Here is a 64,030-nt window from a genome sequence, read left to right as displayed (position 1 = left end):
GGGCTCAAACGCAGGTCCTTGACTCCCGTGGCTGCAAGCACAGCCTCAAGAGGCGGACAGGGCCACCATCTGCTCCCTTAATTGGCACCCACTTCCCCACTAGCGCCAAGGGGCCATGAAGGAGGCGTGGTCACAGCATGGACAGCTTCTCACACAGCTCCTCCTGCCCAGGGGTGGGGTGGGCATCCTCAAGGAGCCTGTACCCGGGAGGCAGCGCTCCTGGGCCTCGCTACCGGCCAGGCACGGATGAGGCAGAAGCCTCTGGCTGGGAGAGGCAGGGTGCAGAGACACCCCGTGCTTGCTGCAGCTAGCTACCAGGGCCCTGTGGGCACACATGCATTCATGTCTGGGAGGGTCATGGGAGGGTGTCTCTGCACGTGTGATGGCAACGTTGTGTGGTAGCTCAAACACAGGCTCTGCCGTCCCCCTGCCCGGGCTGGAATCCCTGTACCACCATTGCTGGTGTACCTCAGGCAGACAAAAGCCCCTCTGAGCCTCAGTTTCCTCATCTGCCAAAGCAGCATGACCCCAACAACTCTGACCCCATGGAGTCTTTGTGAGTGCCTGGGTCACGGTCAGCCCTTGGTCTACTCCAAGCCAACGCATCGGGTGTGGCCAGCTGAGTTCCTACCTGCCTCAGTGTCCTCAGTGTCCCCAGAGGAGGCTGAAGAGCCAGTTCCAATTGCTCCTCTGCCGCTGATATTCTAAGAAGGGGAGGCAAGGCGCTGAGCAGGCTCAGGAGGGGAAAGCCTAAAGGCTCAGCAAGGGCTTGTGGGGTGTAGGGCCCAGGTGGACTTCTGGTCAGTGCCCCAGCCTCTGCTGGACCTGACTAGCAGCCATTCAGCATTTGGCAACTGTGTCCAGGGCCTGCCTTGCCATTGTCTCCCACCACCCTGCTCACCAGCACTTTGGAGGAAACACATGGGAGGGTCCTGCCCTCTAGTGGCCGCCGGCGGTCAGGCCTCTCCTCTTGGATCCCAGGCCTCAGAGGAACCCACTGCCCGCTCTACCTTCTCCAGTGCCGGCTTCACAGGAACAAGTCTGTTTTACAGTGGCTGAAACTGAGGCTGGTCCTAGGAGCTGGCTCAGCTATCTTAATCTCTGAGCACCTTTGAGCCCTGAGGGCTCTGCTTCCGGGCTCTTGGTGGTCCTAGGGTCCTACGGTCACAGGGTCTGGGTCCACTAAGAGGGAGGCCTGACTGTGCCCAGGATGAGGGTACTCACGGACCATGGTCAATACAAGCAATACAGGAAGCAGGGAGAGCCTTAGCTCTGGAATGGGGCACAAGCTTCTGCCCAGGCTCCCCACATGCCCGCACCCCTGCTTCCCCCATTGCAGCCTGTCATCAGGCTGTGACCAGTGCCTATGGATGGGGGGAGCACCACAGGAGCTGAGAACTTAGCCTAGGGCTTGACACAAAAGCTGCTTTGCTTCTGGACACCCCCATCTGTGCCCCAAGTGAACGGAGGCAGGGACCTGGGGAAGGAGGGAAAACTAAGGGGAAGTCCCTCCTCTCTAGGGAGAGCGTCTGCATCCTCTGTCCCTCAAGGGAGGCACAAGTGTGAACCCATCAGATAAGCAAGTCTTTCCTTGCCTTTACCGAACCATGAGCTGAGCCTGGGACCGGGTCATTCCCCCAGGCCCTCCATGTCTCTCCTGCCAGCCCCGGAGGCCTCTTCCCTTCATTCCTGGAGTCTGAAATGCAAAGAGCTGTGGCTCTGTGCCAGGCGCTGAGGATTCACATGAACAAAGTGGGCCTGCCTGGCCCTGGGGCAGCTGGCGCCCAGGGTAGGAGGTGGCCAGTGACAGCACAGGCCTCTGCAGAGAAGCACTCAGCGCACACGATGCCCAGTCAGTCCCACCCAGGCCCCACAGAGACCCCGTGGCTCTGGGCAAGGGCCCGTCCCAAGAAGCCTCTAGGTTCTGACAAGGACATCCGAGCTCCAGGCACACATACCCCCACGAATCCCCACTCACGCACACACTTCCTGCTCCCAATTAGCACTAATTAGACAGTGGGAGAACCCACAGACCGTGTAGCAAAAGCAGTCAGGTCTGTGGGGTCCCAGGGAGGCAGTCCCCATCAGGCACCAGGTGAGAAGGGCCCTGGGGTCCCTGCTTCTCTGAGGGGGGATCAAGTGACAGGGTCACATCTGCCAGGGACCTCAGTGGTCCCTCTGGAAGATGGGAGCTGCCCCAGGTCTGGGCAGACTGGAGGATGGGGAGCCTGACAAACACCTCCCTTTGAGGCCTTCCCCCAAGCTCCTCATCCCAACCTGGCCTCTCCAGTTCCTCTGCTCCCAGTCCTCACTCCATACGTCATCCACTCACTCATTCATTTATTCACTCATTCACTCATGCGTTAAGTGTCCATGGACCTCCTAGGACCAGGCCCTGGGACCACAGAGATAGACATGAAGCTGATCAGCAGGGCCTTGGAGGTGGGTATGAGGGCAGGCGAAGCTCCTAGTGCTTAACTCCTCCACTTGAGCAGCCCCTTCCTCTACCACTCACCCCCACCCAGGCCTGGGCCCAGCTTGGCATAGATTACAGGGGGCAACCCATCAGATGGCTTCATCCCATTCCTGATGGAGAGAAGGAGGCCAGGCTGGCGGTGCGGTGTACTTGTGAGTGGAAGGATCAGCCCCACACCTTCCTTCGTGTGGCTCTGGTTGGCACTCTCTGGGTGAGGCTGTTGTTCCCTTGGTCATTCAGACTGGACTCAGAGGATAGGCCAGCAAGGCCAGCTGTGCACATGCCCATGACCAGGCCTGCGGGCACAGCACTGCTAGGAAGTCATAGGATTTGGGGGCTAAGAGGAAAAGGGGGGTCCAAGTCCCAGTTGCTCTGATGTGGGGCTGGAACACGCATGGCTGAGCAACCTGGGCCCCAGACCCCAGGGTGAGGGCCCTGAGCCAGCCAGCCCCCTTTACACCACACCACACGGCTCAGGCCCTCAGCCGCAAGCTGGGGTGGTGGGAAGAAAGCAGGTGTGTCCACCCTGGCCCCTGTTCCCCAGAACATCCCCATCAGGGACACAGAGGCTGGGCTCTGCTCCCCTCCCTTTCCTACCTGAGAGACCAACAGTCCTGGGCAATTTGGTGTTGCCATGACAACCACACACTTTCTTCTTCCCTACTTAGCAGATTGAATTTGAGCTGCCGATTAAATCGTGGTGAGCTGTCTGTTTAGAAGGCATGTGGCTGCTTGGAGAGATCTATGCATCTTCCGTTTCCCAAGTGCCTCTGATGCCCACTCCTTGCTTCCTGATGGCTGAGGCCAGCGAGACATGTCCTGCACCAGCTCCTGTGTCCCAGGGGCGGTCCTGGCCCAGTGGCAGCATCCCCTGCCGGTCTGGCCTCCGTCTGACAACACTCTGGTGTGCAGCTTCAGGGGCGGGTGGATGGTGGTCATCAGAGGCCCCAGACCATGCACAGGCCTCTTCCGTGTGAGGCACAGGGGTTTCCAGCAAGAGTTCTGGACTCAGAAGGCTCTCTGTCCCCTTCAGGGGTGTGCGCTGCCTTTAGGGACTCGGCGGCCTTGGCTGGGAATTGCCTGTGTGTGAACAACTGGATGACCAGGCCCCCTGGGGCCCTCGGAACCACGCTTTCCCAGGAGCTCACCTTAGCTGACTGTGACCAGCAAAGGAAAGGAGTCGCCTCCAGTGCAGAGCATGGGGGCTGGGGTCAGAGCTCAGTCCCCCAGTGAAGGAGACCTGGGGTGGTGGGAGAGTGGCCTCTCTGTGATAAGGGGGTTGCCAGTGGCCCTGGGAGGCACATGTCAGCCTGGCAGTTGGGTGAGGGCTGGTTCAGCCTGTTCAACGGGAGGTAGCCATGGGCAGTCAGAGAAACGCGTGGACCTGGCTGTCGGGCAGACTTGTGGCTCAGGCTGTTCTCAAATCTGCCTGGGACAGGGACGGATGTGGATGCGGGGGAACTTACCAGGAAGGGTCACTCAGGATGAACAGGGAGACCCGCCTCTGCCCTCTGCAGTCAGGGCTGAGGCCTCTGCCCCACGTTCAATCCTTTTTTTTTTTTTTTTTTTGGCTGCACTGCTCAGCTTGTGCGATCTTAGTTCCCCGATCAGGGATTGAACCAGGGCCCATGGAAGTGAAAGTGCCATGAGCGTCCTAACCACTGGACTGCCAGGGAATTCCCACCACATGCAATCCTGCTGCAGGTTAAACCCACCACGTGGTCCTGTTTACATGGTCGCAGCCCCACAGGGCTGCAGCATCCTCTGGTGAGGGGGTGGCGGCTCTTGACTGTAACTGCATCTCCTGGGCTAGGCCCGCATCTCTGCCCCCATCTTACTACTGCTATGATGTTGGGCAAAGTTCCTTAACTTCTCTGAGCCTTTTTCCTCTGGGGAAGGGAGGGGCCCACAGATGGGACCGTGAGAGTGGAGGAGGGGGGGTGAGGGGCTCCCCGAGCAAAGTCTCCAGGGAAAACACAGACTCCGTGATACTTGCTGAGGTTAGTCATGTTGCCAAGAGCTTTATAGTGTTTGCTCAGCATTTTATAATTTTGTAGGGGACAGCATAAAGTATTTTTAAAAAAGCAAATGAAATAACGAGACCATTAATAGCCTGAGGATTGTAGTAGAAAGGAAATAGGATACTACTTGGTTTAGCAGAGAACAATGTTTCTATAGTTTTAACCATGTGAACATGAATATCAATTTACCCCAAATCATAACACTGGGAGGATGGGAAGGTAAGTGTGCAGGGAGGTGGCCATCAGAGCTCATTTTTCCATACGAGGAGGTCAATATTCTAAAGTGGAAACAATCAAGAAATAGCATTACATGCAGATTACTTAGAAATATGAAGGGAAACAGAAGAAGGAATGATGAAAAGAACTAAAACAATGGGCCAAGGAGAAGGAAGCTTGGAGGGGAGCAGAACCTGCCCTTTGGGGGTTATCTTTTAAAACTATGTACATGTGTTTTTTTGATCAAAAGAGAAACTGAAAATAAAAATAGGTAGAGTTTAGATAGAAAGCAGGCTGAGGCGTCCAGGGTGGCAGAGTTGGGAGACAGCCTAGCAGGGATCCACACTCAGCTCTGAGAGCTTGGAGTGACCTTGTCAAGACCATGGGCTCCACCTATGGGCCGGTGGCTCACCAAGCGCCCAGGAAGGCTGCACAAATAAGGCCTCGAGCCTAACCGGCTGCACCCTATGCCTCTGGGCAGGGAAACAAGGCCCAAAGCCACTTCCCTGAGGAGATCACGTCACCCCGAGGGAGGAGCAGGAGCAGAGGGTGGTTTCACTTCCTTTCTGTTTACTGGTAGCTTTAGTTCCCAAGTTCCCCATCCAGCCAGGCTGATTAGTTAGACTCTCCAGGGGGAGGCCGGGGGTATCAGTGACTTTCCTGACACCTTGGGAAGCAGTTCCCTGTGCCAGACACACTCCACCTGCAGCCAAGGAGACAGTGGAGCCTGGAGGGTCGGGTCCTCGTTGCTGGCTTGTGCTCATCAGAGGCACCAAGGTCCACTGCTCCTCCAGGAGTGTCCCGGCTTCTGCAGTGGGAAAGACAGTCGGCTGAATGACCCAGTGACAGGCTGCCATGATCTCACAGTTACCGCTGAGCATGGCCTGGGTGCCTGGCATTGTGCAAAGCCTCTTTCATGTGAAAGGAGGGGTATGGCCCACTGGCTAGCAGGTCCTGGGTCTGGGCTCCAGGCTGGCTGGTCATTAACACAGTGTGACCTGGAGAGGCTTCCTTCCATCCCGGGGCTTCCTCTGGGGTGAGGCTGGGGCCGAGAGGCAGGGCCCTGCTCTGATGCAGCAAGAGCGCTCTCAGGCTCCATCAGTGGGCAAAATGCAGAAGAGGTCTCTGTGTCAAGATATTCTCTACCACGTGGTTTACAATCGTAGGGAAAACTGGGGACAACTTACCTGGTACACCGTGTAGTAAAAAAGAACAATGTAGAGGGCAGTGTATACATGGCAAGATGTGTGCACCACATGCAAAGTAAAAAGAGGCCATGGACGGGATGGGGCGTTTCTAACTGTCTACAGGGCACTTGGCTGCCCAGGATACTTCATAATTTACAACTTATAAGTTAAAATAAGAAATACCTAAAATACATAATGCTGTTAGAGATAAGATCATTTGCTACCAGGAAGAACAATACCCGGAGATATTTTAGACTCTGTGATGATTTCTGCTCTGGTCTAGCTCCCCTGTCTGAACGCAGGCCCAGGCTCCAGCCTCGGAGCACACAGGCCCACCTGCTTTCCCACTCTCCACTCAGCCCCAAATAGTGCTGCATGGTGACTTTTTCTTGGCCCCCACCATGGCCCTAGAGCAACAGTGAGTAGGGATCAGAACCTTTTGTAGCTGGAGAAGATGATCTTACGAACAGACAGCGGCAGGCCTGGAATTAGAGCGTGATTTTCAGGCTCCCTGGCTCTGTTGATTATCTGTATCAACAGCCGGTCCCTGGAGCTAAAACATCATCTCCCAAGCTGCAAAGACAACCAGAAACCTTGCAGAGTCGGGGGAGTGGCCCACAGAAGCTGATGGGAGTGGGGAGGCCTGGAGCACCGGGCTCTGTGGCACACCCAGGTCACAGCTCCTTTTGAAGAGGAGCAAGAGGAAGGCCTGATGGACCCCCACTGCTCAGATATGACCCAGACACCAAAGGTCAACAGCCTTACTCCTTCCCCAAGGAGCGGTGCCAGACCCAGACATGTCTGGTGTCTCCCTGCTCTCCTTGAGTCCTAACTGTGGGCAGAACACACTTCCTTTCTTAGGAAAATCCCACCTTAATAGCAGCACTCAAGACAGAACCCTCTGGGCACCCTAGGTTCTGGCGTTTCTCTTCCTCTCAGCTGCTTCTGGAAGGGGAAAGCTGGTTGGTCTGAACCCGGCATCCTTTATCCCAGTCCAGAGAAGGAAAAACAACAAACGAAATAGAAGTTTATAGAGGTTAAGTCTGAGAGGCTGATGGCAGAGGCAATGGTTGTTTTTTGTTGTCTTTTTTAGGGTGAGGAGGAAGAACTCAACAAGTTTCAGATCAGCTTTGATGAGTGGGTTCAAGGTGAGGACACTGGCAAACTGGAGGTCGAGGCTGGCGGCGGGGGTAGTTTCGGGAGTGTCCTCACAGCCACCATGGCCCAGGCCTAAAGCTGAGGTCAGGGGAGCCAGTGCCCATGGCCGCCCACCCACATGGCAGGACCATCGCAGACCCTTCCATTTTCTTCAGAAGCTGCCGACAGCAGCTGGCCCTCCTTGGACAAAGCCACATTCTCTTCTATCACCTGGGGTCTTTCTTCTTTCTGCTTTAATCTAAGGCTACAGGGAAATTTAAACTACCAGTTGAGGTAATTTCTGAAATTGCTGAAAATCATTTAACAAGCTTTGGAAGCATCCCCTCTTGCTCTGGGGGGCCACTCAGGCTGAGCCTGAAAGAGGTCATTTGCTGGCTCTCCCTGGAAGCTGTGGCTTTGCTTCCCCAGGCTTGCCTACCTGAGTTGGCCAAGAGTCAGAAGGCCTCGGGCAGTCTCCGTTACCCACGTCCTCACCTTCTAAGCTCCTCCGGGCAAGCTGGGCTGAGAAGGATCTTTCGTTTCCTCTTCACCTGCAGCACTGCCTCCAAGAAAAGGGGAAAGAAATGTTGCCACTGAAGGGAAAAAGACTCAACCACATGCATGTCTGTGGACTAGGTTTAGGTGGGAAGGAGGGAGCAGGTAGGCGTGAAACAAATGTTCCCAGGGGCCACAGTTCCTCTCTGTTCAGCAGATTTATAATTCCACTCACAGAGCAAACGGGCTGGTGCAGGGCACCCCCTGCTCAGTGCCCCTCCATCCTCTCATGGAATCCTTGCCACATCCTATGAGGCAAGTGCTCTAATGCCCAGTTTTAGATGCGTAAACTGAGGCTCAAAGAGATTAACTACCTTGCTCAAGGTTGAAGTGGGGATGGGTCTGCCTCCAAGACCCTCTCTGGAACCCACACACAACCTGCCTTCCTAGTTCTTAAGGGAGAATGAAAATAGGGCTGTTGGAAGAAAGGGAAAGGAGCGTGATGGGGTCAAGGGCATGAGCAACTGAACCTGACGGGGGCGAGGGCCCAGGGGGCGGAGAGGTGAGAGGTTGGAGACTGGATAGCAGGTGGTGCTAGGCTCCCGAGGGCACCCAAAGAACCAGACCAGGCAGAAGCGGGGGAAAAGGGATGGGTCCTGTGTTTACTAATGCCACATGTTTGGGGTTTAGTGCCTTCTGGGGGTGACAGGGCTAAAGAAAAGTGGTTAAATCACCAGTATTTGTAATGTCCTCACTTCTCGCTCCTTTGCTGGCCCAGCCATAAACAGGCCTTGAGTGGGTTAATAGGAGCGAGGGTGGGGAGAACAGAGCTTGGGCTGGGGAGGGGGTGGGGTGGACAGCATCAGGAGAGGACTGGCCGAGGGTGAGGAGCAGAAGAGAAAGCGGGCAGGGAGGTGCGCACACAGGACACGTAGGGAGTCTTGCTATGGGTTGTTTTCTCCAAGGCTTTCAGAGCTGCATTTGCCTGTCCTACCTCTGTTCTCCTTCCATCCTCCCTGGGCTATGCAAGGTGGGCTACTGACAGATGAGGAAACTGAGGCACAGAGAGGCAACATCTCCTGCCTATGATTACAAAGTGATGGAGTGGCCAAAGTTAGCTACCTTCCCACTCCTTGGTGGTGTCACCTGGGGTCAAGGCCACCAACAGACAGGGGACCATGGGGTACAGACAACTTTTTCTTTGTAACGCAACATAATTTTTGGCCAGATTTGTTTCTCCCAAATACTTCTTATGCGTGCTAATGCCTGTGCAAAACGATTACCTTAAATTCTTTAAGATGAGATAAAGACTGAGGTGGGAGAGGAATTGTGGGAGAAAAAGTCATGGAAGGTCAGCGAGGAGGTTTAAAACATTCAAAATCGTGGATTTCAAAAAACGTGGGGTTTTTTGTTTTTGTTTTTAACAGAAAGAACCTTTTTTTCAAGCAAATTCTTAGACTAACCCCTAATTTTCAAAACAGATAAAAAGGGTGCTGCTGCAGTTGGAGTAGGAGCTGGATGGCCCGTCCATCTCCTCAGGCTCAATGTTATCACTACAGCTCAAATCCAGCCCTTGTTAACCTGAGGGAGGAACGGAGCCCAAAGGTAGATGGTACGTGGCACAGTGCTCAGTGCGCCACAGGTGGTAGAGGGAGGGAGGCTTGTTCAAGGTCACCCATTGAGTTAGAAAAGGGCAGCCAGGCTGGAGTATAACCATGTATATGACACCATGGGCCGCTTAGAAAGCAAAACTCTGTTCGTGTACTTCAGAAGGAAGACATGGACTCAAGCGGACTTCCCTGGTGGTGGTGCACATGGAAGGAACGCCGCGGGCAGGACACCTCTGGGGTCTTCCCCCAGAGCCTGGCTCTCAGCCATGTGTTTGTAGGGTTGCTGCAGGGAGAGCTGAAAAGAGGCAAGGATGAGTGGCCAGTGTGCTTGGGCATCTTGCCATCAGCCCCGTATGATGTCACTCCCGCTTACTAAAGAAAAAAGAAAAAAAATGCAAGTAGCTCTATCCTTTCTATTGCCCCCCAGAGCTGGACATCTGCACACCTGCAAGAACATCGTCTTGTCATTGGAGAGATGCCACTTAGGGATTTCACAAGCCACATGAGGAAGAAAGGAATCTTCAGCTCTAGCTCAAGAACATAAAAATGCGCTGTGCTAATCTGGTTTGTTCATAAAATTGTTGTGTTAATGCCCTGGGGGAAACAAAAAGGAAAGATATTTTAGCAACATTCCCTAGTTTGGTTGGGATTACATGTGGGGGAAAACATTGCCGTTTCCCTCACGGGTAAGGGTTTTGGTTCTCCTGGGTCCTCATGGTTCTCCCTGCCTGGCCGTGCCAGTCCCTGATGAGGGCTGGACGAGAGTGTGCCCCGAGCCCAGGGGAAGCTGGGGCTAGTCAACGCTGGGGTTCACAACACACACCTCCCGAAAGGACAGAGGCTCCTGTGTCACCCGGAGTTGTCTCATAACTCTCCTTCTGAAAGATGCCCTCTGGTCCCCCTGATGCCACGCTCCCTGGTGTCAACTTTTGTGATTTTCAAAAAGCAGTGCAGAGAAGCAAGTGAAGAGCCACAGTGAGTCAGGCTTTCATTTCAGACTCCCCTTCCCTCCCGCCCGACACGGCTGCGTGGAAGCCGCACACTATTAGTTCCACATAATTGAAAAGTGTGTCAGGATCTCTCAGACACGAACCCAAAACATGCTGCTCAGTTGTCACCTCCAACGTGACTAATGCAGTCGTGTCTTAATTAGTCACTGTTTACTGCGCTGACGGCATCAGAGCCCCGTTCCAAGGCCCCAGTTTGTGATGCGGATGAGATTAAAGGACTGAGAGTTGCCAGGTTTTCAGGTCCACTTCCCACTGAGCACTCTGAACCCAGGTGGCCTCTGCCAAGTGCATTGGTCAGACCAGGGCAGCACTGTGACAGTAGAGCCAACAGGGACACATTTTTGGATGGAGGGAGGTAATGAGACAAGTAAATGGTGGACTAGAACATTCCCTCACAAGTTGGGTGTTACATCACAGGCCCTTGGGCAGCTCCTCTGAGGCTGAAGGGGCAACTCCGGATGAACCATGCCACCCTGCCCAGCCCCTGCCCAGTGAGAGCTGATTGAACTGGGCACTCAGCTGCCCCGAGGGTGGCCCATCCACTGGCTCCCTTATGACCCATGGCCCACAGTAGCTAACCTGGGCCAGTTCCATTTCTCCTCAGGGGCTTTGCGTACAGAACAGAGCTTAAACCCGAGAGGAGAGACTGCAGGCAGGAGATAAAAGGTGGTGAAAGAGACTGTCTCGGGACTTCCCTGGTGGCGCAGTGGTTAAGACTCCATGCTCCCAATGCAGGGGGCCCGGGTTCGATCCCTGGTCAGGGAACTAGATCCCACATGCATGCCGCAACTAAAAGTTCACATGCCACAACTAAGGAGCCCACCTGCTGCAACTAAGGAGACAGAGAGCCGCAACTAAGGAGCCTGTGAGCCGCAACTAAGATCCAGTGCAACCAAATAAATAAATAAATATTAAAAAAAGAAAGAAAGAGACTGTCTCATCATTGGAAGAACGTGGACCTCTACCCGAGAGCAGCACCTATTTCTGGGAACTCCTCCTCTCCTTGCCCACCAGCCTGACTGCCCACCATCTGGGCCCCAGGACAGGTGGGTATCACCCCAGTGTGAAGCCAGGAGGAGCACAGAAACCAGGAGCTGCCCCAGCACCCAGCACCTGCTAGCCTCATGGTGAGGCAGCCATCCAGGCACCCCCTCTCCTCCTTCTCAAGCCCCCTGGGGCCCTTTGTTTATTCAGCCTCATAGGCTCAGAATCCAGGGCCCTTCAACTCTTCAGGAACCTACAGAAATGACTGAGATGGAAAAAAACTTACTGGATCCAAACACAAAGTTTCAAAGCTGATGTTCAAATGTCTACAGAACATATCACCAAGAGAGTTAGCCAACCACAACTCCTGCATACTTACATATCTGTTATGCTCAGTGTGGGACAGGGTGTACTGTAACGGGTTTGACAAGCCATGGGGAGGGGTCTCCATGAGCGTGCTGCAGCCTTGACAGGGTTCTGGGTGCACCTACTCTGGTGAGGACCCCGTTCGTGAAGGGAAAGACTTAACTCCCTACAGCTCACCTCTAGCACTTTCCCTCTAAGCCATACTACCCCAGAAGGATGGAGAAGCTGACAGGCCAAGAGTTGACTGCACTTTGAGACAGGGGCACCTAGCAACTTCGGCTAATTAATCCGGAGGATAATTAAGAAGTATTTATAAGACTTCCTTCATTAGGCCCCTAAAGGAGGCTGAACTACATTAGGAGCCCATTTTCCCTATTTCACTCTGATACACCCAGATGGTTCTGGTTAAGAAGGAATGACACTAAGTAGGGGGAATGATTGTGCCACAGTAATTGGGGTCGGACTGATGATGCAAATCAATGAGTCTTCCTTTCCCCCCAAACTCTTCAAATAAAACACCTTTCTTGCTACCCTTGAAAGTTAATTTGGGACTTCCCCAGTGGCCCAGTGGTTAAGACTCGGCACTTCCACTGCAGGGGGCGTGGGTTTCATCCCTGGTCGGGGAACTATGATCCCACATGCCGCACAGCGTGGCCAAAAATAAATAAATAAAATAAAGTAAAATAAAATAGAATTTAAAAAAAAATCTTAAAAAAAAGAAATTTGGGCTTCCCTGGTGGTACACTGGTTAAGAATCAGCCTGCCAATGCAGGGGACACGGGTTCGAGCCCTGGCCTGGGAAGATCCCACATGCCACAGGGCAACAAAGCCCATGCGCCACAACTACTGAGCCCGCGCTCTAGAGCCGCGAGCCACAACTACTGAGCCCGCGCACCACAACTACTGAAGCCCTCGCGCCTAGAGCCCGCGTTCCACAACAAGAGAAGCCGCCGCAATGAGAAGCCTGTGCACCGCCACGAAGAGTAGCCCCCGCTCGCCTCAACTAGAGAAAGCCCGCGCGCAACAACGAAGACCCAACGCAGCCAAAAATAAATAAAAATTAAAAACCCTGCTTTAAAAAAAAAAAGAAAGTTAATTAACAAATATCAATAAAATATTTACAACATTAAGGACATTCACTCAGGTAAACAGCAGTAAAACAAATCACTTTCCACCTGCATGTGATTGGCTCAGAAGTCTCATTTCCAAATAAAATACACGAGTCAAGCACCCGAATGAGGAAGATATAAAGGTGAAGGGGTACCCTGGACTCCCTAAAACCCACAGGCCTAAAATCACACACTTGTCTTCCCTGCCCTGATATTAGTTCTGACCTGCCAAAAATGGCTGCATATTTTAAAAACATGACCAAGACAAGGACAGGCCAGACAGAGAAGATAGGAAAGAGAAAATGCTATCAACAATGGGAAGCACTACTTTGGGTGGAAGGGAAAGGCAGTGAATAAACTGCCAGGCCTGTCAGTCTGGGACACAGAAAGCTCCATCGCAGGGGCCAGGAATCCAGCCCCTCTTTCAAAGTCAGAATCATGGTCCAGTAACGTCAACGTAGGGAGAAGCGTTCTGATGAGGAATAAAAATGATTCACATACTCAAGGTACTTGCCCACTTTCCTTTTGAAATTTAAGAGTTTTTGTTTCTTTTTTGGAAGCAGAAGTAGTATGAAACATCTTCACAGAGATGTGAAGAAAATAATTTATTCATTTTAAAATGGGGAAATTGACATGAAACTAGCAATATGAATACATGGTTTTAAAAGAAGACAGGAGGGAGGAGGTGCCCTGGTGAATTAGGTGGTAAGCGGCAGGGAGTGGGGCAGAGTATACAGCATCTCCTGAGCCAGAAGTCACAGCTGAGGAAGCATTAAGTAGCACAGCAGCATCCCCTCACGGAGGGACCTGACAGGCCAAACCTGAAGACACCAACACACATGTGGCCAGAGCAGCACAGAAAGAAGAAATGCTGTTATCCTCACCAACAAAAGCTTCTTTGTTTCATAAATGCATGTGCTTTAGAGACTTGTTTCCATGGAGAAGTAGCCTCACTATATTTTGAGTGGCACTTAAAGCCTCAAGTGTGATTTCCCCCCCCAAAACCCTTCTTGGGTAACGTGGGGCAGCTCAGCACCCATGTATGCAAGCACCCTGAGGCACAGGTGTGGCTCTAGGGGAACAGGGGGAAAGCCCCAGAGCGAGTGGTCGGGCCCAGCTGTGCTCCAGGGAGCAGCGGGGACAGAGGCAGAGGCCATGGCTGCAAAGGGCCTGCTGCCCAAGTGCTGGAGCCCGGGAAGCAGGCGTTAGTAATGGGACAACACCCACTTCCCAAAACCCTGGGCCACGGGGACTCCTCTTTCTATAAACAGGGAAGCAGGCCACAGGAAGCAGTCCCCGGTGGCCGTCCCAGCTGGCCATCTCTCAAGAGGCGCTGGCCCTGACTGTGGCAGCCCCGTGCTGATAGCAGAGCCCGGCCGCATGGGGACGAGATGAGCATGAGCCCTTGCTGTCAGACACAGAGGCTCTCCAAGCTGGAGAACAGAGTGGGAGCCATGGTGTTCCTGCTCCCGAGGAGGTGGGGCGTCAGCATTGCTGCTCAGGCAATGGCAGCTGTCTTCCTAGAGCTGGGAATGGACACTGCGAACACGAGCACGACTGGTCCTGGGCACTGACGCTGGTGAGGATAATGGGGTGTGCCAACCTCAGTCTGCCGAAAAAGCTGGTCCCAAAGTCCTGCCCCAGAGACGCAGAGGCCAAAGGTCTGGAATGGATCCTGGAAACCTACATTTATAACTTGCAATCCAGGTGATTCTGAGGCAGGTAGTGCGAGGACCACACTTTGAGTCTGGGGTCAAGTGGGCAGGGGTTGGGTGACAGGGTTCTAGGGGAGAGAAGGGTGGTCAACAGCATCAGAGAAGGAACTTGTGAGGGCTGGAGGCCCATTTCTGTGCATTCAAAAGACAAAAAAAAGTACTTGGGGGGCCTTTCCCGGTGGCGCAGTGGTTAAGAATCCACCTGCCAATGCAGGGGACATGGGTTCGAGCCCTGGTCTGGGAAGATCCCACATGCCGCGGAGCAACTAAGCCTGTGTGCCACAACTACTGAGCCTGTGCTCTGGGGCCTGGGTGCCACAACTACTAAGCTCACGTGCCACAGCTACTGAAGCCCGTGTGCCTAGAGCCTGTGCTCCGCAACAAGAGAAGCCACCGCAATGAGAAGCCTGCACACCGCAACGAAGAGTAGCTCCCGCTCGCCACAACTAGAGAAAGCCTGTGCGCAGCAACAAAGACCCAACGCAGCCAAAATAAATAAATAAATAAATAAATAAAATTTATTAAAAAAAAAAAGAGAGAAGCTACCATAATGAGAAGCCCGAGCACCGCAACGAAGAGTAGCCCCCGCTCGCTGCAACTAGAGAAAGTCCACGTGCAGCAACAAAGACCCAACTCAGCCAAAAATAAATAAATAAATAAATTTATTTAAAAAAAAAAAAAGTACTTGGGGGCGGGGGGCTGCCTTCTGTGTGTGCCACCCACCCTACCCCACGGGGCAATCAGTTCTTCTGAGGTAGGCTGACCCTGCCTTACAAAACATGACCAAGCCCATGATTCTGGAGGGCCTCTGATTGTTCAGTGACACTTTGCATTTAGCTACTTTCCCTGCAATTAACACGAAGCATTCTCTCCTTGAATAGATAAAAAGGTGTCCAGGTGACTGGGTCCTAGTCTTGGTCCACTGGTGGGTCTTAATCCTTGGCCTCTTGGCTTTGGCTCTGGGCCAGTGGATTTAAATGTGTGCATTTCAGCCAAACTGCCATCTGATACAAGCTTCCCTGCTCTCTGGGTGTAAACATAGAAAGTTTGGGGACGTCGGGGCTAGATGATTACTAGCTATTACCACCCAAGATATAGTCTGTGCATGTAGCTCCAAAGGTCAATCACATCTAATTAATTAATACATTAATTACATCAGTTAATATAGTAATACATTAATGAAAGAAGAAGAATGCTTTGCTGCCTGAGAACAGCACCTGCTGGGTGCAGGGCAGGGAGGCAAGCCTTAGCCTGGGCTCACATTGTAGCCTGAAGGACCAGATCCGAAGGCCTGCCAGTCTTGTCCTGGGGCTGGAATTCCGGTGTACTGACCAGTGCTGGAAGTAACAGGTCAGCGGGGGAAGGGTGTGATTCAGTGACACATGCCATATAGAATTTACCCTATTTCATTCTGATGGGAAAAAAGACACCTCTATTCAACTTTAGTTGTCATCTGTGCAATCTCCTCATGAGAAGTTACAGCCAACTGCAAAGGGGTGTTCCCTTCAGAGTAGATCACGAAGGATCACAGTGTCCTTCAAAGCCCTCCTCTCTCAAGTGGCCAGGCCAGAGGTCGTGAGCCGGCTTTCCCCTGCTGTGGGAAGACATGTGCTGGCCTGGGGGTGGGGGTGGGAGTGGGGGACAGCCATGAAGGGGAGAGACGTGACTCTGCCTGGCTAAATGTGGGTAATGTGATCTGAAAGACTGTGTCTTCATTTCTTGGATTTCTCATTGAGCAACATTTCTCCTTTGCTAAACAACCAGGCCACAGTGTTGACGTGGGGAAAGCCACAACTCCAGGGCCAACTTGTTCTTGTTTGGTGCACAACATCACATAACATCAAGTCTCCTTCCAGCTTTTATGGAATATGTTAAATATTCCTGTGGAGGGTAAAGTGGCTACATCTCTCCTTCTGGGCCAGAAGATTATTAACTATTATCATCCAAGATAGAGCTTGTTGGAACATGTAGTTCTGAAGGTCAATCTCAACCAAAAAGAATTAACACATTATTCAAAAAGAAAAATGCTGATTACAACAAAATGGTGAAAAAAATAATTGTATCTATTTTAAAAGCTTTTTGGTCTTCCCTTAAAAATGGAACTCCTCCTTGCTGTCTGAAACCTCAAATGGACAGTAAGTGTTTGGTCTGGTGGTTCGCTCTGATGACTCACCTGTGTGTTGGTCTCGCTCCACTACAGACCCCTAACTGGGCTCTTCTGCATAGAAAACATGTTCCACCCACAAAACTGCCCCACAGCTGGTCCAGGTGCCACAAGGCTTCCGCAAGTTCACGTCGTTTTGTCAGTGAGTCTCGACACACCTAACTGAGTCCTAAGAAAGTGGATCAGCTTGGTCTCTGTGAGGAACGCTGTCCCAAGAGTCGCTCCCAAACAGAGGGCCCCCACAGCGACGTGCAACAGCTTGGCTGGCCAGCCCCGCTCACAGCAGAGGAACACCTGCAGAAAGAAACCACTGTCACTGCCCTGGGTCCCCAGCCGTACCTCCTTTCTCTGGGGCAAGCGAGGGGGAGTGGAGGCCCTACCGCTCCAGCTTCCAGTCAGGTAAAGGCATGACAGCTATGTACTAGGGTCTACTCTGTTCCCACGGGTACCACTGATCAGTCATTTCTATCATAAGATGTTGTCCCAGAAGCTTAGGGGAACGTGTAAGAGGAAGCAAGTACTTGTCCAGCTGGGTCAGGTAGAGCAGGAACGGGATGCCTGGAATGAGGGACAGTGGACATGCTGCAAAATCATGTGGTGTGAAGGCTGCGGGGCGCCTCACCTCGGAAACAGCAGTAATGCCACCACTGAGGGCAAATGCCCCGAGGAGGACTGGCGACAGGAACAGGCCGGCCAGGGGCTTGTGGGGGCTCTTCCGGTAGTAGTGATGGACGAAGCAAAGGCTGTGTGTGATCCGAATGCCCATGTTGAAGCAGTTGGCTAAGATGAAGCCCACGCTGCCACACCAATGGGTCAGGAGATAGGCTAACAGCAGGAACGAAGATGAGAGGGCCAGCATTCTGAAATTGTACCTGGGAAGAGGGAGGCAAGCAATGCAGGGCAGTGGGTACCTGGTCCCAAGACAGGGCTGCTGCAAAGAAAGTGGCTGTGAACATGAATTCACAGAAAGCACCTTCAAGTTCCCGTGATCCAGCTGATTTTCACAACATCAAATGCTAAGTGGACAACATGGAAATGTCACTGTCCCTTTCACCCCTGAATAGAAGAGTAGGAAAATGAACAACTGAACATATTTATGGTGTTTAAGGATAATAACTGGTTAGTTTAAGTGACACTGTGATCAGAACACATAAAAATCCTTTTCAGCCTGTCTTTAACGTGAGACACAACAATATGACGCGGGTAACAATTACATGTGAATAGGCACTCTGACAGGTACTGTGAGGGGTGCTGGGGATGCACTGGTGGATGAACACACGGCCCTTTCCCTGTGGAGCTTGGATCCGTTTTACGGACGAGGAAACCAGGCAGAGAGAGGCTAAGTAATTTGCCTAAGGAATGAGCCGACACCCCAACCTGACCCCTGGCCCCTAAACTTTAGCACCTCACACCGCTTCCCTTGCAAAATGCAGAAGCCCCATAACCTTGGCCAGTGGATCTCACTCAAAGCAAGTGACCAGCTTCCATAATGAAATGGAAAGAGGGAGCAAGGCCTGGACCACCTTCAGGGTTTCCCAGACTCTTATACATCCCTCCTCTGCTCTCTACATCTCCAGAGCTCTGTGGGTTCTATGACTGGAGGGATTATACTGCTCCTTTCACTTCTATGATTCCAGAGCAGCACGTCACTTAGTTATCTTCAGTTTTCAGTTCTCAACTGAGTCTCAGCAGAGATAAAATAGCTGCCACAGTCTTCCAAAAGGCTTGTGGTACATCCATGAACAAAATTCTCCAGCATCTCGTTTCTGCCTAGCACACGGCAGGCATTCTAAGTGTATAGTTGTTGAGGGAACCAAACTCCTTAGATCCCCAAGCTGTGTCAGCTGGGTTAGGAAACCTCAGAGGCCACCACTCAGGTTCTGTACAGGAGGGAGGGGTGGTAAGAAAGCCACTGTGGCCTCCAAATGCCCAGGTTCTGGTCCTTGGGCTGACCAAGCCCAAGGTGCTATGGGAGATATAATTCATCAGAGAGGATAGCAAGAACACACATCCATGCACGCGCACACACAAACACACACACACACACACACACACACACACACACACACACACACTGTACTCCAACAGGGGAGGTATGCTTTCATCCAGAATTTCAGAGAGGGAATTCATTTGCTTCTTAGCTGAGAGAGTTTCTTTTAATGAGTAATGGAACTACAAGAGCCCACATCTTCAAAGGGGAAGTTTCTTCACTAACTGCTAATCAATGATCAGAATGGCCAACTTTATAACAGGCCACTGAGGCTGGGCCAGTACTCTGACCTCTTTTCCAAAAAGAAGCAGAGATGTGTAATCTGTTCAGTTTTTTTTCAGAAATGATCTCAGAAAGGTTTATTAAGACCAATGCTTGGAGTTTAGGCCATAGGTTCACAAACTTTCAAAGTCATCCTCACCCAGCCCCAAGTAGAATGGAAACAATGAATGAAACCGGTAGGCAATTCATGCTAATTCAAGCAGGGACAAGTTCCATGGTGTGGCTTCTTTAACGTAGCCATTCGGGAGGTGCTGATGATGACGGAGTCCACTGTTTTTCACTAGAAGAGGGCTCTGCAGCTACTGAACTTTCCAGAACTCATAAATCTACAGCCTTAAAGACATTATCCACTTCAGGAAAAAATGAGAATTTTAAAGATAAAATTAAAATGCCACTTTTTAAATCAATGGAAAATTAGTCAGTGACAATGACTATTTTCTAAGGCTTGGTTAACATAGACAGGAAATTATTTAATCAGGCTTATCAAAAGATAGATGACTGCAGCAGCAACTGAAGCATCCCCCAGTGGGTGCTGGTTGAAAACATCAAGGCACAGCCATACGTTGTAGCCTTGGCAACCATGCAAAGGATGGTGCCAGTCTTGTGTGCACTCGTCCTTCATTCAACAGTTACGGAGTCCCACTCCACATTGGGCACTCAAGGGCCAACAAGTCAGAAAAAGGAGCTGTCAGTCTTGGGCCTCTGCATCACTGTCCCCTCTGCCTGGAAGGTTCGGCCCCATCTTTGCATAGCAGACTCTTCTTGGTCATCCAGGCCTCAGCCTAAATGCCACCTCCTTGGAGGGGCCCCCCAATCTAAAAAGGCCCCCACTCTCACTACATAACCCTGTTTTAGTTCTCTGCAAAGCACAATATTTTCTTGCTTATTTACTTGTTTGCTACCTGCCTTCCCCACTGTCAGCTCCAGGAGAGCAAGCATCTCTTCTCTTTTGTTCATTGCTGAATTCCTGGAGCTTAAAGAAATGCCTGTTAGAGAGTAGATGCTCAAAAAGTATTTGTCAGATGAACAAAAGAAAATGAGATATCCTTAACAAAACACAACAAAAATCCTTCAGTGGAGCATAATGTAAAAGCCATCAATTTTATGCTATATTTATTATGAGGTTATTAACAAAAAACCAACCTGCAGTTCAATGGACATTCTAATATTTCACATCCAACCAAATCCCCTATTTTTATTTAGAAAAACACTGATTAACCTGTAGGTAGTTAACTAAAAGCCATGATTTCATCAGTATATATTTTTCAATTCAGAATCTGAAATGTACAAGGTAAATCAATCATAACATTTAACTAAGCTGCTCAATTCTACTATAAAAATTCTTACTACCGTTTTATGTCTGGCTAAATTCATAGAGAGGGAAAAAATGCTGGGGTCTGTGATGAGCCCAGGTGCTCCCTGTGTTCAGACAGGACTGAGGGTTGGGGCCAGGGGCCCAGACAGAAAGGGGGCTGCTATGTTTAATACAAACATGGAGACCATGCTTAAAGGCACACACATTTTACTCTTGGGGGAAGTGAGTTACTTCAGATGAGAACAAGGCCCTGTCTTTTCTCTTTGTTGACTACTAATACCATGAAAACAATTTTCCAGATTTTAATATACTGTCCTGATCCCATTACTACAAATAACTTAAAAAGTTGCTTTCTTTGGGTCAATGCAATGTAAGAGAAACCAAAGCAACCAGCCACTGTCTATATTCCCCCATGATTTGTTGCAAGATATGTATTCTTAATGTTTTAATCAGGCTTAGTGTTGATTCTCCCCCTCAACACTAATGCTGAAATTGTTATAACAAAATTCCCTTCAAAGAGATAGATTCTCAGTCCAGAACTCTTTCCACTACACCTCAGTGCCTTATTTAGTATGTTTTAAATTATATTTTTAAATTATTTCATGTTAGAAGCACCTTTCAAGTAGAAACACAGTACTTCAAAATTAAACTTAGAGAACATTTTATCCACTAAAAAAAAAAAAAACATACACTCAAAGCGGTTTATAGGTATAAATTTAACTGTCTGAAGTAAAAACCATGTCTAGACCACCATCTGAAAACTATGGGTTGTGACCTAAAAGTAGGCTGGGAAATCAATTTAGTGGGTCATGACATGGCAGTTTAAAGAATGAAATAGAACAGAATTAAAAACCATCAGTGTGTCCTGTGCGTAACTGGGGTACTTGTTGCTTCATGGAAGCTTCCTTTCAGTCACACCCAAATATGCACTGGGTCACAGTGTTCAATGCAGTTTTCACTTTGAAAGCTGGTCTGAGACAGCGGTTCCTAAGGCCCTCGCTATCTATCATCAGCAATCTCCTGAAGCTGAGTAATAAAAGACTCCTTGGCCCAAGTTCCTAAAATTCCAGTTCAGCTGGTATGGGAGGGGGCCAGAACTTCTGAGCAGTCTGGGCTGCGACCACTGCCCTAGACTCCAGTTCTCAACTACGGTGTAGCATACAAGGTCACCAAGCCTCTGTGAGACAGGCCCCAGTGGGAAGCAGACAGAGGCTGCTCTGAATGAGAGGAAGGGTTCGCCAACTCTCTGAGTACCTTTTTCCCATCCTACCCCCGCACCAGGACTCTGAGGGGTTTCAACAGCACTCAGGGCACTACAGAGGCAGCGTGAAACCCCCGAGGAACCCAGACCTCAAGGGGCAAAGGGATAACAAGGGCCACTCGCCCCATTACCTACACCCACCCCTTCTCTCTTCTTCTTCCTCTCTCTTCTTTGTCCCTATCAGTTGTATCCTTCTCCTCAACTGCACTCTGCAGTGATGTCTTCAGATACCACCTTGCTAATTTTGGCATCTGGGACACAAGAGATCAATGATCCTAGGTGTGGGTCAGAGGCTCTTACCAGGAGTTCACGTCAGAATCACTGAGGAGTTTTAAAAAAACATTCACATGCTCAGGGCCTGCCGATTCTGTAGGCGTGGTAGGAGAGAGAGTGGTGCGAGTAGGGTGGACAGGAATCTGCATTTCTAACAAGCTCCATGGGGCACTGTGACTCATAACCAGTGTTAAAAACTACTGCTTGAAATTCCAGGGCAGAGGTCCTGACCTGGGGGTCAATGGATGGGAAAAAATGTGGCAAAACTTGTATGTGCACTTGGGCCTTTCTCTGAGGAGAGGTGTCACAGATCCCTGAGATTCTGCAAGACCTACAAATCAGATTCTATAGATCTGCATCTTGAAGAAGCTCCTTGGTAACCCATCGCAGCACTGGGCAAGGAGGTGGGTGGAGGAGTGGACCTTGTCTGGTGCCTGCCTCTGCCAACCTGGACTAACACAACCCTTCAGGGCCCAGGCTTCTCCCTTCACAAAGGGAGGCGAGGAGCAGTTGCTGCCCCCAGCCCTACCATGGGGAGGACTTACTGCATGGTGCCTGAGGAAGGCACCACACTCCTGGTTCTAAAGGAGCCTTCTGTAAATGCATGTTCAGAATGAAAAGAAAGAAGTTACTTCATTTTGGCTGAAGGCCATAATTAGAGGTGCGTCTTTAAGGTTACCTACCTGTCGACCTCCTCTTTGCTCATGGCAGCAAATGTGAAACACTCGGTCACTCCATTGATGGCAAGCAGGAGGACGTAAAGACAATAGGCACGCAGCAGGACAGGACCTGGAAGGAAACGACCCACCGAGACTCCAGAGCCCAAACGGGAGGCCCACGGGCTCCCTCACTTCGGCTGGTTGGTCAGAGAACACCAGAGCTGGGTCATGAGCCCTGCTGATGTCATCAGTGGGCAGATGCATGCTTGAGCCTATGGTCTTAACTATCTGGAAGGACTCCCAGCATTCTACAGTACTGACTAAAATAAACAGCTAAAAACAAAAGGACAACTAGGAATAAATGTACAGATCTCTTGCCTAACAACTAAAAGCTTATCCAGCCAGCAAGCAAATCTCACTTTTTAAATCAGCATGAAGAAGCCTGCTAGTTTGAGCACTTGGGGACACTAGTGGCCCTGCATGCTAAGAGAAACTTAGTTGAGGAGGCCCTGAAGAAGCCCAGGGCTCAGGAGCAGCAGGAAACTACACAGATAGAACACCCACAACTCTGCAGGGAGAATCAGAGCCTGCAAAGTTATTTTCTCCTAAAACAAAGTGATGTGGTTCTACAGCTAACTAACAAGCTTTGGGAAGATCTGCTAACAAAAATCGGGAGCCTTAAAATGAAACGGATCCCCTCTTTTTTCTTTTCCCCCTGGCCGAGCTGTGCAGCTTGCAGGACCTAAGTTCCCAACCAGGGATTGAACCTGGGCCCTCAGCAGTGAAAGTGCCAAGTCCTAACCACTGGACCACGAGGGAATTCCCTGATCCCCTCTTTTAAGAGGGTCATTACTGAGAGGCAGCCAAGCAGTTTCTAAAAAAATAAACATGTACTTAACCTATGATCCAGCAATTCTACTCCTAGGTGTACAACCAACAGAAACAAATGCATGTGTTCACAAAAACATGTGTACAAAAACATCCATGGCAGTTTTATTCCTAACAGCCCAAAGTGACCATCGACAGGAGAAGGGATAAACAAACTATGGGCCGGCCACACAAAGAAATACTTCTCAGCAGTCAAGGAGAAAAAAAACTACTGATGCATGTAAAAACATGGATGAATCTCAAAAACATTATATTGAGGGAAAGAAGCCGAACATGAAAGTGCCCATGCTGTATGATTTCATTTATATGAAATTCTTTTTAAAAGCAATACTAATCTATGGTAACAGAAATCAGAGAAGTGCTTGTCTCTGAGTTGGAGGGGGGCAGTTGACTGGAAAGGGTCCTAAGAGAACATTCTGGGGTAAGAGAAATGTTCTGTATCTTAATCTGGATGTTGGTTACATGGGTGTAGATATTTGTCAAAACTCATCAAACTGTGCTCGTTTTTTTTTTTAACGCATTTTTTAAATTTTTATTTATTTATTTTTGGCTGCATTGGGTCTTCGTTGCTGCACACGGGCTTTCTCTAGTTGCAGCGAGCGGGGGCTACTCTTCGTTGCGGTGCACACGCTTCTCATTGCGGTGGCTTGTCTTGTTGCAGAGCACAGGCTCTAGGCGCGCGGGTTTCAGTAGTTGTGGCACGTGTGCTCAGTAGTTGTGGCACACGGGCTTAGTTGCTCCACGGCATGTGGGATCTTCCCGGACCAGGGCTCGAACCTATGTCCCTTGCATTGGCAGGCGGATTCTTAACCACTGCGCCACCAGGGAAGCCTCCAAACTGTGCTCTTAAGAGGACAGAATTTTAATTTATGTAAATTAGACCTCAATAACGAAAAAACTTAACTGCTAAAAGAAAAGGGAAAGGCGGGGGGAGTTCCAGAGTCTCGGAATCTGAAACTTATTCCTGGTGTATGAAAGCTGCTTAATATGAAACATCCCTGTGTCATGGGGACCCTAAATAGTTTTACGGCCATCAAAAAGGACAAAAGGACTACTAACAGGGCAGCCCTGATGGCCCTCTCTTGGGTTCACATTGTACCGTATCCTGTTGCATTTCATTCTCCAAGTCGCTGCAGAAAGTAGCCTGGCCCCCACCCCAGCTGTGGGATGACTCCAGCAAAGGAGGCAGGGACCAGGTTCTGCCCTGCAGTGGCTCGAGGCTATGCTCAGTGTGCTTCCTGCTTCTCTCCATCCTCCTCTCTCTGGCAGAGAGGAGCGGGGCTCCTCTCCTAACCTGCACCTCTCACTTGGTAACTGAAAGCTGACGGCATGTGTGAGTCTATCTGAAGGTGGATAGTGAGCTGCTTTGCAATGTGGAGGACACAAAACTCCTGCATGAAACGGTGATTCAAGTAGAAGTGCTTTGAGTCAATTTTGGGGAAAGAGGTTGGAATTGGGGAATTTGTGGATGGAACTTTAAACTATGGATTGAAGTGAGTGGTAGTATTGCTTGAATTATATATCCCCTTCAAAAGTAATCTGAAGTAATTTGAAGTCTAATAGATTTATCTGGATCTATTAGAGTATGATCTATTTGGAAACAGGGTCTTTATAAAGATAACCAAGTTAAAATGAGGTCATTAGGGTGGGCCCTAATCCATTATGACTGGTGTCCTTATAAAAAAGGGAAATTTGGACACAGAGACAGACACTCACAGAGGGAAGACAATGTGAAGACACACAGGGAGAAGACAGCCACGTGATAGGAGTTAACGCATTTCCAAGCCAAGGATTGCCGGCCAACACCATTAGCTAGAAGAGGCAAGGAAGGATGCTTACTCTGGAGATGTCAGAGACAGCACAGCCCTGCTGATACCTGGATTTCAGACTTCTTCCCTCCAGAACTGTGAGACAATCAATTTCTGTTGAACAGTTTGTGATACATTGTTATCGCAGCCCTAGGAAACTAATATTAGGGGATTGAGAAGAAAAAAAGATTTTAAAAAATAAAAGAGAAGACACTGCTTTGGGAAAGCAAGTGTTCTCCTTACTTGCTGCAAATAATAAATCCTTCCTTCTCCAGACAAAAAAAAGTAAAAGAAAGGGCTAGAGAGAAGCACCTAAGAGATAAATGTGAGAAATCTCAGGGAAGTTCACTGAATGTATTTTTCTTTAGGATGGAAAAGCTAGGTATGAGAAAGACTTCTGAGAAAAGTCTCAGAGCACTTCCAAAGCCCCTAATTATATACAGGGTTAGGGCCAAGTAATGCAAAGCAAAACCACAGTGCCCCACGAAAGCCTGCCTGTGGTGCGTCCAAGTCCTACATTTGGAGACAGCAGCACAGAGGCCTCTGAGAGGCCACTTCAGGTCATAGGTGAGTCCACTTCACAGGTGAGGAAAAAGACCAACACGCAACTGGGGCAACGGAGGACAGCAGCATTGCAAGGTCCACTTTCAAAACTAAGTGGTTGGGCTGAGGCATGGAAAGTTCCCATTCTTTTCTGATTCAGTAAGACTTTCTGGAGAAAGTCAAGTTTTGTGAGGTAGTTTTAAGGGAACAAAAAAGACTATGGTGGGGGGCGGAGAGCAGCAGTGTTAATGTTTTCTGGCACAGGAAAGGCATTCGGATATGCAGCACTAGTCCGAAGAGTCAGGAGTAGGGCAAGGAGAAGATGGGTGGAGTGTAGACAAAGGAAGGAAAGCCGACAGGCACCCTGGGGAGACAAAATGACCCTCCCAGAGGCACAGAGAACTGGAAGTTTGGTCAAAATGAGAAGCAGTTGCAATGAGGAGACAAATGCTGGAAGACCTTGCCAGGACAGGGATGCTGATGGAGGCCTGAGCCAGGCAAGAGACGACAAGGGTCCTAAAGATCCTGCAGCGGCTACACCAAACCACGCATCCTTTTCAGAGACTGAGAAACCAGACCACTCTCAAGACTCTTCTCTCTCTGAAGATGAGACAGAGAGGATACCTTTTTGAGTCTAAAATTATTAACGACTCTGGGGCTTCCCTGGTGGCGCAGTGGTTGAGAATCCGCCTGCCAATGCACGGGACACGGGTTCGAGCCCTGGTCCGGGAAGATCCCATGTGCCACAGAGCAACTAAGCCCGTGTGCCACAACTATTGAGCCTGCGCTCCAGAGACCGTGAGCCACAACTACTGAGCCCTCAAGCCACAACTACTGAAGCCCGCGTGCCTAGAGCCCGTGCTCCACAATAAGAGAAGCCACCGCAGTGAGAAGCCCGCGCACTGCAACGAAGAGTAGCCCCCACTCGCCGCAGCTAGAGAAAGCCTGCGTGCAGCAACGAAGACCCAATGCAGCCAAAAATAAGAAATAATAATACATAAATTAAAAATAAAAAATAAATAAAATTATTAATGACTCTGACATAAACCATCAGAGATAGAATTTATTACCTTAGAAATCAACTAACACTGACCCTTTTAAATTCTCAAGACTGGTACCAGCATCTCATTTGAGTAAAAGGACCACACAATGACAATGGTTTGTTGATATATCTTCTATGATTAACGAATCCAGCAAGTGAACATTACATGGATGGGACAGCCCTTTCCTCGTGGCATTGTCCTGTGGTTGCATTACAAAGGCTGCTCCTTGGTGACTACCTTTCCAAAGGGGCAGAGCTGCTGTGAAATAGCCTGTCTCGCTCTCTGCACACTGACTTGCTAATGGCTTCCTAATGCGGGCCTCCCTGCAGTTGCCTGACCCAGGCAGCAGCAAACCACGTCATTGGTTTCATGGCAGGTGTTTCTCCAAACTTAACAACCTTTGCTGTCAAGCAGAAACTTGGCCCTTCTTCCCCTAATACTAAAAGTTTGGGCCCATTATAGTGGAGACTAAAACATGCCAGTGACCTTGTAAAATGGCACTGGAGAAGGCCCTTTACATTTGAGATAGGGCAGCAGACAGAAGTCTTCAGGGTTCTTGTCTAGTGACTTGAGGAATTAAAAACATCTTTGCTAAACCCAAGATGAAACACTCCAAATGGATTGCCACCCCACGACCCAGCGCATTTTGAAACTGGTGAAGTTCCGAGGGCCCAGCGATGCTGTGAGACGCCCAGTGGCCTGGGCACCAAGTGTTTCAAAGTTAGACACATTCAATACTTTTCTCCTTCAAAACCCAAGAGTCACTGGATTAAATATACCACTTTATTTGCCGAGATCAATTTCATTCTCTGCAAATGGCTCTGGGTTATCCTTCGGAGGCTTTTATGCATCAGGCCGTGAGATTTATGTGGCATTTACTGTCTTCAGATGTGTTTAGTACCAAGCGGAGACTCATCAGAGCCTGCTCTCTGCCTTCCTCGCTTACCCCAGAGGGAGCACAGGGAAGCAATCGGCAAAACACATTTTAGGGCTGAGAGGAAAGCCAAGGATTCATAACAACTGCTCCAAGTGAGGTTGCGGGACTGATCGACCTGGTGCCAAAGCTCCAACTGCACCCTGAGCTGGTTTCACCTCAGGTGCCCCAGCTACCGGCAATTTTCCCTACACTGACACACATGTCAGTCGTGTGTTTGAATTTTGTAAGACTCTTCTAAATATTTCGGTTTGGAAATTAGAACAGATCTGGAAAAACCTCTTGTGCATACCTGATCCTGAGCTAAGCATGGCCCCTCCGTAGATGTCCAAAGCCAGTTGAGAATAGGCAAAGCCGAAAACAGAGATGGTCAGGCCAGTGAGCAGGGCCAGCTTTAGCAGGGACTCCAAAACCGCAGCGGCCACAGCAACATCCTCCTTGGGCCGGGGGAGAGGGAAGGAAGTGGGATGAATCATGAGCTAAAGAAAAACTTCACATCTGACTTTCTCCCTTTGCTGTTTTACAGATCACTCTTTCAACTGCTGAGGGCCATCACTGCTTTTCTGTAGCCTGGGTTTGTTTCTATGTCAATTAGAATGGAGGGAAAAAGACAAAGTGTACCTCCTTAGGCAGTGCAGGGGAGGGTTAGTTTTTAACTCATTTAGGATAAACTATCTCAAATGTTGCCTAGGAAACACTCACTTCCCCCTCTGACATTTATTCTTAAATGGATGAGTTTTTACATTGCTAGCTAGCTTTGTCAGCGTGCTTCTCCTGACAAACAACTCCAAACCCTGATGTTCCTGGAATCTACACTTAGGAAAACATTCCTAAATCAGTCTGAGAACCAGATTAGCTCATTTTGAAATACTGTGCATAAACTGCATTTTGCAAAATGTCTTCTAAGAGATGTAAGAGGCCGACTTAGCTTGCTTCTAATTCTAAGACAGACATTTTCAATGGTTCTAGGAAAAGGGAAGTTTCTACAACCAAATACTCCAGGATTAAAATCTCTTCTGTTTTTACTGGCCGGAGTATATTGATTCTCAGAGTCAGAATGGAGCTCTGGGCATGTCACAGTGCTTAAGAAGCTAAACAACTTCTTAAGTTGTTTAAGCGAGCGAGACCTTAAACCCGCATGTTGGTGAGCGGGACCAAATGCCCACATGCTTTCCTCCCTGCACCCTCAGTTAGGCTTGACCCGGTCTCTGCATCCTTCGGCTCATCTTTTGTACTTGAGAATCTGAGGATGGGGGAGGCAACCTCATTCTTACACCTAAGACTAGACCATGGAAGGAGGTCAGCGCTCGCTGCACTGGGGACAGCCGCAGAGAGTTCTGAGAGGGCTGGGACAGGAATAAGGTCACAAAGAAGGACAAAGGGTGAAAAAGAAGGGCTGGTCAGGGGGGAAAGGAGAGGCTGTGAAAGAAGAAGTGAGCTCAGGGTCCTGCCATCATTCACAATGTGATAGAAGAATGAAAACGAGAAGAAAATTTCAGATCTAACAGAGGGGAACAGATAGTTCCACGTTTCTGTCTGTTTATCCTGCGCATAGACAGAGATTTCACTTGGGAGATGGTGACGTGAGAACCAAGACTACCTCCTTCTGAAGTGTGGCATCCTTTTCTCTCTCCAGCACCTTAGCAAAGAATATATAAAAACTCTCTTCTATTGGCTGGAAAATTAATCTTGCCACAAGGGAGCCAAGATTATTCACTACATCATACACGCCTACAAAACAAAAAGGAAGAAATAACAATCGTATTGGCTTTTCTATTTGAATTTTTATAGCACCATTAAAATTTTTTCTAATTTAATTTTTTAAATTAAAGTTTTTGAGATAATTATAGATTCACATGGAGTTGTAAGAAAGAAAAGAGAGATTCACGTACCCTTTACCCAGTTCCCCAAACTGTAAATTCTTGCAAAACTATAGCACAATATCACAACTGACATGGATACAGTCAAGATACAGAACATTTCCATCACCAGCATGTTTTTATAAAAGTCATTAATGCCAAGTTGATTTTTTTTCTTTTTATTTCCACTACTTTGGGATTATATTCAAAAATAAGTGTGAAAAAATATTAAGACCTATCTAGCCACACAAACATGGAGCAAATCTTTGTGACTGCAATGAGCTCCCTTTTCCCTTAGCACCCTTTGGCCCCCAAAATGAGCACCAGAGCTCTGCAGAAAGCAGGGTAAGGGCAGAGAATCTCAAAAGAGAACTTGCCACCCACGTCACATGAGAGGGGATAGTCAAATATATACTTATAAAGACCTACAATTTTTAATCTTCAGGATTCATTTCTTATAATCTTTTTTTAAAAAATAATCTTCAGGTTCATTTTTTCATTAAATGTATCAAACTGCAGAGAAAAATATGAGAAAGTGTCTACTAATAGTTCATCTTTAATTAAAACAATACAGAATTTCATCTTACCCTGATCCCCAAAATTTAACACGTTCAAAAATGTCATCACATATCGCTCGCCTGTAAATGGAAAAGCAAACTAATTAGCATTTCAAATGTACAGTATTTTCTTCTTTCCTTTTCTTTTATCGTCTATCATCTCTTCCAGTTGGTAAATACTCTCAAAGAAGAAAAATTAAGTAATCAGTTGAAGACATGTTCCTTGTCCTAATGTTGATTTCAAATAATCTCAAAATAATAACAATTTGGAAAGTGCAGGGGGCTTTACTGACAACAAATTTCCAAACCAGTTAAATTAAAAACAAAACAGGGGTTACCCTGGTGGTGCAGTGGTTGAGAGTCTGCCTGCCAATGCAGGGGACACGGGTTCGAGCCCTGGTCTGGGAAGATCCCACATGCCGCGGAGCGACTAGGCCCGTGAGCCACAACTACTGAGCCTGCGCGTCTGGAGCCTGTGCTCCGCAACAGGAGAGGCCGCGATAGTGAGAGGCCCGCGCACCGCGATGAAGAGTGGCCCCCACTTGCCGCAACTGGAGAAAGCCCTCGCACAGAAACGAGGACCCAACACAGCCATAAATAAATAAATAAATAAATAAAAACAAAAAAACAAAAATCAATAAAACCGGTCTGATAAGTTTTTTAAAAAGTATGAGGAGTTACTAAAATGTTAATGATGAAAATGATTATCTCAAGTTTTCAGGGAGGTCAGATAATCTGAGCATAAATTCTGTGAAATGAAAGGTCCATGATTAAGTGCACAGACTCATCAAAAGTTTCCTCTCTGGGTGGATAAAGCTCCGTGGAGGCTGGCAGTTCCCTGGAGCCCAAGTTCACAATTCAAGACAGTCCAATGCTTTCAAGGTGAAGACACCAGCCCAGAGCCCTATTCCCCACCCCCAACTTCCATGAATGTTCTTATTATCTGTGAGTGGAAAGCACTGACCACTATGGAGGTGGGGCACTGAAGAGTGTCCATAGCTCTGAAGGGCCAACTCTCACCTCCTAGCAACTTGCTCAAAGAGGAAAGCAATATTAAGAGACGAGAAGCAATGTGATCTTAAGTCCCTCTTCAAGCCCTTCCCTGCCTACAATCTCCCAGCCACTGCATTTGTGGCAGGGACCTCTGCAAGTCTTCCCAGGCACGGGCCCTCAGGGACTGCACTAGTTCCCATCTATATCTCTGCTCTGCTCTGCTCCATCCTCACCACTAACAGTTCCAGCTTTTGCAAATACAGATCTTAAGTCAATCCCTGCTTTCACAACTTTGAATGGCTCTGTAGTGTTTGCAGAAAGTCCAAGCGCCTTGATTCTGCATTTGAGGTCTTTTATTTTTTTATTATTATTATTTTTTATAAATTTATTTATTTTATTTATTTATTTTTGGCTGCATTTGGTCTTCGTTGCTGTGCGCGGGCTTTCTCTAGTTGCGGCGAGTGGGGGCTATTCTGTTGCAGTGCATGGGCTTCTCACTGCGATGGCTTCTCTTATTGCGGAGCATGGGCTCTAGGCGCGCAGGCTTCAGTAGTTGTGACGCACAGGCTCAGCAGTTGTGGCTCGTGGGTTCTAGAGCGCAGGCTCAGTAGTTGTGGCGCACGGGCTTAGTTGCTCTGTGGTATGTGGGATCTTCCCGGACCAGGGCTTGAACCCATGTCCCCTGCATTGGCAGGCAGATTCTTAACCACTGCGCCACCAGGGAAGCCCTTGAGGCCTTTTATAAACTTACCCCAAGCTATCTTTTTGGCCTCCCTTCACCAACCTCACCCCCACCTCCCACCATCACACTGTTATCCTCTGCTACACCCTACATGGAGGTTTTAGCCCCTCCAGCTGCTCTGAGTCAGGCTGGGCCGGTGTTCCCAGCCTCAGCTGTTGGTATTCTCACCACCTGCAATGACTTTTCTTCAGGGACTTCCTTGGGTTCTGGCACAAAAGACCTCTCCCTCCCACGTTCTGTGAGCTCCCTGAGGGCAGGAACCATGTCTCAGTCATCTCCGTGCCCCTGGCTGCCTAGCAGAGCTCCAGGAAATTAAACAGCACTCAAGAGATGTCTGGCGAATGAGCTGGCATTTCCAAGTACAGCCCCTCACAGCCCTGTATCAGAGTTAACCACACAAATGCCTGTGTCTCTGGGGAGAGAATGAGCTCCTTGAGGCCACGGCCTGTTCCTCATTCATCTGTGTATTCTCAGCACCTGACACACAGTGTTTAGGAAATGTGGGGGCAGAAAGTAACAGCATTTATATACACACACATACATAAACATATACTATATACACACATACACACACATACACACACACACATATACTATATACACTCACACATACACACACACATATACTATATACACTCACACATACACTCACACATACATACACATATACTATATACACTCACACATACACATATACTATATACACACACATACACACACATATACTATATATACTCACACATCCACATATACTATATACACTCACACATACACACACATACATACACATATACTATATACACTCACACATACACACATACACATATACTATATACACACACATACACACACATACACATATACTATATACACTCACACATACACACACATACATATACACTATATACACACACACTCACACATACACACACATACATACACATATACTATATACACTCACATACACACACACATACACATATACTATATACACTCACATACACACACACATACACATATACTATATACACTCACACATACACACACACATACACACACATATACTATATACACTCACACATACACACACACACATTTTTGCTATAACAATAAATGATTTCAAATTTTTTAGAGCTGTAGTTTTTAGAGAAGAAGAATCTGGGTGTCCTTGTCAAGCCCCTTCCTTACTTCACAGCCACAGAGAGGGAGGCCCTGGAAAGTCCCTAAGGGCCCTCTGCCAGCCAGGTCAGGACGGCCCAACCATGGAGCAGACCCAGCTTGGGAGGCTTGAGTGTGTGGCTGATACCTGCCACTGCAAACACGTCTAGCCACTGCAGTCCAGACAACCAACTTAGGGCCACTGCTTGCAACCAACTTAGGACCATTCCTCAACTCATTCAAACTGTCCTTTAAACTTCAGGAGGAAAAAAAAGTGCATTTAAGTATCACCCCTCCCCAAAACTCCCTCCATTGTTTTGCCTGTTCTAACAATAATGGGAACTATCACAATATACAATTTCACTACAGTACCTTTCTTTATCAAAAAATACTTGCTGAATACCTATCATGTGCCAGGCCTGGCAGGGTGCCACGGAGACAGTGGTGAACAGCACACTCGCTGCTCTCAAGAAACTTAGCATTAAGGCACCTTCACTCAGCTCTCTGAAGGCTTCTGACCTTTACTTCCTCCAGAAGTCCTATGAACAGTTTCACTTCTGTAATGGCAGCGTTATGGGCTCAGGCTAGAAACATCCATTCTCAAAGTTCAGGGAGCCCTCAGGCGCCTCCTGGTCCTATCCTTTAACTCATATATGCGGAAAGTGAGGCTTAGGGGGAGTTACTTCCCTTTGGAAGCATAATGAATAAAATAAAGAAGGTGGAAAAGGAAAAACAACAAGATAATAATAATGATGTTTGTATTAGAATACTAGACTTATAGGAAACTTTTCTATTTTCCAAAATTCTTGTAATGGGGTTATATTATTTTCGTAATTAAAAGATAATTTTTGAAAAGATTTAGAAACACGTTCAGTAATAGATATATAGATGTACAGACACACGAAATTTATAGAGAGAAACTACTACCTTCAGCAGCTTATAGCCACCTCCAATCTCATTCTTTGAACTAAAGCTGGGTATAAATAAACCAATACATATATATAGAAAAATTACATATACTTTCAGCTCCTGGCTTGCCTTCTGCTTCAGAGCTCTGTCACTGTTAAACTAGAAAGTCCCGAGAAGTTGGAAGGCCGACCAAACTATCCCACAGGTGAATTTTATTGTTAAAGAAAATAAAATGAGAAAAACCTGGTTCTTAAAAAGTGCAGAAAAAGAAGTGTATAAAAAGTTAGGAAAATGAGATTACAGATAGTTTTCTGTATTTTCCAAACTTTCTGTAATTGATATAATATTTTTATAATACATTTGTTTAAACGCTGTTAACATGGGTTCTGGAGTTAGACTTGGATTCAAATTAAATTGCTCCTCATTCCTGCAGAAGTTATGTAACCTCACTGACCCTCAGTTTCCTCATCCATAATAAATGGGGACAATATCTTTCTTACAAGGCTGTGGGGAGATTTAAATTAGACAACTGAAGTATCAAATTAAATAAATGTTAGTTTTCCTCTCCTTGTTTAAAAAACTCCCATTTCTGAGGGTCCTCTGCCCTGGGGGCTCTAGGCAGCAGGTGGTCTGCATCTAGGCAATCAGCAGTTCTATGGAATCCCCTGGCTGATACTTCGGCTTCCTGACTGCTCAGAGAGACCTTTTACTTACCTTCTGTCAAAATCTGTTTCAAGAAAGACTGTTTGAAGAAACTCCAAGTCAATTTAGCCTCTTCCCAATTTACAAAAGCCTAGAAGAAAAAACAAAACAAAACAAAAACTCCAGGTATTCCAAGTCTAAGAATACAATAATACTACATGAGAGGCAAACTCAGTTTGGTCTCTAAATCCCAATTTGGATAGTCCCCACTAATTTTTCATTTACTGCTAAGCACACAGAAGACATCCAGCAAATACTGGCAAAAAACTTACATTCCTAAATGTGAAGACAAAGTCTCTGGGTGGAAGAGCCTCCCTGTAGGGCCTGCCCAAGATTCATTCACTGAGACCCCTGAAGAATTGTGCTGTCCCCTTGCTGCTGCCCAGAGAGTAAGCTGACCACATGGAACACACACAGCTCACAGTCAGTTCTTTCCTTAAAAGACGTCTGAAGCATGCCAAGCTGCAGGGCAAAGTCTGCTCAATGTACATCTTAGTGCTCTATTTAGCCAGCCAGGGTCCCTTTACAGAAAGCATACGAGCTTGGCTTGTATATTTCAAAAGAAAGTAAGGCCTTCCAGGTCAGTTAAACCACATAGAATTGGAACGACAGAGAAAAGGAAAACAAAAACAAAAAACAAACTTCTGATATGGCTCTTCTAAAACTCTCAGGGGGAGCACCAAACCGCCCATTTCCTAGGGACAAGGAGGGTAAGAAGGAAGAAAATGCTTAGGAAGGGCAGAGGTCAACCTGTAAGAGACAGGTAGCCTCAAAGCCAGAGAGCTGACCACAAAATGCAGGAGAGGGGCAAGCTAGCTGGACATGACTTCTTTTTTTCTACTTCCTCCCAGTTCCTTCTAGGGGCCCCTCCTCAAACATGAAGGCATCCTGGGATTCCAGAATATTCAGTTTAGGTGTTAGGTTCTTATTCTCAGGGTACCTGCATTTTGGAAAGTTCTTATTAACTCAGTTGATGACTTTTGAAAGGTGGGATTTCAGGGGGCTATTTAGGAGGAAAGGGGTGAATCACAAGGCCAAGCCCACCTCACCTCTCTAAAAGGTCGACTTTAGCTATGGAAGCTGGCCCAAAGGCAGGCGTAGAACCTGTCCCAGTCACATGGGCCCCTGCTCTTGGCCCAAAGCCCATCTGTGTAGAAATATAATGTATGCCATATATATGATTTTAAATTTTCTAGCAGCCTACAGTGAACAGTAAAAAGAAACAGGTGAAATTCATTTTAATATATTTGATTTGACCCCAAATACGATCATTGCAACATGAAAAGAAATACTAGAAGCATTTCATATTTTTTATATTAATTCTTTGAAATCCAGTGTGTATTGAGTGCACTTACAGCTCATCTCAATTCCAAATGCTCTGTAGCCACACTGCCCTGTCCACATTACCATTTAGGACAGGGCAAGTCCAGAGTACCCTTTGAAAGCAAGGGTCATTTCCAGTCCTCAAATCTCCTCACCCTTTGGTTTCAGAACCTTTCTTCCGGATTTGGAGGACAGTTCTGAATCCTGCCAAACCACACTGACTTCAGTGCATCATTGGACCTGGAGCTGAATGCCAGGGGTAGCTCTAGTCCAGGAGGAAATTTTCCTCAGTGAGAAGGAAATTGGGCATTTCCTTTCCCCAGAACAAAGAGCGCCAGACCTCCCTATACCACTAGGGGGCACTGTGGACCATGTCATCCTCGTACACTGATCCTGCCCATAGTTGGCTTCAGGGGAGCCTGGGTACAGCACCTTCTCTCTCTCACAGTCTGCCCCCTCCATGCCAGGTGGTCCTCTGGAGGGGGCGAGGGGTGTGATCTGCAAAGCAGTAACTGTGCTCTTTCCAAAGGAAATGAACAGTTACAGCGGGCCCACAAGGCTTTTGTGAAGCCTACTTGCTGTTAGGCTATGAATTGATTTGGGAAGGTGGCTGAGCTCTTTAAAAAAAAATAAATAAAAAGTTCTTTAGGAGAGTGAAATCATGACAGTGCATCTGATCTTCAAGCTTATACTTGAGCATTCCTTTCTCCTAATGCCTTCAATTTAAATGGACCCATGGTTTGGAAGGAATGGCCACACTGCTTACTAACTCCAAAATGCTCATTAAGGACACAGAGGCAGGAAGTCTGATCAGAGATTGGGTTTCTTCTCAGAGGCACCTGCTAAGTGGTAGAAAAAGAAGCACTCTTCGGGCTTTTATCATTCTGTTCTGAATGGATTTGTCACTTGGGAAGGTCAAAAGAGGCCTCTTCCCCAAGAGCTAGGTTGGTATTGCTGAGCTGCTGAGCTGGTCTACAGGCTGTGAATTTCTCCAGAATCCCGTGACCAACAAGCCATTCCACTCCCTCCCGGTACTGATGGAGAAACTGAGGTACGGATGGGGAAAGGTGATGGGCAGTACCTCCAGAGAAAGTCTGGAATCAGAACTCAGGGGCTCATTGTGCTTTAACCTGAGTCACTCTTCCACTTCCCAAACTCTTCTGACTCAGAATGGTCCAACCAGCTGCATCTTTACCACACTGACAAGAGTCACCAGGGCCACGGTCCTGTCCCCTGCCCTCCATCACCTCCACACCCCACACAGCACTCTTTCCTCTCCCTCTCGCTCCAGGGCTGTCGACTGCCCTGGCTTCGTCCATGCTCCCGCTTCCACCCACCCTCCACTGTCCTCATCACTTGAAAAGTGATAGATGATTGCCACTGCCTCCTCCTGATCTTCTTCCAACCTTTTCTCTCCTCATGGTAGGGCTCAGGCTTTGGAGTCAAGCTCAGAGACTGGGGCTCAAACTACAGCTCCTTACTTTTTGTTGTTGTTGTTTATTTTGGCTGCGCTGGGTCTTAGTTGCAGCACAAGGGATCTTCGTTGTGGCATGATGGCTTCTTCTGAGTTGCGGCATGCATGCGAGATCTAGTTCCCCAACCAGGGATTGAACCCAGGTCCTCTGCATTGGGAGCATGGAGTCTCACCCACTGGACCCAGGGGTGAGACTGGGGAAGTCCCATTCCTTACCCTTTTTTTCTTTTTTTTTTTTGGCTGGGCCACGGCGGCATGTGGGATCTTAGTTCCCCAACCAGGGATCAAACCCATGCCCCCTGCAGTGGAAACGCAGAGTCCTAACCACTGGACCTCCAGGGAATTCCCTACAGCTCCTGACTTATGGACTACGAAGGCCATGGGCAAAATACTTAACTTTGCTAAGCCTCAGTTTTCTCACCTACAAAGTGGGATAAGAAGTCCTATCTCCTGGAGCTGGTATGAGCATTGAATGAGAGAAAACTAGAAATGATAAATCTGTAACAGATGGTAAGTTTCTCAACACCAGCAATTAGACCATGGTACTGTTCAAAAACCTTTCATTAGGCTCCACTGCCCTTGAATTGCACTCGGCAGCACTGAGGGCATTATTACCCGGCTCTAGACCAGCACGCCATCACCTCCTTCCCCCTTTTGCTTCCTCACCTCTCCCCTCCCCAGCTGTCCAACAAACCTAAGGACCCAGTCATCTCTGCAATCCCAATTCCAACACAGTGATGAGCACATAACAGGCCCTGAGCAAATGTTCTTCCTTCCTACAGCCACGAATGCTCATTTCTACCACACGTGCACATTCGCCTCTGCCCGCCCAGGCGTCAAGGCCCGGCTCAAAAGCAGCTTCCTCCATGAAGCCTTCCTTGACACTTGCAGATGGAATTCATCAGTTCTTTCTCTGTGCTTCTATCTTGTTAACACTAGACACACAGTGTAGTTAGCAGAATACACATGTTATCTCCCCACCACAGTGCAAGTTCTGAGCACAGGGACCCCGCTCAGGGCACCTGGTACAGTGCTTAAGACAGGATACTGCTTAGTACATGCTTGCTGTGTTAAATTCCTCAGCTTTACTTGACTATTAGCTGATCTCTCATATTAAATCACTCAGAAGTGTCAAAGAATAGAAAAGATGTAAAAGGCAGCCGTTATTTGAGATGTCATTATTTTAAGGCTAAATAAGTAACATTAAAGAAGATGGAATTCTGGACTTCCCTGGTGGCGCAGTGGTTTAGAATCCGCCTGCCAATGCAGGGGACATGGTTTCGAGCCCTTGTCCGGGAAGATCCCACATGCCACAGAGCAACTAAGCCCACGCGCCACAACTACTGAGCCTGTGCTCTAGAGCCTGTGAGCCACAACTACTGAAGCAAGTGCGCCTAGAGCCCGTGCTCCGCAACAAGAGAAGCCACCCCAATGAGAAGCCCACGCACCACAACGAAGAGTAGCCCCCGCTCACCGCAACTAGAGAAAGCCCACACACAACAAGGAAGACCCAATGCAGCCAAAAATTAATTAATTAATTAAAAAAAAAAAAAAAGAAGATGGAATTCTATAAGAGGAGGCAAGATATCTCCCAATTTGGTCAAGTTGATTGTGAATGCAATTTTTTGACCAGTTTCGTAGGAGGGAGCCCCCAGGGCAGAAAGCTGCTCTGGAGAGTCGAGTTAGGCATGTCGCTGGTGTAGTCATCCACTGCATTCAGATTTGGCTCGTTTCTTTTCTCTTTAAAAAAGTAAACTTGAAAAAAAAAAGTAAACTTGAATAATGAATTGTTCTACCTGTAATCTCCCAATCTTTAAGTAAATAAATAATTACTTTTGGCAATAAGCCAATTTCTTTTGGAAGGCTTCATAGCATAAAGGTTAAACACACAGACTAAGGTTTTTCCACAGACAGAAGTTAGAGAGAAGTGGGTCCAAAGCCAGCTGTGTGATTTGGGGTTCGTCACTTAATGTCTCTGAACCTCTGTTTTCTCACCTGTAAAATGGGAGACAATAGTATTTACCTCATAGGGTTACTAAGAGGATTAAGGACAGAAGTCCAAGTACAGTACTTAGCCTAAGGCCGGGCGCAGAGTAAGTGTGTAGTCAATGGCAGTTATTATAAACGGCTCTTTGTCAAAGTTCAAATACTTTCACAGAATTCTGTAAGTCTTTAAGGGGTTGTGTAGACCAACAATCTCACCTTAAAAGTGAGGACCCTGAGGTCTGGAGAGAGTCCTGCAGGCTTCAGATCTGTATCTACTGCCTCCCAAATGCATAGGAAGCTCCCTGAGGCTAAGCAGTCACCTTCCTACGTGTCTGTATCCCAGAGAACACCCAGCAGGGGCTGTGTTCTGTCAGCAGGAACGCTGCCACCATCGTGTGTGACAGGTACACCCAACCTTCTTAAGGTCAAGACTTCTGTCCTGACAACATGAGCATGGGTACTTTTGGGACAGACTGCCAGGTGAAACCGCTGAGCTCTCAGCAATGTCATCAGTGTCTGCCTGGCTAGGATGCTCGAGTGGAGCTACTCCTGCTCTCAGAGCAGCAGCGAGATGCTGGTGATGGTGTGGGCTGTCACGTATGGATGTGCACTCATGCCAGGCCACAGTGTTAAGCACCTTATATGCCCTATCTCATCTGGCTCTCACAACCACCTTAGGAAGGAGGTATTATTATGCCCATTTGACAGATAAGGAAACTGAAGGTTGGAGTTCTGAGCCCGTCACAGGGTTAAGTACACACTTGTCAGACTCTTTTCCTTACCCTCTCTCTCTTTGCCTGTATTAACAGTAAAAACGCTCCTTTCCAAAATACTGCTGGGTGCAGGCGCTGGTCCAGTATGAAAAGCTGGCCAGGCTTGGTACAGGTGGGCCCTGGGGAGCGCTCAGGGAGGGGGACTTTTCTGCACTCTCAGACCCGCTCTGTGGGCAGGGAGCAGAAGCTCCAGGCAAGAGAAGTGATCTGGAGTCCTGATCTGTTAGGCCTGAAGATAAGGCACCATGGTATCCAAAAACTGTCATGTTGATTTAGGTTAAAGGTAAGATCTAGTTGATCAGAATGGAGAACTCTCATCTAACAAATAAGAACATACCTGGCTTTGCTACATAATTTCTCGTTTTTCTTGAAAAGTTGCATAACAAGATTCCTTAAGTTCTGAGACTTAAGTCCCAAATACTTTATTACATTTTCAAGTAATCACAAAAGAGCTATATATAAGGAGAAGTCCAGCTGAAGCCTTACCTCAACTAAGTGCACCACATCCAGAAAGCAAATAAGTACGAGAAAAAGGGAAAGTGCATCAGCCCAGATGGAGCAGGTCACAGAGCATCTGTGCAGAGGCGATGTGGTAAGACATCACATGCACGGCTCCTGGGCTAGAGACACTAGCACTGACCCCACGAGAGTCAGGAGATAAAAGTCAAATGGACTGAAAGTTGAAGGGTTGAGTAGAAAGAGATTATGCCTTGCTCTGATACATCAGCCTCTGGAATCCTCAATGGTCTACGTGGGGAAGCGGATCACCTGAGAGAGCAGCCTGACACTAGGCGAAGGAACTCTGCAGGGGCCCTCCCTGCTTTGTCAGCACCCTCCAGACTATCTGTGCTGGAGGTCAGTCCCGGGAAAAACCAAGAGACGCAGCAGAACAGAGAGAGTGAGCACAGTGGTGAGAGCCCTGTGCTCTGCTGGGATTCATGCCACTCCAGCTCCTGTCCTCACTCTGACCCTCACCTTGGGCAGGTAATTTAGTTGCTAAGCCTCAGTTCCTCAACGCTAAAATAGAAATAATAATGTCAGCCCCAAAGAGTTGTTATAAGCATTAAATAAGGTATGTAAATCATCCAGCACAGGGGCTGGCACAGTGATTTTCAACTGGGGGCAATTCTGTCCCCTGGGGGACACTCCACAGTGTCTGGAGATATTTTTGGTTGTTACAACTCGGGGGTGGTACCTCCTGGTATCTAGTGGGTAAAGATCAAGAACGCTGCTAAACATCCTACAATGCAAAGGACAGCTCCCACAACAAAAATTATCTGGCCCAAATTGTCAATAGTGACAAGATTTAGAAACCCTGGCTGAGCACATAACAAGCACTCCATAGACATGAGTTATCAAATTATCTTTATTATTATAACAATAAGCAATAAGGTTGTCATTTCTTTCCCTCAAGGATAACTAGCATCTGTGATTAAAATGATAACAGACAAAATACATTACTTACTCCACTTCTCGTAATATTGGGTAACATATCTGTCATTCTGGAGACAGGAAGAACTTGTTGCTTGGCTGATTCTGGGGAGCCCAGTAACTTTGTGAAATAAATAACATAGCAGAGCACGAGAACTGCAGTATAGAAAAGCTGAAAAAAGAAAATAGTGGGTTTAAATTACACTGTTTTAATGTAAGCATAATTAAGATACACCTATAGATTTGACCTCAAAGGCCAGTCAAGAAATAGAACTGTCTTAGTTAACTGTACTTTCTATGGAGCAATGCCTCACCCTCTGGAAAACAGCACTACTCAGTATGACCCAGCTCCATTGCAGCATCTCTAGGGAAGGTGTCACAACACTTCACCTGACTGGGAGAACAGAAGTTCTTCCAGGCAGGCAGAACATAAGTTCCGTGACAGACGTCCACTAGGACAACCACCACAGCAGTGTCAGATACGTTCTCCAAAGATTCGTATTTGGACAAAGGGATGGCTCTCCCACCTAGACAGAACACCGTGAGAATCCATGTGTCCCGGCTGTGCTAGTATCGAGGGACTTGTCCATCATCTAGGGCTGGGGATTTTCCATGAACCCCAGAAACCTGTGACATTACGATTAAAAATCGAATTGAGCTGCTGGCTCTCCTCTCTGCCCAGCGCCTGGGCAGGGCAAGAGCTACTACAGGATGGGGAGGGACGGGGTGCTAAGAGGCTCCACCCCTTCCTCTTCCCATCTAGGACAAAAACATGTCTTCTGGCCATGAGGAGCAGCCTGGGGTTTTGTCTGCAGGTTGGGGAGGAGTATCCAAAGAGACCCTTTTCAGGAATTCCCTAGAAGTCCACTGGTCAGGACTCTGCACTTCCAATGCCGGGCACCCAGGTTCGACCCCTGGTCAGGGAACTACAATAGGATACCACAAGCTGCGTGGCATCGCAGGGAAAAAAAAAAAACCTGAAGAGCCCCTTTTCATAAGCTCCCTTATCCCCTCTCCCCCTGAGAACAGTGCACACTAGCTTAAGAAGTACTGGGACCTCCAGGCCCCACTTTCAATCTGGAAACACCAAGGCTGCTCCTTTAGTAAACGCACTAAGAGGAGTCTGGGTTTAGCAGGTGTAGGCTCCTCTGCTCTCCACGCCCATCCATGCCTGAGGACAGACTCGCCATCCACTCTCCTTCTTTCATGCCTCAAACCCTTTAAGACACAAGCAGCGCTGTGGGGAGCCACACCACCTGATGCCAACATCCTCTGTAACAAGAACCCTTTTCTAGCCCCCTTCCCTGCCTCTCTCCATCTTCCTGCTGACCAGAGCCTGGGGAAGAGCAACAACCTCTTTACAGAGTATCCTAACTACATGATCCCTTCCCCTTTTTCTAATTGAGGAAATAGTCACATAAATTGACCATTTTAACCATTTTAAAGCACATAATGACAGTGGCTTTTAGTACATTCACAATGTTGTACAATAACCACCATTATCTAATTCCAGAACATTTTTCATTACTCCAAAAGGAAATTCTGGACCCATTAAGCAGTCACTCTCCATTCCCCCAGCCCCTGGCAACCACTAACCTGCTTTCTGTCTCTACAGACTCGCCTATTCTCGACATTACATATTAATGGAAACATATATTAGGTGGCCTTTTGTGTCTGGCTTCTTTCACTTAGTATCATGTTTTCAAGGTTCATCCATGTTGTATCAGCACTTCATTTTTATGCTGAATAATATTCTATTGTATAGATATACCACATTTTGTTTATCCATTCATCAACTGATGAACATTTGGGTTGTTTCCACCTTTTGGCTATTGTGAATAGTATTACTATGAACATCCATGTACAAAATTTTGTTCAACACCCATCTTCAGTTCTTTTGGGTATATACCTAGGAGTGGAATTGCTGGATCATATGGCACTTCTACACTTAACTTTTTGAGGAACTGCCAAATTGTTTTCCACAGCAGCTGCACCATATTACATTCCCACCAGCAATGTATGAGTGTTCCAATTTCTCCATATCTTCACCAACGTTTGTTATTTTCTATCTTTTTGATAATTGCCATCCTAACTGCTGTAAAGTGGTATCTCGTTGCGGTTTTGATTTACATTTGCCTAATGACTAATGATGTTGAGCATCTTTTCATGTGCTTATTGGCTATTTATTTGTGTATCTTCTTTGGAAAAATATCTATTCAAGTCCTTGACCCACTTTTGGGATGGTGTGTCTTTTTGTTGTTGAGATATAAGATTTCTTTATATATTCTAGAGTGACTCTTTTATTTGAGCTATGATGCCATGGGGAGAGGGGCAGTTCAAGGAGGAACCTGAAGGCAGGCTGGAGAAAGGGGAATCCTAGCGCCATAGGTGGGGCTCGCCTGCTGATATGAGGTGCTGTTGGCTCTTAGACCTCTCCCACAGAGACTGACAGAGAATGTACCAGAGAAGAGCTCTCAGAAATCTTATGATAAGGATGTCAATAAACTCAGAATTGGCCTAGCTGACCTATGATCTATGACGTATCCTGGGTGGGAACTACGACAACGAGAAAGTCATAATGCAAGTAACTTTCCCAAGAAGAGTCAACCAATAACTGGGCATCTCTACTGCCCTCCTATCCTATTAGGGAGAGCCGATCACAAACAATGATGAATGTTGAGAACTGTAGTTCTAGATCTAATAAAACATGGCAAAAACAATCAGAGATAACTTCTCTAAAATATGCAATTGTAGCTAGCTGCTTTTAGGAAGCAATTCTCATTCTTAATCTATAATTTTAAATCTAGGTCTTCTGTGTTTCACAGAAATATTTGTAGTTTTTGCCTAGGACATGGGAAACATTTTCACATAAATCATTACTAAGAATTTTAACTTGTCTTCCAATACATTAAGAAAAATTACAAAGTAGTCTGTACTATGAGATGGTCTGATAACTATATGATCTTTTTTCATTTTTTAAATTAGCATTAGTACTGTAGTTACATTTTTAATAGAACTAGAAATATGAACTAGAGCTAGAAAATGAGATGGAATTGAAGCCAAAATTGCTAAAACTGAAAACGTACCTCCTATGACTTGATTCACACCCTCTGAATTATGAGAGATTTCAATCTAAGTTTAAAACAGGCTTGGCAGAGTTTCCTGCTATTCTGAAAACAACTGATTGAAATCCAGGGAAAATAACACACATGCAATTTGATTCCCACTCCACCCCCTTACTGCTTTTTCTCTCCTCCATAGGATTGTCAGACAATCAAAGATCAGTTTGATACGGGCTGGGCTTGCCCACAGAATGTATAAAGGAGCTTTTATGTCTGCCAACAAGGCCGGATGTGGCCCTCACCAGGTCCCCACAAACACCAGTGGTGTCAGTGTATGCAGCGGGATGGACATGGCAGCCAGAGGAGAAGCAGTGCCAAGACCATCTTTCTAGAGCTTCCAGCCTTCTCCACACGCATGAATACTGCAAATGTAAATCACGGAGTAACAGAAACAAGAAGTAAAAAACAGATGGAGAAACAGAGATTATACAAAAGTTAAAAGTCATAACTCTTACCTGGGCCAAAGAGAAAATATACAGTCCCCAGTGAGGCAAACACAGCACGAGAAAAGCTGTCAGGACGCTCTTGAGGATTACTGACAGGCTCTCAGCAATCACCTGCAAACCCATGGTAAAGGGTACACTTTACAAACATTATTAAAAACTAAAGATGCAAAGGAATCCCAGAAAATCTGGGATAGTGGTTACCCTGGTGGTAGGGGTGGGGCATATGGTTGGACACAGTATTAATTATGTTCTACTTCTTGGGTTGGGTGGTAGGTTCATGGACCTTCAGTATATTATCATGCTTTAAGATTTACATATATGTTACACACTATATTCTTTTGTATGTATCAAATAATATATCTTAAAAGATGAAAAGTTAATATTCGTATACAACTAAATAGAATCACTAGAAAAATCTGAAAAAGTCCTTTTAAATTCTTATTTACACTAATAACTTCCCTATTAACAAAACCTGTTCTTCATTAATAGTGTAGCAGAGGTAAACTTCAACCAAACTCATCTGACAAATCTCAAGTGAATGAATTGAACTGATCATGTTACCTTTTTCCAAATATTTTTTTAGATGCAAATCTGAAAAGACCATTCTCTCCTATAAAAGCATTTTTTAAAAACCACTCTTTCTCCTATTCTTCTCATTTCTCATTCACAGCAGAAGGCACACTGACCTTGAGCTTGACAAACATATGTACTTGTGCCAAGACCCAGAAGGGCTCTCCCAGAAGTTCCACCACTGCCGAGAACCCAAACAACACCACTCCAGTTCCATAGTGGGGGATGACGTCAGGATCGGGCACTGCGAGCAACTGTAGCCAGGCCCAGCCCAGGAACACGGACCAAAACACACCCAAAGGGACTCTAGAAAAGGGAAAAAATGTCTCTTAATATGCTAAATATAAAAATAAAAATATATTAAAATAGTAACATTGAACAGAAAAGAAATATAGTCATAATAAAAATAGCTACCACTTACTCAGGCACTTACTATGTGCCAGGCATATGATTCACCCCCTTTATCTCACTGATTCCTCACAATGATACTCTGTCATTACCCCCATTTAAAAGATGAGGGGGCTTCCCTGGTGGCACAGTGGTTGAGAATCTGCCTGCCAATGCAGAGGACATGGGCTCGAGCCCTGGTCTGGGAAGATCCCACATGCCGCGGAGCAACTGGGCCCGTGAGCCACAACTACTGAGCCTGCGCATCTGGAGCCTGTGCTCCGCAACAAGAGAGGCCGTGATAGTGAGAGGCCCCCGCACCGTGATGAAGAGTGGCCCCCACTTGCCACAACTAGAGAAAGCCCTCGCGCAGAAACGAAGACCCAACACAGCCAAAAATTAATTAATTAATTAATTAATTAATTAAAAGATGAGGAAACTAAGGCTGACAAGTATTGGGTAATTTGGCCAAGGTCATAGACAGCTCTTCAGGGCAGAAGTAGGACCCAATCCTGATCTAACTCCAAAGCCTGCACTCCTATCCACTGTGTTACAATGACTCGTAAGTAAAACTCCCAGAAGTGCCTGCTGTTTGCACTAGAATAACTGAAGGACGGTATACAGCTGGTCCTTGTACCTCAAATAACTGGTAGTCCAGTGCACAGTATCCCTTCAGGTGTGACCAGAGAGCACTTCAGTATGACTGGGTGGCTAACAGTCATTCCTCTAATAAAATAAACACCTACCAGCCCTTATGACAGTCATCTCCATGAGGTAATAAGGAGTTATGTAAGGGCAGGACTGGGAAACCATTTTAATCACTAGCCCTCCCGGCAGGGATTGAACTGCAGAAAAGCCATTACAATTTTTAGCTGATGTACTTGGTCCTCAAGAATATTCTAAAAGGCTCAGAACTGAAATCAACATAACAAAATTGAGGAGAGATACAAAGAAACCCTAAAAAGGCTTTCAAAAAATAATAAGTGGCTGTTAAAAGTGCAGAAAACACTCTAAGGAAAAAGGTTAGGAATAAGAAAGATGGCACAGGCCCAGTGGGAATCAAAATAGCAGAAACAGCCTCCAAAGGGGGTAGAAGTGGGGTTAGAAACGTGGCACAGAAACCCCTACCCGGAGCTTCCTCCTGGCTCCTGGCCATCCAGAGAGAAAACAGCCAGGGAATGCTCCTTCACACAGATGTTCTCCCCTTCCTGTCCCACGCCAAGGGCCCAGAAGCCCACTGCAAAACCCAAGCTGGAAACTATTCAGCTTTAGGCAAGTGTTGCTGTTTAATTTCTCACACTTATCACACTTGCCTCCGTGAAACCGTCTCTGGCCAAAGCACAACTCACGTTAGCCACAGGAGGTTGAGGGTCTGGCTCCAGTCCCGCTGGGTGCTGCCACTCAGACATGCTCTGCGGAAGGCCTCTCTGGCCAGGAAGATGGTGGTAGAGTAAAGCAGTGTTAGCCTGTAAAGGAAAAGCAGAAATCAACATGACATCTAGTTTTTTCATAGAGACAACTTCTGGGATTTTGCCAGCAATCGGGAGGAGGAAAAGTCTTGGTCATAAATCACTGGTGGTGATTGGCGGGGGGCAATGGTTTCTTACAGAAGCCCCCTCCCCAGCTAATCTGATCCATACCATAGGAGAGTTAGGAACCAAACAAGGGACATATGAGCGTGTGCCTACAGAGAGTTATGCCTAGGACAGAAACTGCCACAGAGGCCCCCAAAGCCTGCAGCCTTTGTGTCTATACAGAGATGTGGCTCTGACCATAAGGAGGAAAAAAGGACAAGATATGACCCCACACAGCAAGAGGGCCTCTTGGCCACCCTGAGACTGGTGACCTAATGACCCCTATGAAAGAAGCTAAGGCTCTATTGAGTGGAGAATCTCAACACAGGCAATGAGGCTGGCAACCACTACTGAGGCTGCTGCAACCCAGATGGGCAAGGCTTGCCCACGTTCCCCCTGGCGGGCTTACCTAGGTGGACCCTCCTGCACCTTAGCAAAGAGTAGCTACAGTTCCCCTTCCTCAACAGGCAGCTGATTGGATGAAGCCAGAAGGAGGATGGCCCAGGGCTAAGGTACCTGAGGTTGTCCAGGGACCATTCTGTGACCCAGTGCTTCTGTCCCAATGAGACTGAACTATACCTTAAGCAAGTGGACAGGCCAGACAAGGGCTGTCAATGCAGGGATCTGCAAATCTGGGGGAAGCCAGTGGGGAGAGGCCCAAACTGCTTTAAAGTCTGAGTACCTAAGAGGCCTTGGCCCTCTTCCTTCCTGCTGTTACAAGAGCATTTCTTATTTTTTAAAATAAATTTATTTATTTATTTATTTTTGGCTGCGTTGGGCCTTCGTTGCTGCGTGCAGGCTTTCTCTAGTTGTGGCGAGCAGGGGCTACTCTTCGTTGTGGTGCGCGGGCTTCTCATTGCAGGGGCTTCTCTTGCTGTGGAGCACAGGCTCTAGGGCAGGCGGGCTTCAGTAGTTGTGGCACGCAGGCTCAGTAGTTGTGGCTTGCAGGCTCTAGAGTGCAGGCTCAGTAGTTGTGGCGCATGGGCTTTGTTGCTCCGTGGCACGTGGGATCTTCCCGGACCAGGGATCGAACCTGTGTCCCCTGCATTGGCAGGCGAATTCTTAACCACTGTGCCACCAGGGAAGTCCCAAAAAGAGCATTTCTTAAAGTATGGTCCCTGTTTCAAAATCATTTGAAAAACTTGTCAAAGTGCAGGTTCCCGGGCACCGCCTCAGTCCTACCAATTGCAAAGCTCTCCAGATGATTCCTTTGCCCATCAAAGTTTGAGACCCTTCTCTAAGCTCTGAGAACAGAGCCAAGAGCATATGTTCGGTAAATATTAGATGTGAAATGCTGTCTGGAACATAATGTCTTGTTTACTAGGACATGAAAACACACCTGGGAAGCTGAGCTATACTGAGCACTCACATCACTTCATATACTTTTGTGTCATTTGTGAAGACAGAATATGTGTGGGTGTCCTTGAACAGACAGGAGGAGAGTAAAAGAAACAGAGTCTAAAAGACAAAGCAAGTTGGCTTTCTAAGAGCCTCCAAGGAACTAATGACAAGGACTCAGCTCTCATCCCACTGCCACTTTCCAATTATAAAATTCACTGAGGAGGGAAGGAAGGTAGCTGTTCCAGCCCTGCAATTACAAAGCACATCCTCACGATCTGCAGAATTCCTGCTTCCTTTGCTACCAGCAGGACGAGAACACAGGATTATACCTGAGTTGGAGTTTGCAGTGAATTACTCCCACTCCTCTCCTGGGTTCTAAGGCACAGCGGAAGAGCGGGCAGAGAAATGTGTATTTGGAGGCTGCTAATGGAAAACACACCATGGGTCCATTAAAAGCAACATCGCCTAACGCTTCTCTTCAGCCCACTGCTGAAACACTCTGCTTCTGGTAAAGGTCCATGCTTCTAAAATCCAAGGGTGACACACAGGTACACAGTTTGAAGAAAACCGGACTAGGGATGTGAATTGTGGACAATGCCAGGGTACACCCTTTCTTACCTGACATTCACTATGCCAACGATTTCCTTTGACAGGAAGCGAAGAATAAATGCATTTAAGACAAAGGTGATCAATCGAAACAACACCTACAGAAAAAGAAAAAAAATACATAAGAATAAATTATATTGGGAAGGTTTACTTTGCTGAAATGAACACAAGATGGCTGCTCTTCTTAATGTAACGACATACAGCAGCTTTGCCAGAGAGATTCTCTTTAAAATGCTCAACCTGTCTGCATTGCTTCTGAAATCTCATTCCTTGGGGTCTCTCGGCACTCTCGTGCAATGGTCAAAGAACCCAAGAAGGCGTGTGGAAGTCTCCCTAATTTACTGATGAGAAGAGGGAGGCCCTGACAGATTCACTGAATTTCTTCAAGTTCAGTCAGGCACTCTAGGGAGCAGAAAGGGAATTCTAGTTAGTGCTTCACACTGGCCTTCCCTCCAGCCTGTTTAGAAAGAGCACACGCTTAGCAAGTGGGAGTTTGCAGAATATAGCAGATTTACCAGGAATCACGGAATCTAATTTCTCCTTCTTTGCCTAGTAATATCTAAGGATCCAACAATGACGTTAAATCTCTTTGAACTTCGGTTTCTCAATTAGAAAACAGAAAAGGCTATGTTTATTTACTGAATATTTGCCACTTTCCAGAGAGGAACTGAAATACCTTTCAAAAAACTACAATAAGATTATACAATAGAGGGGAAAGGAAAACAGAGTCCAGCTATTGCCATTTGAAAAGGATATATCCTGAGACTTTCAAGCCTGTGAATTCAAGAAAACCACCTGAACAAAGAATTCTTCCCATGAGACAGAGAAAAACAGGTTGCAATTAAGTGAGGTTGCCAAATGGGGATGATGGCTGGGGTGCAAGCCTCACTAAGTGACACCCCCTCTGCATCCTGGCAGCAACACAGATGTAACTCAAGGGCACTCCAGAGCAAATGACAGATCACTTCTGTGTCAAGCACTCTCAGAGTTACACATGAACAGCTGCAATCTGGAAAATTCAAACTATGCCAATGGACCACAGTGGTCTGAAAATCTCCGGGGGAAGGTATGACCAAAAAGGGAGATTGCAGTCTAACACTGTCCCTGAAGTGTCACAGAGCAGCAAGGTCTCCAAAGCCAAGGTATCACAGTGTTAACCTTTATGGAGTCAAAGGTGATCTTTTGAAAGTCTGATGAAAGCTTGGTAGCTTCTCCTTAGAAACATGCGGGTACATACATAGACACCAAATTCTGTATTCAATTTTAGAGATTTGAAACCAATTCATGCAGCTCTTAATGGAAAAAGTACTCAGCTGAGAGTCTCAACTCACCATTTAGCTAAACCCATCATCTTCTAATTTCTGTAAGCCTCAATTTTCATCCCTGTCAAGTGAGGCTACCTATCACAGAGAGTTGATGACAAGGATCAAAAGACATCGTGGAAGTGAAAGCATTTTTGAAAAATGCATACAAATGAAAGGCATTAATACACTATGGCTGGCTCAGAGTTACAGAGAATAAGCTCTTAAATTCTTTCAGAACACAATGTAATTGCAAAGCTACCTCAAGTGTCTGCATTGTAATTTGAGAAAACACACAAGACTGAATTAAAACACTCCAAGAAACCTAAAGATTGTAGCTATTTAAAAAAAAAACCCACATGCACACATTTATGTTAACTTCAAAGTTATCACTAAGAAACTTAATGTCTTAGGCTATATCCATATCTCCTAATTGGTTTGAATAAAGGTTTGAGCTAATGAAGCTATGAGGTTGCTCACACTCCCCAGTATTTGCTCGGTATAGTGGCCCTTATTAGCAACATTTGTAAAGGACTTAACAGTTTAAAAAAAACAAAAGCCCTTTCACATCTGTTAATTACCTGACCCCTAAAAGCAACTGGGTGAATGCACGGGAGGGAAGCAAGTAAACTCGGAGCAAAGGGATTTGCCCACATGGCAAGCAAATGACCCAGCTTGACCTTATGGGTAAGGCCACCCGACTCCTAGTCTAGTGTGTTTTCTGCTATGACTTGTTTTCTTTTAATGAAGCTAATCTCAGTAGTAAGGTATCATCAAAGGTTGAACAATCAACACTGTGGCTAAAGCACTGAATTCAAACAGTTATTAATGTTGTGAAATAGAAAAAAAAACACAACTAGGTAACTTAGGGTTCACCTAATTTAGGGTTAGATGACTAGCTAATGTTCATTAAGTGCATATCTTGTGCAAGGAATTCTTCTACATGCCTTACATAGACTGGCTCATTTCACCCCTACAGTGACCATTTTAAAAATTCATATTACCATAATAAAACTAGCTAACATTTATTAAGTACTTATAATATGCCAGGCACTTAGGCATTCCATCTAATCTCCCTAATGACATTATGAGGTTGCATTATTGGTCTAATTTAAGATGAGGAAACTGATGATTGTAGAAGTCAAGAGATTTTCCCCAAGTGCAGGCATCTAGCAAGTGGCAAGGCCCAAACCTGAGCCCTAGTCTGCCTGGTGCTTTCTCCTAACCTCTATGTGAAATGCTGCCTCTCTAAAACAAGGGGAAAGGTAGACTCAGGACTTTTGTGAGGAAGGATTGAATGGGTCGAGAGTGAGACATAGAGAAACTGAGCCACATGACTTAGAATGACCAGGTTCTAGGGTTAAAAGAATCTTTACGATACCATTTGGATCAACTGGCATGCACCATATCTGACGTGAAAATTAGGGCCAAGAAGGGAAAGTGACTTGTCCAAGGTCACACTGCCTTAAGGAAGAGTGCATACTAAGAGTCAGAGCATACTACTGTTAAGTGCAATTATCTGAATAACCCCAACCTAGCCTCACAGCAACCTTATGAGCTAGGTACTACTATTACCCCCATTTTCTGAGGAGGAGCTGAGGCTTAGCAGGTGAAGTCACTTGTCCTGGGTCATGCAACAAGGACATGGTAGAACCAAGATTCCAGTCCAGGCCTGTCTGAGCCCAGGTCCCTGTTCTTCGCCATGCCATATTGTCTCTCTGAACTCACTGGGAGTCAGAGTTTGAAAAAAGTGTTTGAGGGGGCTTCCCTGGTGGCGTAGTGGTTGAGAGTCTGCCTGCCAATGCAGGGGACACGGGTTCGAGCCCTGGTCTGGGAAGATCCCACATGGCGCGGAGCAACTGGGCCCGTGGGCCACAATTACTGAGCCTGCGCGTCTGGAGCCTGTGCTCCGAAACAAGAGAGGCCGCGATAGTGAGAGGCCCGCGCACGGCGATGAGGAGCGGCCCCCGCTTGCCACAACTAGAGAAAGCCCTCGCACAGAAACGAAGACCCAACACAGCCATAAATAAAAATAAATAAATTTTTAAAAAAAGTGTTTGAGGGTAAGGAGTGGGACATGGAAAAAATAAACCCTTGCCTTAAAAAAATATGAGATTCTAGAGCACCAGAGGCACCCCTGCCACCTGATCTAACCCTCCCCTACTGCCATATGGGATAGATAATGCTCAAGAGGAAAGTGGTTTGTTTGCAGTCTCCCAGCCAGGATTCTGAACGCAGGCTCCCAGCTCCGGGTCCAGGTGTCCCCTCTCGGCCGCCGCCGCCGCCACCGCCTCTCGCGGAACCCCTCCGTAGTAGCGGGGTTCACGCCAGGGCTGGGTCTGCCCCGGGATGGGCTCTCAAGGGCCCCAGGGCCACCTCCCCGTGAATCCCGGCTGCGGAACGGGGTGGGGCCGGCCCGGCAGAGTACCTGCAGGAGGAGACCAGAGGAGGCCAGCCGGGCCGCCTGGCCCAGCACCTCCCGGGGGCGCATAGCCTCAGCGCCCGGGGTCCATCACCAGTAAACGCCTCAGACGGCCGGCTTTGTCGCAAGAAGATAGCGTCACGGAGCGGCTCGTTCGCTGACTGGCGATTTTGTACGGCGGAGGCGGGGCACCGGAAGATCTGGCCCTTTAAGTGGACCGGGTTCGGATGAGTCAGCGTGGTTGCGCCGCATCGCCTCTGCCGTTTGAGAGAACGTGTGGTTTCTGTGCGTATGCCTCCCTGTTCCAAATAAGTTAAATACTGTGACCATACTAAGAGGCGCTGTTAAAGTAGCCAAAGGCCCTTCTCTGAGGCTCCCAGCCCACCAACCAAGAAACACTAACTTCCCTGGCCTCATCTGTCAAAAGGAACAAACTATTCACTGGCCTCCGTAATAAGATTTTTGCCATTTGACCTTTGCTTACAAAATCACGGACACTGTCCCCTGAATTACAGTAGACAGGATTGTCCCAATTTTACAACGAAAGAACTGAGGACCAGAAGTTGAATACAGCATCTTCATATGTGTGGTTTTGTGTAATCCTTTCTCAAGCGTTGAAAATTGGGACCTGTTGTCAGAGATGAGTAAGGTGAGACGTGGAGACGTGAAGTGACTTGTTCATATATACATAACTTGTGCCTGGGTGGAGTGGACCCCAGGCTCCTGATCCTAAACTTGCCTCACTTGTCTGCATGCCACCAATTGTGAGGACAGAGCAGAAGAATGGTAGGAAAGTGCTTCATAAAATGTAAAGTGCCCGACACAGTCGGCTGTTGTTCTGTCCATGCTCCTATCATCTACTATGCGGGCCATAGGAAGCTCCATCTATCTCTTTTAGGCACTCGGTGATTTGACCCCAACCTACCTTTCAACCACCTTTCACACTCTCACTGCCCTTTCACAACACATTCTAGGCTCTCGCCATTTGGATCCCTTACATTTCCTCAAACAGGCCCAAATTGGCCTTTGCTCTGCTGCCAACTCTGCCCAAAGTGCCTTCCTTTCGAAATGGCACTGCCTACCCTCCCAGGCCCCAGTGTTCTGACTTGTGAGTATAACAGCACCTGCTAAAGACTGAATGTTTGTGTCCTCCCCAAATTCATATGTTGAAGCCCTAATTTCCAATGTGGTGGTAATTGGAGGTGGGACCTTTGGGAGGTAATTAGGTCACGAGAGTGGAGCCCTCAAGAATGGGGTTAGTGACCTTACAAGAAGAGACCAGAGAGATGAACTCTCTCCCTGCCATGTGAGGATACAGCAAGAAGGCAGCTGGCTGCAAACCAGGAAGAGGGCTCTCACTAAGAACTGAATCGGCCACTTTATCTTGGACTTCCCAGCCTTCAGGACTGCAAGAAATAAACTCCTGTTGTTTAAGCCACCCAGCCTATGGTATTCTATTACGGCAGCCTAAGCAGATAAAGGCAGCGTCTGTAGGGCTTCCCTGGTGGTGCAGTGGTTAGGAATCCACCTGCCAATGCAGGGTACACGGGTTTGATCCCTGGCCTGGGAGGATCTCACATGCTGTAGAGCAACTAAGCCACAACTACTGAGCCCGCCTGCCACAACTACTGAAGCCCACGCGCCTGGAACCTGTGCTCTGCAACAAGAGAAGCCACGACAGTGACAGGCCCGTGCACCGCAACGAAGAGTAGCCCCCGCTCGCCGCAACTAGAGAAAGCCTGCGCACAGCAACGAAGACCCAACACAACCAAAAGTAAAAACAAATAAATAAATTTATTTAAAAAAAAAAAAGACAGCACCTGTAAAGCACTTTGTAACCCTTTATAGCTCTTAGCACAGTCTGCTTTGCAGTGAAGAGACTAGGCTATGTCTAAACATCCCATGAGTTCCAGTAAGGCAGGAATGAAGTCCATTTGGCTTTGCCTCCTGCAGCAGTGGCAGAGAAAGTCCCCAGGACACCCGTGAATGCTTCCTGACCTATTATTGCTGCTACTACTGCTGGAAACAGACTATGGGGTTCAAGGCCTATGCACGTCCCCCACTCCCATCTTGCCAGATTAATCAAATTCTGTCTTATGGCAGGGGCTCAGAATGTAAGCTTTTGACTGTCAGACAGACCTGACCCTGAATCCTCATTCTGCTACTCACTAACCAGGTGACCGCTATATGCTCAGCTATTAAATAGGGGATATTATCTGCCCTGTGATGGCAATCGTAAGGATTATAGTAGACAAAAGTCTGGCCTTTCAGGAGCTTAAATTCTAGTGGAAGGAAGATCGAAAAAAAAAAAAAAAACCCTAGTAAATAAATAATAAAATTTCACATAGTGATAAGTGCTATGAAAGAATGAAATAAGATAAGGTAATAGAGGCTCTTAGATGGGGAGGGAGGGGTGCTGTTCCGGAAGGCAAAGCAAATTAGGCAACCACTTGGAGAGGAGAGCAAAATGCTGGAGGGTGGAGGTATTCAGCCTGTGGGCCGAGATGCCCAAGGCCTTGACCTGGGCTGCCTGCCCACCCCCATGGACCTTGGCAGGTGAGGTGGGATCTGGCTCCCTCTTTCCCCGGCCAAGCAGCTGCCTCCTCCACAGCTCCTCCTTGGAGTGCAAACAGCCAAGAGCTCTTTTTTTTTGTCTGCTCTGCACGGCATGTGGGATCTTAGTTTCCCGACCAGGGATCGAACCCACGCTCCCGCATTGGAATCACGGAGTCTTAACCACTGGACCACCAGGGAAGTCCCCAAGAGCTCTTCACGTCAACATACTCTAACCCTAGGCATCCAGGTGGGCTGGTCTGGGAGTGACTAGGGAATCGTTTCACTGGGGGCAAAGAAGCCAAAGGGAAATGCTCCAAGCTAAGTCCAAGGTGCAAAGCCTCCCCGGAGTCCAGGGTTCAGACCCCAAGGGGCTTCTGGGCAGGGAGTTAGGGGCCCTTTTCTCTCATTCTGGAGGGTAGGATTTAGCAAGGAGAGATTGAGCAGACACTTTGTGCCCAGAGCCGTGCTGGGTGCACGGGTGTGTGGGACAGAAGGAACGGTAATGAGAATCAGTGAGCACCGACCACTGACTCCATGTCAGGTGCTCGTGTGAGCACTGCACATGCATGTACTAACCCCTTCATCCTCTCAACAACTCATGAGGTAGGTATTACAGATGAGGACTCTGGGAGAGCTGCAGAGGTTGAACCGCAGTGGGCTTGAAGTTGTCCCCTGCCTCTGTGCTGAGCCTCTCCAAAGGCCTTGCCTCTGTTAGAGGTATTGGCACCAACAGGGCCTGGCACACTCCTGTGTGCCACACTCCTGTGTGGAGGGCTAAGCACAGGGCTGGTGAGCTGTGACCCACTGGCTATTGCCTGTTTTAAACCACCTGTAAGCTAAAGATAATTTTTATAATTTTAAAAGGTTGGGAAAAAAATCAAAAGAAGACTATTTCATGACACATGAAAATTACATGAAATTCAGATTTCAGGGTCCACAGTAAAGGTTTTTTTAATTAGAAAATTGGAATCGGGGCTTCCCTGGTGGTGCAGTGATTAAGAATCTACCTGCCAATGCAGGGGACATGGGTTCGAGCCCTGGTCCAGGAAGATCCCACATGCCGTGGAGCAACTGAGCCCATGTGCCACAACTACTGAGCCCTCGTGCCACAACTACGGAGACCCGCACGCCTAGAGCCCATGCTCCACAACAAGAGAAGCCTCCGCAATGAGAAGCCCGCGCACTGCAGTGGAGAGTAGCCCCCACTCACCGCAACTAGAGAAAGCCTGCGCGCAGCAAAGACCCAACACAGCCAAAAATAAATAAATTAAATAAATAAATTTTATAAAATAAAAAAGAAAATTGGAATCATATTGTACATTTCCACTGTATTTTCAAATTATTATTTTTTTAAATTGAAGTACAGTTGTTGATGTACGACATTATGTAAATTTCAGGTGTACAACATAGTGATTCACAAGTTTTAAAGGTTATATTCCACTTACAATTATTATAAAATATTGGCTATATTCCCTGTTTTCTAATATATCCTTGTAGCTTATTTATTTTATACATAGTAGTTTGTACCTCTTAATCTCCACCCCTATCTTGCCCCTCCCCACAAATAAAGTTTTATTGGAACACAACCACATCCATCCATTTGTTTACTTGTTGTCTATAGCTACTGTCTTACTAGAACAGCAGAATAGTTTGGCCTGAAAAACTGAAAATATTTACCATCTGGCCTTTTAAAGAAAAAGTTTGCCAATCCTGGTGATCACCATTGAGCCCCGGTGCCTGACAAGCAGTGGGCATTTCAATATTGAATGAATGAATGCATACATAAATGAAATTTTAAGTTCAGTTTAAAAAATATTTTAATGGTGGAAGAGTTTTATTGGCCCATGGCAAGACACAAAATGATTAATGATGATAATGATGATAAGAAGAGTTCTTTCCTGGGGGTTGCCTGGTTTGGAGAGCAAGTGACCCCTGGGAGAACACTAGACTATCACTGGTGGTCATTGAAGGAGCTGTTTCTCTGGGCTTCCCTGCCCCCCTCGCCCCCTGCTCTCCATGGCAGGTAGCCTCCCTGCCAGGGAAAGCTGACCTGAGCTGGCTATTTTATTACAAAGCTGGAGGGAGTGCCAGGGCTGTTGCCAAGCCAGTTAGACTCCTGGGGCAGCAGGGCAGGGAGGGAGGTGGCTGGCGGGTGGGGAGGCAGGATGGAAGATATGGGAAGCAGGACCTTGGACCTCAGCTGGGAGGAGGCAGAAGAGCTGGGCATGGTCCTATACACCAGCCACTAGCTCTGCCCTGCCAAGGCTTCCTGCTGCCCAGAGGACCTCCACCAATGCCCCCCTGCAAGAGAAACTCAAGACTCTGTCCCTCACTCACAAGTCCCCGGGCATGAGAATTTGGCTGTGCTACTAGTAGTCCACATTTGCTGAGCCCGTGTAGGCACTATGCTGCACGCTTCACTTTCCTGATCTCATTTTACTCCCACAGCAGCCCCACAACGTAGGCACCATTATTATCCCCATTTTACAGACCAGGAGACTGAGGCTTAGCGGGTTAAGGGACTTGCCTAAGGGCTAGTAAATGACGGTGCCAGAATTTGCACAGGGCAGTGTGACTCTCAGACCCTTAACCAGGACTAAACCAGGTGGTTTATTGTTAGTGCTGATTTTTTGGCTCCACTTCAGCAGTTCTGATTTAGGAAGGCTGGGGTGGGCCTAGGAATATGCATTAACCTGCACTCTGGGTGGTTCTGATACAGTGGACCAAGCTCTGAGAAGGACAGCCTGAGGGCAGATCTTCAGGCACCTTGGAAAATCTACCTCTTTCAGTGGGCTGGGAAATTCTGTCTGCTTAAAGCAAGCAAACTGAGTCCTGAGATCTGCCCCCAGGCCCATCCAGCCATCAAGGGGTCTTGCTCTCAGGATTGGGCCACAGTTCAGTGGTCAGGGCAGCAGGGACTGGAGGCGGTGCCTGCGCGAGGGCCTTGGGGAAATTTTGTATCAGGAAGGGTGCACAGTGCAGCCCCTGGGTCCCAGGGTCTGCCCAGGGGTTGGGGGTGAGCAGCCACAGGGCCCTGGCCTTGCTGGCTCCTGTGGGCTTTGATTTGTGCAGAGATACTGCAATGTCCACTCATCAGCCTAGTTCATATCAACACAATGTCTGTTCCAGAGCCACCACCCTGTGCTGGGCATTAGGAGGGAAGGTAAGGGTGAATGAGTCACAATCGCTGCCCTCTCAGAGCTCAGGGTCCCTCTCCAAGAGAACACGACTGTGATACCAGGCAGGCTGAGGTGGAAAAAAACAGGCAAGGGAAGCTCAGGGTCGGGGTCAGAGCTCTCTGGCGAGGGCATCAGGGAAGCTTTCCCGCAGGGACCGTTTTTGAGCTACACCTTGAAGGGAGAGAGGGCTTGGTCAGACAGAGGGACATGCAGGCAGAGAGAACACAGAGGAGGAAACTTGCCGAGCCCATTGGAGGACCCAGGAAGTGCCTTTGACTGCCCTGGAGTGCAGGAGGTCCTCCCCCACTGGTCTGTGGCCAGTGCCGGGCTGGTAGCCCTGAGAAGAACAGCAAGTTCATGGATGTGGACAAGCATGTGTGAATGAATACAAATTCAGGCACATGTGTTCACATGCATGGGGGGAGGTGAGCGTGCATCTGTATGTGTGTGCAGGTCTATTTGCCAGGATCTGCCTTCAGACAGACAAAGTCTGTGTGTGGGAGTATGTGCGCACACACATGAATGCATACATGCTTGTGAGTTTATGTATGAGCACGGATGTGAAAATGTGAATGTAAGATCACGTGCAGTGCACGCAGCCAGTGAACGTGTGGGGACATGAAGGTGTGTGTGCACGCAGGTATACACATATGTAGGCTGCCTCAGGGAGTCAGCCTCTGGACTTTCTGATTCTGGGTCCATCGCCCCCATAAGTGTAAAAATGGTTAACATTGTGAGTCAGGCCTCCACTTTTCATGCATCACCTCAATTAACCCTCTCATCAATCTTACATGGTGGGGGGACTTCCCTGGTGGCAAAGTGGTTAAGAAACTGCCTGCGAATGCAAGGGACACGGGTTCGAGCCCTGGTCTGGGAAGATCCCACATGCCGCAGAGCAGCTAAGCCTGTGCGCCACAACTACTGAGCCTGCGCTCTAGAGCCCACGTGCCACAACTACTGAAGCCCGCACACCTGGAGCCCGTGCTCCCCAGCAAGAGAAGCCACCGCAATGAGAAGCCCATGCACTGCAGTGGAGAGTAGCCCCCGCTCGCCGCCACTAGAGAAAGCCCGCATGCAGCAATGAAGACCCAACGCAGCAAAAAATAAATAAATAAATAAATAAATTTATTTAAAACAAAATTTTACATGGTGGGCTTATAATAGTTATATAATAATCATCTGAGTTATTATCCCCATTTTACAGATGAAGAAACTGAAGTTTAGAAAAGTAAAGTGACTTGCTCAGGGTTACCCAGCCAATAGGTAGCAGAGCTGGGATTGAGCTCAGACTGTCAGACCTCAAAGGCCCCCGTTTACCATTTTCTGCAAGCTGCTTCTCAGCAATTCACAAAGCTCCCAGGGAGGAAACGCCCCTGGCACATTCCCACCCCTGGCACATTCCCGCCCCTGGCCTGGACCTGGCATAAACACCCAGGGCTTCTTCTCACATGCTAGGTAGGAAGGGGCTGTCCCTGGGGCCTGGCTCTTGGGACCCAGGGCTACACACGTAGAAAGGTCACATAGAGGTGAAACGGGGCAGACTTTGTTTATCCAAAACCCCAAAGAATTTGGGCCAGAGCCAGTGGAGGCCACTAGCCTGAGCACATGGTGTGTTTGCTGCCCTATGGAACAACAGTCCAGCATGGAGAGTTGCCCCCAGGCCCTCCCGGGCCTGTTTTCTCGAAGGCTACTTGCCAGGACCTGCTCATGAAGAAGGTGGGGGTCGAGCCTGGGGACCAGAGTGGAGTCGGGTACCAGGGCAGGCCCTTCCTGGACCTGACAGCCTGCTAGCGGCAGCAGCACCACCAACTTGCATTTGTGTCTTTTTTCTTGCATTGAGGACGCAAGTGTCTTGTAAAAACCAAAACAGGCAATAACAATTTTTTAAAAAATAGGTCTCACAGAATCATTTTCCTCAACCATTTGGAGATGGACTGATCTAAGTTCAAGTGTCTTTTAGGTAAGACACTTCGTTTCTCCAAGCCTCTGTTTCCTCATCTGTAAAATGGGGATAATAATAATACCTGCCACATGGGTTATGGTGAGAGTTAAATGAGACAATGCATGCAGAGGCTTCCATACTGCCAGGCACATAGACTGAGCATGCTCAACAAATAGGAGCTATTAGTGTTATTTTCATTGTATTTGCATCAATAGAGCTGACATCGTTTCTCCCTGTGACCTTGGAAAATCATGTAATATTTGGACCTCCATCCTCCACCCACATAGAGATTATTTTGACTCTTTTTTTTCTTACACTCATTTTTTTTAAATTAATTTTTTTGGGGGTGGCCATGTCGCACAGCATGTGAGATCTTAGTTCCCCAACCAGGGATTGAACCCATGCCCCCTTCAGTGGAAGCACGGAGTCTTGACCACTGAACTGCCAGGGAAGTCCCAGGCTCATTTAAATGTTTTAAAATATATAACTTGGGCTTCCCTGGTGGCGCAGTGGTTGAGAATCTGCCTGCCAATGCAGGGCACACGGGTTTGAGCCCTCTTCTGGGAAGATTCCACATGCCATGGAGCGACTAGGCCCGTGAGCCACAATTGCTGAGCCTGCGCGTCTGGAGCCTGTGCTCCGCAACAAGAGAGGCCGCGATAGTGAGAGGCCCGCGCACCATGATGAAGAGTGGCCCCCACTTGCCGCAACTAGAGAAAGTCCTCGCACAGAAACGAAGACCCAACACAGCCATAAATAAATAAATAAATAAATAAAATTTAAAATAGATAACTTATTTTCATAATTCTGTACCATAAAATTCACCCCTTTTAAAGTGTACAATTTAATTGTAAATCAACTCTATTTCAATACAAATTTAAAAAATAATAACAAAATAAAATACAACATCATAATATTAAAAAATAAAAATAAAAAATAAGGTGTACAATTCAGTGGGTGTTAGCATATTCACGCTTGGAGGGCGTTCTCCAACCATCACCACTATCTAATTCCAGAATATTTTCATCACTCCCAAAAGAAACTCCATACTCATTAGCAGACACTCCCCTTTTCCCCTTCTCCTCAGCTCCTGGCAATGACTAATCTACTTTGTGTCTCTTTGTATTTGCCTATTCTGGACGTTTCCTATAAATGGAATCATATAGAATGGGGTATTTTGCACCCAGAATCTTTCACTTAGCATTAATGTTTTGTAGAGTCATCCATGTTGTTGCAGGTATCATTGCTTCATTCCTTTTTATGGCTGAATAATATTCCATTTTATGGGTATATCACATTTTGTTTATCCATTCATTAGCTGATGAACATTTGAGTTGTTTCCACTTTTTGGTTATTATGAGTAATGCTGCTATGAACATTTGTGTACAGATATTTGTGTGGACATGTTTTCAGTTCTCTTGGTTATGTACCTAGGAGTGGGATTGCTGGGGTCTTGTGGTAACCCTGTTTTCCACTGTGGCTGTAGTATTTTACATTCCCACTGGCAGTGTATGAGGGTTCCAATTTCCCCACATCCTCACCAATACATATTATTGTCCATGTTTTTGATCACAGTCATCCTCACGGGTGTGAAGTGATATCTCATTGTGGTTTTGATTTGCATTTCCGTAATGACTAATGATGTTGAGCATCTTTTCATGTGCTTATTGGCTATTTGTATATCTTTTTTGGAGACATGTCTCTTCAAATCCTTTGCCATTTAAAAATTCTTTTTATTTTAGCTAACATTTACTGAGCACCTCCTGTGTGCTGACTTACTGGGATGGGAAGGGGCACACAGAGCCATGGACTCTGCTTGGGACATGAAGACTTGCCTTGCTCTGCCTCCCAGAGCTGTCACACTGGAGCATGTGTGTGATAAAAGGGACTCTGATCCAAGAGGGGAGGAGGCACAGACTGGACAAGGGCCTCGGGTTTCAGAGGCTGTCTGTGCCATGCACCCTCCCAGGGGCCCGCCTTGCCCACAGGCTGCCCTGCCACACCTGACACCGGTGTGACTGATATGTGGCAGCCACCCAGGTCACCAACAGAGGAGGCACCCTCTGGGTAAGCACCCTCAGGGAATCCCAATTTAAACCCATGGCCACCCAGCCAGGGTCCCCACACAGTCCCTGGTCATCTCCAGGCAGCTCTGCAGGGTGAATGCTAGGGATAGTGAGGCTGCTGGAGCCTGAGCAATAGGAAGACAGAGGGGCCTACTCTGCCCCACACGGCTGTGTGCTTTAGGCATGTCCCTTGATGTCTCTGAGCCTCAGTTTTCTCATCTGTGAAATGGGAGACTAACAACGCAATCTCTTGAGGTGCTTCTGAAGCTGAAATGAAATGATGCATGCAAAGGGGTTTACACAGGTTGGGGGAGAGGAAATGTTCACTCAATATAACGTATGTTACTTTTTTGTTATCTGGGACGAGAGGGACGAGATGATCTACAAATGCTCGACTCCTCCTAGAAAAGAGAGGTGATAAGGAGCCAGTAGAACCCCCACGTCATATGAAAGGAGCAAAGGGGCAAGCCAGACTCTCCCAGTCACAGCTACCTCTATGGGAAGGAGCTGTCCTGATTTCAGGGGTACCCAAAAAAGAATTTCAGAGGCAGCAGCCCCAGGAGGGGTTGCAGCAGCCCCATCCTAGGAAGCTGTCTGGTCTCTGGGACTTTCTGGTCTCCATCCCGGCTTCTCCTCACCCCTCCCAGCCCGTGCCACGGCAGCCAGGCGCCTTCTCACTGGTCTGCCGAGCTCATGGCTGAAAGGAAGTACGTTTCCAGATAGAGTGAAAATAGATCCTTCTCCAAATATGCTCTTTGTGGCTAAGAAAAATAAGTCGAACCAAGAGGGAAAAGAGAGCAGAGAGCAGCCATCAGATGGGGCCAGGCCTGGGCGGTTCTGGAGGGGCAAGCTGCAGATGGGTGGGGGTTGGGCTTGTACAACAGAATGGTATGTGTGCATGTGTGTGTGTGCGTGCATGTGTGTGAGTGTGTGCATGTGTGTGAGTGTGTGCATGTGTGTGAGTGTGTGCATGTGTGCGTGACTGACTTTAAGCATGACTGAGCATGTGTGATAGTAAACGTGGGTATGGGAGTGGGTATGTGTGAATGTGTGTGAGTGTATATGTGAGTGTGTGGATGCAGGTTGAGTGTCTGAGTGCACTTGTGTATCAGGCAAAGTCTGTGA

The 64,030-nt window shown here is 47.6% G+C and overlaps 1 protein-coding gene across 1 annotated transcript; it reads right to left on the bottom strand.

Moving 5' to 3' along the window:
- Positions 1 to 16,368: 16,368 nt before the first annotated feature.
- Positions 16,369 to 53,285, bottom strand: RFT1 (RFT1 homolog). Its single transcript, XM_068558718.1, has 13 exons — positions 53,169 to 53,285; positions 49,452 to 49,537; positions 47,268 to 47,384; positions 45,648 to 45,837; positions 44,971 to 45,072; positions 41,428 to 41,565; positions 34,419 to 34,497; positions 29,933 to 29,983; positions 29,087 to 29,217; positions 27,779 to 27,923; positions 22,295 to 22,400; positions 17,113 to 17,362; positions 16,369 to 16,784 (listed from the first exon to the last, which is right to left on the bottom strand). Exons 1-13 carry the CDS (start codon positions 53,229 to 53,231, stop codon positions 16,617 to 16,619), a joined length of 1,626 nt encoding a protein of 541 aa, XP_068414819.1. The 5' UTR covers positions 53,232 to 53,285; the 3' UTR covers positions 16,369 to 16,616.
- Positions 53,286 to 64,030: the final 10,745 nt, after the last annotated feature.

The sequence above is a fragment of the Eschrichtius robustus genome, chromosome 12, assembly GCF_028021215.1.
Source record: "Eschrichtius robustus isolate mEscRob2 chromosome 12, mEscRob2.pri, whole genome shotgun sequence".
Taxonomy (NCBI): domain Eukaryota; kingdom Metazoa; phylum Chordata; class Mammalia; order Artiodactyla; family Eschrichtiidae; genus Eschrichtius; species Eschrichtius robustus.
The sequence above is the reverse complement of the archived record's forward strand: the minus strand, read 5'-3'. Positions and strand labels throughout refer to the sequence as shown.

What these genes read in the sequence shown, in the direction of transcription:
- RFT1 (XM_068558718.1), bottom strand. Translation starts at nt 53,231, where the DNA reads ATGCGCCCCCGGGAGGTGCTGGGCCAGGCGGCCCGGCTGGCCTCCTCT. An exon ending in GTTGGCATAGTGAATGTCAG is followed by an intron (nt 47,385 to 49,451) that starts GTAAGAAAGGGT and finishes TTTCCTTTACAG; the next exon opens with GCTAACACTGCTTTACTCTA. An exon ending in ATATTTTCTCTTTGGCCCAG is followed by an intron (nt 41,566 to 44,970) that starts GTAAGAGTTATG and finishes TTCTTTTTTCAG; the next exon opens with CTTTTCTATACTGCAGTTCT.